Source organism: Haliotis asinina, chromosome 2, assembly GCF_037392515.1.
Source record: "Haliotis asinina isolate JCU_RB_2024 chromosome 2, JCU_Hal_asi_v2, whole genome shotgun sequence".
NCBI lineage: Eukaryota > Metazoa > Mollusca > Gastropoda > Lepetellida > Haliotidae > Haliotis > Haliotis asinina.
In genome coordinates this window covers 47,065,303-47,129,756 of record NC_090281.1, presented here as the reverse complement: position 1 = coordinate 47,129,756, position 64,454 = coordinate 47,065,303, and the positions used below count along the sequence as shown (strand labels likewise).

General features: G+C 40.4%; 2 protein-coding genes and 1 long non-coding RNA gene across 3 annotated transcripts; 1 reads left to right on the top strand and 2 right to left on the bottom strand.

Annotated features, from left to right (window-relative positions):
• Positions 1–10,276: 10,276 nt before the first annotated feature.
• On the bottom strand, positions 10,277–24,467 carry LOC137273829 (uncharacterized). The gene is made up of 5 exons (XR_010956156.1): positions 24,229–24,467; positions 21,502–21,631; positions 20,891–20,947; positions 19,232–19,444; positions 10,277–10,977 (listed from the first exon to the last, which is right to left on the bottom strand). It is a non-coding gene; the product is annotated as an uncharacterized lncRNA (long non-coding RNA).
• Positions 24,468–27,409: 2,942 nt separating this feature from the next.
• On the top strand, positions 27,410–43,779 carry LOC137273821 (mucin-4-like). The gene is made up of 13 exons (XM_067806688.1): positions 27,410–27,531; positions 30,389–30,602; positions 31,579–31,737; positions 32,318–32,449; positions 33,171–33,242; positions 35,047–35,173; positions 35,489–35,660; positions 36,532–36,636; positions 37,626–37,728; positions 39,619–39,807; positions 40,349–40,467; positions 40,577–40,696; positions 41,821–43,779. The coding sequence occupies exons 2-13, from the start codon at positions 30,389–30,391 to the stop codon at positions 43,705–43,707; spliced, it is 3,399 nt and encodes a 1,132-aa protein (XP_067662789.1). The 5' UTR covers positions 27,410–27,531; the 3' UTR covers positions 43,708–43,779.
• Positions 43,780–46,056: 2,277 nt separating this feature from the next.
• On the bottom strand, positions 46,057–62,246 carry LOC137271846 (putative ankyrin repeat protein RF_0381). The gene is made up of 6 exons (XM_067804239.1): positions 62,027–62,246; positions 58,689–58,711; positions 49,080–49,164; positions 47,970–48,421; positions 46,836–47,795; positions 46,057–46,203 (listed from the first exon to the last, which is right to left on the bottom strand). Exons 1-6 carry the CDS (start codon positions 62,244–62,246, stop codon positions 46,057–46,059), a joined length of 1,887 nt encoding a protein of 628 aa, XP_067660340.1.
• Positions 62,247–64,454: the final 2,208 nt, after the last annotated feature.

The window sequence follows — 64,454 nt, the reverse complement described above, 5'->3', positions numbered from 1 at the left end:
GTTGACATTGTGTATAAATACTTTAAATTATGTGTTGTTATATGCCTGAAGATCTACCCCAGCTGTAAATTAAGCTGGAGATGGTTAGATGGTTGATGTTGGTATTGTCTGCCTGAAGAGCTAGACGAAGCTGTTGATCAACCTGGAGATGATTGACATTGGTATTGCCCAACGTTCTGCCTGAAGAGCTAGACGAAGCTGTTGATCAACCTGGAGATGATTGACATTGGTATTGTCCAACGTTCTGCCTGAAGAGCTAGACGAAGCTGTTGATCAACCTGGAGATGATTGACATTGGTATTGTCCAACGTTCTGCCTGAAGAGCTAGACGAAGCTGTTGATCAACCTGGAGATGATTGACATTGGTATTGTCCAACGTTCTGCCTGAAGAGCTAGACCAACGTTCTGCCTGAAGAGCTAGACGAAGCTGTTGATCAACCTGGAGATGATTGACATTGGTATTGTCCAACGTTCTGCCTGAAGAGCTAGAAGAAGCTGTTGATCAACCTGGAGATGATTGAATTGGTATTGTCCAACGTTCTGCCTGAAGAGCTAGACGAAGCTGTTGATCAACCTGGAGATGATTGAATTGGTATTGTCCAACGTTCTGCCTGAAGAGCTAGACGAAGCTGTTGATCAACCTGGAGATGATTGACATTGGTATTGTCCAACGTTCTGCCTGAAGAGCTAGACCAACGTTCTGCCTGAAGAGCTAGACGAAGCTGTTGATCAACCTGGAGATGATTGAATTGGTATTGTCCAACGTTCTGCCTGAAGAGCTAGACGAAGCTGTTGATCAACCTGGAGATGATTGACATTGGTATTGTCCAACGTTCTGCCTGAAGAGCTAGACGAAGCTGTTGATCAACCTGGAGATGATTGAATTGGTATTGCCCAACGTTCTGCCTGAAGAGCTAGACGAAGCTGTTGATCAACCTGGAGATGATTGACATTGGTATTGCCCAACGTTCTGCCTGAAGAGCTAGACGAAGCTGTTGATCAACCTGGAGATGATTGAATTGGTATTGCCCAACGTTCTGCCTGAAGAGCTAGACGAACCTGTTGATCAACCTGGAGATGATTGACATTGGTATTGTCCAACGTTCTGCCTGAAGAGCTAGACGAAGCTGTTGATCAACCTGGAGATGATTGACATTGGTATTGTCCAACGTTCTGCCTGAAGAGCTAGACGAAGCTGTTGATCAACCTGGAGATGATTGACATTGGTATTGTCCAACGTTCTGCCTGAAGAGCTAGACGAAGCTGTTGATCAACCTGGAGATGATTGACATTGGTATTGTCCAACGTTCTGCCTGAAGAGCTAGACGAAGCTGTTGATCAACCTGGAGATGATTGAATTGGTATTGCCCAACGTTCTGCCTGAAGAGCTAGATCAACGTTCTGCCTGAAGACCTACGCCAAGCTGTTGATTAACTTGGAGATGGACTAGGTTGCTACTGTCCAAGAGCTACCCCAAGCTTGGGCACGGTACCCACATTGCACACATGCTTGACTGGGGACGTGTCAGGGGACGTCCATTGCCGTGTGTGCTGGGAAATAACCGCTAACAGCTCGGATGTCTAATGACCTTCCATTGTGTGCTTGGCATAGAAGAACAGATCAGGTTTTGCTTTTTAGTCTCTTTGAAGATGTGTGACAACATTGCACAAGACTCTCGCACGTCAGCGGTATTCTCATAACTAAGTTAATAGAAACAAATCTTTGGAGGGCATTTAGCAGTGGAATGCATGAGAAAAGCAAGATATATAGATGTCAGTTTCATTATTGTGAATAATGCGAAGTTTTGGATGATGACCTGATGACTTCAGGGCCAAGCATACGCCCCGAAACGCCGTGTTATTCACAATATGGAAGTTGACACCCATATAGCTTGCTTTTCCTAAATAGAAACGTTTATAAATTCCTAATATGAACATAGTAATATATATTACACAACTGATTACAATTACCACACTACTTATTACATAACTGATTACAATTACCACACTACTTATTACATTACTGATTACAATTACCACACTACTTATTACACAACTGACTACACTTTCCACACTACTTATTACACACCTGACTACACTTGTCACACTACTTATTACACAACTGATTACACTTACCACACTACTTATTACACAAATGATTACACTTGTCACACTACTTATTACACAAATGATTACACTTACCACACTACTTATTACACAACTGATTAGACTTACCACACTACTTATTACACAAATGATTACACTTGTCACACTACTTATTACACAAATGATTACACTTACCACACTACTTATTACACAACTGATTAGACTTACCACACTACTTATTACACAAATGATTACACTTACCACACTACTTATTACACAACTGATTACACTTGTCACACTACTTATTGCACAACTGATTACACTTACCACACTACTTATTACACAAATGATTACACTTACCACACTACTTATTACACAACTGATTACACTTACCACACTACTTACTACACAACTGATTACACTTACCACACTACTTATTACACAACTGATTACACTTACCACACTACTTATTATACTGCTGATTAGACTTACCACACTACTTATTACACAACTGATTGCACTTACCACACTACTTATTACACAACTGATTACACTTGTCACACTAGTTATTACACAACTGATTACACTTACCACACTACTTATTGCACAAATGATTACACTTACCACACTACTTATTACACAACTGATTACAATTACCACACTACTTATTACACAACTGATTAAACTTACCACACTGCTTATTACACTACTGATTACACTTACCACACTACTTATTACACAACTGATTAGACTTACCACACTACTTATTACACAACTGATTACACTTACTACACTACTTATTACACAACTGATTACACTTACCACACTACTTATTACACACCTGACTACACTTGTCACACTGCCTGTTACACAAATGATTACACTTGTCACACTACTTATTACACAGATGATTACACTTGTCACACTACTTATTACACAAATGATTACACTTACCACACTACTTATTACACAACTGATTAGACTTACCACACTACTTATTACACAACTGATTACACTTACCACACTACTTATTACACAACTGATTACACTTACCACACTACTTATTACACAAATGATTACACTTACCACACCACTTATTACACAAATGATTACACTTACCACACTACTTATTACACAACTGATTACACTTACCACACTACTTATTACACAACTGATTACACTTACCACACTACTTCTTACACAACTGATTACACTTACCACACTACTTACTACACAACTGATTACACTTACCACACTACTTATTATACTGCTGATTAGACTTACCACACTACTTATTACACAACTGATTGCACTTACCACACTACTTATCACACAAATGATTACACTTACCACACTACTTATTACACAACTGATTACACGTACCACACTACCTATTACACAACTTACTACAATCATTGGGAGAAAAGATGAGGCGAACTGAAATAGGGTTTATTGTTGAGTGAATGTGTGCCACATTTTAGCTTTCGTCCTTCATTCTGACTGTGAGTTAACCGGTTAACCTACAGTTATCCTATGTTTGCCGGGGACACGGCAAGGTGATTACTCTAGTTACTTTGGAAATAAGATATGTCATCACTTAATACCAATTGTGCGGCCTACCTATGTGTATTTTATTTAATAAACACTCAGTGGAGACTCTCAATACAGAGTTTAGTATTTCCGTTAAAAGTTCAATTATGACAAAACTGGTGGAAGTATCAAGTTGCCTAATAAGGGATTTCCTAATCGTTATCTTAGGCTCAACCACTTAAACCACCTGTTTCTATCTAATAATTGTGTAAATACAGCATATGAATTAATATTGAAATAGTGCATGTTTCCCCAGGTGATGTGTGTGGACCTCCAAACACGCAGTTTTCCCTGGATCCACAACACGATGGCGTACGTGCCGTGATGGAGCTTTGTCCAGACAGTGCGTACTGAATCCTCCTGGAAAGTGACAAACAACACGCATCTTGCTGGACCAGATTCCAGTCCGCTTCCCCAGCTGCAGATGATGTTTGGTCACACTGCCACACGCTGGACAACAATGCCACAACTCGCAGGTGGTAGAAGCTGTACAATATCATTGATCGTGTATATTTACTATATAAAGGTGTACATTTCATTGCGAGTGCAATCGGGTCTCTGTGACATCAACAACCATGATCACTCACGGTTTGATTGTAGCATGTCTCGTCACCCTTGCAGCGGGTGGTGTTCAGGTCAGTGTCAATTTAAATATCCCAGTCACAGATATGAGTGAGCGAGTGTCCCTAGGTATACTGAATGAGAGGATGTACCTTGGTATGATGACTGAGCGAGTGTCCCTAGGTATAATAAATGAGAGCATGTACCTAGGTATACTGAATGAGCGGATGTCCCTACGTATACTGAATGAGAGGGTGTCCCTAGGTATGATGACTGAGCTAGTGTCCCTAGGTATACTGAATGAGAGGGTGTCCCTAGGTATGATGACTGAGCTAGTGTCCCTAGGTATACTGAATGAGAGGGTGTCCCTAGGTATGATGACTGAGCTAGTGTCCCTAGGTATACTGAATGAGAAGGTGTCCCTAGGTATGATGACTGAGCTAGTGTCCCTAGGTATAATGAATGAGAGGGTGTTCCTAGGTATGATGACTGAGCGAGTGTCCCTAGGCATGATGAATGAGAGGGTGTCCCTAGATATACCGAATGAGAAGGTGTCCCTAAGTATAATGAATGAGCGGGTGTCCATAGGTATAATGAATGAGCGGGTGTCCATAGGTATAATAAATGAGAGGGTGTCCGTACGTATACTGAATGAGCAGAGGTCCCTATGTATAATGAATGGGCTGGTGTCCCGAAGTATAACGAATGAGCGGGTGTCCATAGGTATGATGACTGAGCGGGTATCCCTTGATATAAGTATTGAGCGGGTGTTCCTAGGTGTATGGCTTTTACCTGACCAATCCCAGTAAGGTTGCTGGAACAATGTTGTAAAGTATCGTTCTTACTCACCCATTCCTAAAGTACGTGTTTAATTATGCTTTGGTTCTCTGTTTTCAGGACAGTAAGTTCCTCAACTCCCTCAAGGAGAACTCTCGACTGAAGAGACAAGCATGTACGTGAGGCATTTTACACCATCACAATTGGTTTTAAGCAGTCCATGATTGTATCTCGTGAAGATCTATCTTAGACATGGCTAAGAACAACCCATGCTAGTAGGCCGTGAAGACGTAGTCTGGACTTGGCTTTGAGCAATCCATGTATGTATACAGTAAAGATCTGGGTTAGATTTGGGTTCGAGGAATCCATGCCTGTAGGCTATGTGATTTGGCTCAGTAGAATTGTTAACGTGATAGGCGAATCTTCATTACGTTGATCGATTATCGTGAATGCAGTCACGTTACTGTCTGATTCAAACAGTCGTTGAGCAATGAATGCATTCTTTACGTCGGCCATAGAAATTAGGGCGTGGACATTTTATGTAAATAAAATGAGCAAATTAAAACCTCTCCAATATACTATTCAAATAGTGATGATGCTGAATATTCATGAAAAGGGGGAGTCCTGCTCGTGACACGTGGCACAGACACATACAGATGCAATGTAATTAGTCAATTGAACGGAAGCGGAAACGAAGAACATACGATGCTTTAAGTATGATTCTGTCGTCGCCATATGTCTATCATAAAATATGTTAGAACCCTTACCATATTTAGAGCATTGTGGCGCTCTTTGCAGTCTTAGCAGAAAGTGCATGCTCATTTGTGCTTAAAACTTGGGAAACATAGTGTTTGGAGCTGCTCAAAAATAGCTCGCCATAAAGGAAACATGTCAGTTGTGGACATGCCATCGTTCGTCGCATGTGCTCCATCAACGCAATGAGTAGAGCCGATGTGTGTGTGTGTCGGGCGGGGGGAGGGGGAGGGGATGAAGAATGGTGCACAACATTGATTTATCTGGTGTATAAGCTACTCAAAACAATATTAAAGGTGACAGCAACAAGGCATATTCTAAAGTTAAGAATAGACGAATGTAGTTACAGTACTTCGTTTTTGTTGTAATACATATTTGGAAATAATGCTTGGTCATTTGTGAGTACCAGAGGGTCAAGTCAATGCAGGAGACACAAACTGTCCCACAAAACGTCAAACGTCAGACGTCAGACAACCTCTAGTTTAACACGGAGTGCCACCATCACTTGTCAGTTGAAGAAGATCTGCAGAACCGCCTGCCACTCTGCCTGAGGTGACATGAAATGGGGTTTAACGTCGTACTTGTAATACTTCGCTCATCTGACGACGTGCGTGCGTGTGTATGTGTGGCTGCTTGTACTACAGGTGTTTTAGCTGAAATACCAATTATATCGCCATTAAACATGAATACCCCACATTATGCCGACCAGTCCTTTCGGTTCCCATGTGTGAGACCAACAAGTACTATATTCTAACGTATTTCGGTTTAACGCAGTCGGGAATAGAACCCGCGATCTTTCACTCTCTCGGCGGACGCTCTAACCACTACACCACGGAGGCGACCCTGCCTGAAGGAATCTGGAATAGTCTTGAAGACTGTCCAGTTGACCATAGTTTCTGCATCATAGACACCGGACAAATCTTGCAGGGCGGAAGGAGACGTTCTTTGTCGACAAATTCCACCCCACAGCTTCAACATACTACTGCCAAAACGATGACGACTTCGTACACCGGAGGATGATACGACACAGACACTGTGATCCCTTGAGATGCCGGGAAGATGCGCTATATATATATAGCTGGCAAGGGTGTAGCACCTTACGGGGAGCGTTACTATATATATATAGCTGGCAAGGGTGTAGCACCTTACGGGGAGCGTTACTCTGTGCATCTCTGCTTCAACACCACCGGCCTCCTTTACAATAGGAGTTGATGACGTCACTGCTGGTTCGTCATTGTACTTATACGATCAGCCAGTGGGATATGCCAAATAACGTACCTTTGCTTCATCACATCGCGGACTACCCTTCTCTTCCACGGTTTACCTTTAGTTCATGATTACCCTTTCCTTATCTGTGTGTATATTTCAGATTATGGATCAAGCTACTACAGCCCCCCGTCGTCCAGCTACTATGGTCCCTCAAGCTACTACTACTCGCCCTCGTCCAGCTACTATGGTTCCTCAAGTTACCACTACTCTCCATCGTCCAGCTACTATGGTTCCTCAAGTTACCACTACTCTCCATCGTCCAGCTACTATGGTTCCTCAAGTTACCACTACTCTTCATCGTCCAGCTACTATGGTCCCTCAAGTTACCACTACTCTCCATCGTCCAGCTACTATGGTTTCTCAAGCCACTACTACTCGCCCTCATCCAGCTACTATGGTTACTCAAGCTACTACCACTCACCACCGTCTAGTTACTACAACCCTGGGAAGACTCTCTCTGGTAGGTATCTTGACGACAGTGCCATGTTTGCAACTGTTACTGTGGGGCTGACCCCGTGAATATTCGTTTTAGAATTGGCTTTCAACAAGCCATGCTTGTCGTTAGGATCGACTAACGGGATCGGGTGTTGTGGTGCGCTGGCTTGGTTGATGGAAGATGAAAGACTCTCCATGCAAAGTCGTTTCCTTTGATTGAGAGTTCGAATCCCGGTTCGCCACGGTTATGTTTGTCAGCACCAAGCCCTCCTCGTTGTACGCTTGCGACCTGAGGCACGGCGAGCGCCCGAGATGTGTATACTTTTAAATCTTCCTCATCCTAACATTGACACATTCTGGTAAACGTGACACACTGTAAATTTCTGCGATGCACTCAAACCCCTCAGCTCCTCTATCAACACGACCCGTGAAGGTCCCGGGCTAGAATAGGCCTTCGGCAACCCATGTTTGCCATAACAGGCGACTATGCTTGTCGTAAGAGGCGACTAACGGGATCGGGTGGTCAGACTCGCTGACACATGTCATCGGGTCCCAAATGCGCAGATCGATGTTCATGCTGTTGATCACTGGGTTGTCTGGTGCAGACTCGATTATTTACAGACCGCCGGTATATAGCTTTAATATTGCTGAATGCAGCGTAAAACTAAACTCACTCACTCACTCACTCTTCCAACATTTTTGTTCTAGCTGATGAGAAGGTTATGATACGCAATTACGCCAACGGCATCGAGAACGAGGCTTTGGAGGCCCAGGGTGCCGCTGCGGAAACAGTGGCTGAAATCCAGCAAGTCATTCAAATCGTGCAGAATGAGATCTTGTAATGGGTGAGTGATCACTGTTTGGATGGACAGCGAGGGGCATTATAAGATGTTCACTGGTCACGACAGGGACATGGGCTGATGCACCCTGCATACTTTTTTATGTTAACATAAACACACATAGAGGGTACATCAACCTGTGGGCCCCGAGGGACCAGCGAGCAACGCATTTACCTTACTGAACACCTCAATAATATGTCTGAACTGTTTGAAGCACGGGTGTTGGGTCAATTCCACGTGTCCATGGATGAACACACTATGTACGTCAAAGTGCTTTCCTTGTCCCACATGGTATTTTAGATTCCTATAGAGCTGACGATATCAGAATCCTGTGACTGTACGTTTAGGTGGTGCCGAACCTATAAGGGGTAAACCTTGGATACGATGTCAGAGATATACCGTTATCTGTTCTGGTTTTGTCAGTGAACCACGGGGTCTGTTCCATGATATTCGGTTGTGAGTGAGTTTGGTTTTACGCCGCTTTTGGCAAGATTCCAGCAGCACTCATTGTACCCATGTAGGGATGGCGTGACGAGTGAACGTTTTAACCAATAGTCTATCCCATGGTTGTGCATAACCCGCGTCACCTGTGACGTCGAGTTTACATCAAACTATTCGTGCTGCTTTATGCTCTGCAGATGCCAAGGGACGTCTGACAGATTGTCTGGTGGAATACCCGTTATATGTTAAGCGCTTTCAGCCCATTCTGTTAGACAGACGAAGATGTTGAAGCCACTCTGCTGTAACACGCACCTTGATACGAATTCTCACAATGTAGCCGAAATACTGCCGACATGACTTACGTTATGCTCACTGACTGATATGAACGGATGAAATCTGGTGATTCTGAGATGAGCTGTATCCTGTTGTCACGTGGTCACCTGAATGTCTCGGTGCCACTTGTTTGCTGGTCGATGGATGACAGCCAACCTCTCTTGGAACAGACCGCTATGACAACGATGTCAGCATCTAGTTAAGGTTAAAATTAAATCATAAGTCTTGCGATACATTTTTCTATGTGTTTGTTTCAGCTCAATTTCAGACTGTTCAACATGATGTAATTTCGTCTGTCAGATTCTCCACGGGCAAGGCAGCGAACCATCACGGCGACACAGGTTAACTGTAGTGAGCATTAAATGGCTCTCCGTTTCCAAGCGTTGTTGTTTTGATGTGCTGTAGATACGGGCTCGTAACTCGTAAGTCCTGTCCATCCTCAACCGGAAGTCGTCATTAACTACCATTTCCTCGATAGACACTCGTCAGTCGATCCCGACTTGTCTGATGAACTAAATGGTCATGGATTATAGTCCCATATCATTTGGTCATGACACATTATGTTTTGTTTACAACTGAAACATTTGTTGACACGTCCTTCGGCGCGAATCAGAAAAGCCGAGAAATTGACTCCTTTCGACATCTTTGCAAGATAATCAATTGAGTTCATTTCACGTATTGTGCATTTTTACACTAAATATGAGGTTATGTAGTCGCCGTGTCAAGATGTTAGCTTCTGTCAAACATACAAACTGAGATATTAGCAAAAACAAGGACTCTATTTCGAGGAAAGGGTAACTGATGACGACCAACTTTCGGTTGCGCATGGATAGGGATTATCTTCAGCACAGGCGCAACAGACCCAGGGAATCAGGCTGGACTTACCCTCCGCGAGAGTGACACGCAAGCAGCAGGATTCACACACCCCACACACAACATTGTGACACGTGTAGCCTTGGTGGAACAATACACCTTCAGTTGGTTTACCATACTATGCTATAGATTTAGATCCTCTGAGAGACTAACGATAAATGACAATGCCTCGTAAAACTGATGCCTGCAAGTATATATATATATGGTTTTGGTCCAGATGCAGCCTGTGTGCAAGGAGCGGGTATTTATACGATACATGGAAATTGTGAAGAATGCACTACTACTTTCAACAGAACCAACTTTCATTTTCGTACGGAAACGTATATTTTCCACAAACGTTTATTATTAAAAAGATGAATACAGAATATGTATGATGGCGTTAAAAAGGAGGTACACACTATGCAATCGTATCACTCTAAAACGAACTAAAATGTTGCGTTATTACTTTGGTGAAAACAACCAGTTGAGTGTGGAGTTTTTGATGAGGAATTCTGATGCGTACAAGAGAGGCAACTCTGCCGGCACTTCCTATGCATGTCCTGAAGGCCTGTGTACTATGACGTCAATAAACAGAACATGTCACGGTATAAATATAACACATAAAAACTTTCAAGCTCAGACAATTGCACGTTTTTGTTCCGAGAAGTTCTCTTTTTGGCGAACTCGCAATATAATGGCGGCCATTACAAAACACAACAATGGCACCGTCATAAATACTAACTCAAATATTGAAGTGCCATAGGCACACAAAATGATTACGTCGTCACAAGATGCACATGAATTGTTTTTCCCACTTTGCGAGTATATTTGTTTTTCATCCGTGATCGATGTATATGAAAAATCAGTTTCGTTTGTCGATGGTTGGGTAACGGCAATGCCTAAAGTGTTGGATGTCGACGATTGGCCGGATACTGAGGGAAATGACGTCAAAGTAGTGATGACGTCACATCTTCCTTGGTGAAAAGTATCTTTATGATAGGTATAAATGATGTATGGCCCACCTGAAAATGTAAATAACACGTCACAATTTAATTCTGGACTCACAATAGTCCAGAAACTCTCAGCACTGTGGCCACTCTCTCACAAGGGATTTCGCAAAATTAAACAGGCAGCTGTTATGTATGTGTGCTAAGGATGAAAAAATGAAAAAATTTTTTTTCGAAAACTCAAAATTTAAACTCGCTCGCCCATGGGCACGCCCATGGGCGAGCAGTGGCCAATGGGTAGGCCCATGGGCAGGCCCATGGGCGAAAGTGTTTCATTTCATCCAGAATGAATGTTTTGGAGGTTGTAAATGAATGAAAAAATGTTAATAAGTATCATGACACAAATTTCAGCTTGTTGTGACTTGACTCTGCTAACTGACAGCGATTTTGAAAAATCTCGCCCATGGGTGAAAAACATATTGGCCCATGGACGAGAATAATTAATTTCATTGAAACTACATGTTTTTTTTCCAGGCTGTGCAGTTTTTCAATAAATGAACGTGTATTTATTATTGTCTTGACACGAAATTAAGCTTATTTTGACTTAATTCGGCTAATTAAGAGTGATTTTTCAAAAAGACTCGCCCATGGGCGAAAACCATTTGGCCCATGGGTGAGAATAAAATAAAAAAGTACATTTATGAGTATCATGACAGAAATTTCAACTCACTTTGACTTAATTCTTCTAAATGAGAGCAATTTTGAAAACTCTCGCCCATGGGAGAAAGACATTTTGGCCCATGGGCGAGAATATTTGCCTTCACTCAAAATACATCTTTTCCTGTGGTTTTGGAGGTGTAAATGAATGAGGATATATATATGAGTATCATGGCACAAAATCCAACTCATTATGACTTAATTCTGCTTATTGAGACCGATTTTAAAAAACATCTCGCCCATGGGCGAAAAACATTGGGCCCATGAGCGAAAATCTTTCCTTTTCACTCCAAATACATCTTTTCTAATGTTTTGGAGGATGTAAATGTATGAAAGTGCCATTATGAGTATCATGACACAAAATTCAACTGATTTTGACTTAATTTTGCGAATTCAGGAAGATTTTTAAAAATATGCCAGAATAATCACTTTTACTCAAAATACATCTTTTCCCGTGTTTTGGATTTTGTAAATGAATGAGGATATATATATGTATCATGGCACAAAATCCAACTCATTTTGACTTAATTCTGCTAATTTGTAACAAGTACAAGAATCTGGACTTCCACTTAAATTTTCATAGCTTTTTTTTATTGTCTTGGAGGTTGTAAATATATGAATGAAAGTGTGTTTATAATTATCACGACAAAAAAAAATGAAATCATTCAGGTCTTAATTCGACTAATCTCTCTCGTGGACGAAAATATATTCGTTTGCTCGTTTTCTTTATTTTGCAAACATATGGCTTAAAAATAGATGAAATTCTAATGACAATTCAGTTTGATTTCGTGAGTTTAGTTTTATGTTGCACTCAGTAATATCCCAGCAATATGGCGGCAGTTTGTAGATAATCGAGTTTGGATCAGACAATCCAGTGACCAACAGCATGAGCATCGACCTGCACAATTGGGAACTTATGACATGTGTCAACCAAGTCAGCGAGCCTGACCACCCGATCCCGTTAGTCGCCTCTTACGACAAGCATAGTCGCCTTTTATGGCAAGCATGGGTTGTTTAAGCCTTTTACTTCCAGCAACATATACAATACACTTAGAATACTAAGCCTTGAGATTCTTTTGAATTTAGGTATTCTATAAATATACCAAAATTCAACCTATATCTATGAAGTTGAAGTTATTTGTGAAAGCCCTAATCAAGAGTGACCAAACTCCAGTGACTATGCTGGGACACAATGATAAATGGTGTTGTGAGATCTTTAACCTGTATTGAAACATGTCTTGCCAATTCCGCTGACATTCACCAAATGTACCTGCCTAGTAGTTTTAAGTGTACCTACCCAGTTTAGCATGTTTCGTTTTAAAAGTGTGGTCTCCATTTTTAGTAATTCCCGTTTGCCCGTGCCGGTTTTTCCTCGTCCGAGGTTTTATGGGGTATTCTCCCATTTGTCAGACCAGAAATTATCTACAACAGGGGTAGGTCACTCGCTTGTTTCCTTTACCATTTGTACTAATTAGTATGCGCCTCCTCATGCTCCAATGCACACAGTGACCTGATTCGTCTCCATCGCAACTTAGGCTGCGTTTAACAGTACTTCAGTCAGTTTACTGTATCAGTCGAAATCTTACAATGAATGAATGAATGAATGAATGAAGAGCAAGAAGTATATGTGAATGAATGAAAGAAATAATAAAAGAAAGAAGTACATATGTGAATGAATGAAAGAATAAATGATACATCACGACCATCCCTTCCAAAACATGCTAAAGAACGCAAAACTATCGTTAGATCACATGTGTTAACATCAGCTTGTTATTGTCTCCCTGGTCAGGCGTAACAATTGTCAGACAGGTTAAAACAACAAACTATCTGGTTGACTGCACAGCTACCTGTTGACGTAGTATACCCACAACACCTACTTTTCCTGCGTAACCTTCATCTACATCACCACCCTTAATATAATGAGCAGAGAGCACAGAAGGCCCTATAGCTGTAACCACTGAACCGTGGCGTCTCTCTGCTCCCAAGTTCCCAAGTGGGGGTGTCCTTTTCTACCTATTCCATTGATCTTTAAAACATCTAACAAGCTCAACGCATGCATTTTTTTTACTCAAATGTGATGTTATACATATCATAAGAGTATTTTTTATGTGTTATTCAGTTGATAAATTATTATTTCATGATACATATATGTACAATATTTTGCTTCGATTCTGTAACTACCCACATTATGACATTGAGACCATTCTGATTTATCTAGTAAAATACGATTGTATAGTTTTGAGTTTGAATCTTGACATATTTTACCGGTTTGCCACTTTTGCACTCTACCTTTTTAAAGGGGGCGTGCATATTTTGGTGGTTTTTAGTATTCCATCTATTCATTTGGATTTATTAATTTATTTGTTTTTGTTTTGTTTTTTACTGCTAGTGGGCCTGTTAGTCTGCTTTGATAACTGTAAATTTATTCTGACGTTTGACGAGCGGAACATGAAGTGTTGTTATCATGTATGTTATGTAATTATATTATTGGTATGGAGCGGCATTGATATGTATGTTTATGCTTGACAATCCAGTCCCGATTACTTGAGGAGATTAGTTTAAACTATACATTAACGTATCCATACTATTAATGTGTAATCATTATATCGGGCTATGAGGAATACGTAATGTAATCAAGATTGACTTTGCGTTTACTTTTCTATTTTTTAAATAAATTTTCACTATTTTTGCTACACAGATTTACTTTGGCTTCCGTGATTGTTGTCTCTAAGTATTTTAGAAATTATGTTGTTGAGACAACTGGAACTGTTGATCTGCAGTCTTTCAAAATTCATTTTCACGAGATATATTCTCCCTTTTTACCAGTTCTCAGAATGAACATATAGCTGTTTACAAAAAGGTATCTTCCCGTAAAATAAGTAGGACGAAACGTGAAGCATAGCAGCGCATTTGCCATAACTGAAGTTGTTAAAATGATCCTGAAAACTGTCATTTTCAACATTCACCTTGCAAGCAATTTTACCAAGAAACTAAATAACTCATTACTACTGGAAGGAGTGAACTGAAAGCCCATTTTAACTGAAGTCACTGATTGAACTCGCTAACATCGATTCACTTACATTCTGGTACACGTGTCTTATTTCGTTTCCTGAGGACACACATTTTACTTTTTTTTATAGAAAAGCCGTGTCTAATCCCATAAAACAACACCGTTGTCACTACACCAAACGATTTTGACCTCGACCCAAAACAAAGGTTTAACTTACAGGACTACCTGTAAGATATTCCTTTCTTGATAACGAGTTTAACAGCTACGCCGAAATGCTGCTTACCTTATAAGAAGTTGTATATCCATAGAACTTTCGTATTTCTTTCCAAATGATCATGACCTGAACAGATATTACTTTGTCAGAGACTTCATGAGTGATTTTCAAGTTCTAATCCACACACTGATTTCCACTTTTTCATCATTTTGACTTTTATCTCAGTTTGTTGAGTATCTCAGCATAACTCGCAAAGACAATGGAAACTGAGCGGAACGATGACGCTTTCTGTTTCTTCCGCGTTCACTTACGTAATTTCCGTAAAGCGCCTACGACAATTTGCACCGAAAAAGTCATGTCTCGTCCGCTGGTCTTGTTTATTGGAGTATAACAGCTGCCGCTTTCATGTGTATTTGACTTGTCATGTACAAAATTCATCCATGGATCACGTTAGGTCATTAGGAGACACCAGCTTTGAAATGAACAGGTGTTCGTGAGTGTATATGGATGAAAAAGACTGATTGCACAAGACGCGCAGCCAAATATCTCACATTCAAAGGAAATCTCGAATTGATTGTTCTATAAGGCGTCGAGCTGACCGGTTGGTTTTGGTGTTGTGTATAAACCTCCTTTGCAAGAACTTTGTCAAGCATACCTGCTTTGTCCTTTTGCAAGACCTGCACATATTAGTCTTTGAAAGACATTGACATTTATGTGCAGGTGCTCTGGAAAACCTTGTCCGGCACGATATTCCTTCCAATTTAGTTATTGTGTGCATGCTGCATTTCAATTTTGGAAATGTGCTTAAAACATATTTTGATTCTCAAAAAATGTGGTTCGTTTAGCAAGCAAAATATTGCTTTGATTAACACTTCACCAGTACTATACAATATTACAGAATACACAAAACCGGATACACAAAAACGACAAATTATAGCATTGTGATTAGGGGTATATGGGGTTATAGGAGTCCCTTTTTATTCACCGAGACAAGTCCTACACGCCCTGGTGGGGTGTGGATTCGGGGAGGGGATAACGGAGGAGATGACCAAGACACACGTACTCCATACGCTATCATGGTCTTCCTTACTGCTTGAAGATCGACCTTTTCTCACTGTGGTCTATGATGACTTCGGTGAACGGAAAAGAACTTATTCACTGTGAAAACCAGAAAATAGTTGATCCGTCCACGATTTTATCATAAAACACAAAGCTTGATTTTTTAATTTTTTAACAGGAAACTAATTAACTTGTCAAAAACCTTCTCACAAATGTTCAGTGTTTCTACAAAGAGCTAGTCAGACACAACAAACCATAATTCTATTTTTCATGTTTACTTATATGATAGATGTATTTGATGTAATGATATGTATGCATATGCTATTATATGATAGTTCATATGGATGACGACACATGCTTCATTTATATTTTGTATTATATGCTGTATGGGTGAGGTACTGTAAAGCTTGTTCACCAGTCCCAATCAGAGTTACAAAACACACAAATACAACAACATGGAGATGTGTGGAGAAAATAGAGACATATGGAGAACAGCAATGTCATAACTGAACAGAAATCATTCCCTCTATTGGTGAAGGCTGTGTGGGATTAGTTAAACAAAGAAATCTAGTCGACCATGCCTCCTAATCCTCTTACTCCTTAAACAAACGACTTGCCTGGGCTGTCTAAAATTGAATTGAAATTTTGGTAAATTCGATGTCTCGGGTAATACGTAAGGAGGTAATCAGGTGTCAACACTATGGCGTTCGACGCTCCGGACATGAAGGAAAACCAAATACGTTATAAAGTACAGTAATGTGGTCACTATGAGCGAGGCAGACAGTCTGATGAGCACAGCTCATTACGGAAATCTCTTGTCTTTGGAGCTGCTCGTTGAGACGCTGAAGCCTTCTGTCAAGATCTTCTTTATTCTTTATTGTGGCCACTGTCTCACAATATGCAGTTTACATTGCTCACAGACCCTCGATTCACGATGACGCCAACTTTCTCGACTACTGTTCGTGCGACGACTATCATTCAGGAATTGGTTCCGCAGCTCATTCTTTCACCGAAGTCTGTGTGTATGTGTTTTAGGTCGTTAATTAGCGTAGAGACGAGTCTTCTGCTATTCTCGGGCATTCTCGGGCACAAGTTCTCCAAGGTATTGGCAAGACATGTTTCAATACAGGTTAAAGATCTCACAACACCATTTATCATTGTGTCCCAGCATAGTCACTGGAGTTTGGTCACTCTTGATTAGGGCTTTCACAAATAACTTCAACTTCATAGATATAGGTTGAATTTTGGTATATTTATAGAATACCTAAATTCAAAAGAATCTCAAGGCTTAGTATTCTAAGTGTATTGTATATGTTGCTGGAAGTAAAAGGCTTAAACAACCCATGCTTGCCATAAAAGGCGACTATGCTTGTCGTAAGAGGCGACTAACGGGATCGGGTGGTCAGGCTCGCTGACTTGGTTGACACATGTCATAAGTTCCCAATTGTGCAGGTCGATGCTCATGCTGTTGGTCACTGGATTGTCTGATCCAAACTCGATTATCTACAAACTGCCGCCATATTGCTGGGATATTACTGAGTGCAACATAAAACTAAACTCACGAAATCAAACTGAATTGTCATTAGAATTTCATCTATTTTTAAGCCATATGTTTGCAAAATAAAGAAAACGAGCAAACGAATATATTTTCGTCCACGAGAGAGATTAGTCGAATTAAGACCTGAATGATTTCATTTTTTTTTGTCGTGATAATTATAAACACACTTTCATTCATATATTTACAACCTCCAAGACAATAAAAAAAAGCTATGAAAATTTAAGTGGAAGTCCAGATTCTTGTACTTGTTACAAATTAGCAGAATTAAGTCAAAATGAGTTGGATTTTGTGCCATGATACATATAAATATATCCTCATTCATTTACAAAATCCAAAACACGGGAAAAGATGTATTTTGAGTAAAAGTGATTATTCAGGCATATTTTTAAAAATCTTCCTGAATTCGCAAAATTAAGTCAAAATCAGTTGAATTTTGTGTCATGATACTCATAATGGCACTTTCATACATTTACATCCTCCAAAACATTAGAAAAGATGTATTTGGAGTGAAAAGGAAAGATTTTCGCTCATGGGCCCAATGTTTTTCGCCCATGGGCGAGATGTTTTTTAAAATCGGTCTCAATAAGCAGAATTAAGTCATAATGAGTTGGATTTTGTGCCATGATACTCATATATATATCCTCATTCATTTACACCTCCAAAACCACAGGAAAAGATGTATTTTGAGTGAAGGCAAATATTCTCGCCCATGGGCCAAAATGTCTTTCTCCCATGGGCGAGAGTTTTCAAAATTGCTCTCATTTAGAAGAATTAAGTCAAAGTGAGTTGAAATTTCTGTCATGATACTCATAAATGTACTTTTTTATTTTATTCTCACCCATGGGCCAAATGGTTTTCGCCCATGGGCGAGTCTTTTTGAAAAATCACTCTTAATTAGCCGAATTAAGTCAAAATAAGCTTAATTTCGTGTCAAGACAATAATAAATACACGTTCATTTATTGAAAAACTGCACAGCCTGGAAAAAAAACATGTAGTTTCAATGAAATTAATTATTCTCGTCCATGGGCCAATATGTTTTTCACCCATGGGCGAGATTTTTCAAAATCGCTGTCAGTTAGCAGAGTCAAGTCACAACAAGCTGAAATTTGTGTCATGATACTTATTAACATTTTTTCATTCATTTACAACCTCCAAAACATTCATTCTGGATGAAATGAAACACTTTCGCCCATGGGCCTGCCCATGGGCCTACCCATTGGCCACTGCTCGCCCATGGGCGTGCCCATGGGCGAGCGAGTTTAAATTTTGAGTTTTCGAAAAAAAATTTTTTCATTTTTTCATCCTTAGCACACATACATAACAGCTGCCTGTTTAATTTTGCGAAATCCCTTGTGCGAGAGTGGCCACAGTGCTGAGAGTTTCTGGACTTTTGTGAGTCCAGAATTAAATTGTGACGTGTTAAATAGGATTATTTGTGTAACTCTTTCAAGGTGATTAAGACAAAGTCATTTCATTATAATCAGGGAAGATAATGTGTATGATTGAGAGATTTCATGTGTAATAAGACTCATATATGAGCTATGAAGAATGAAATGTTTCTTCTTCAACCAGGTATACATTAATAAGCAAATTCAGTGCATTCAATATATTAGCACCGTCAAGGTTTATCGGTGTGCAAAATAATTTGGATTGTATATACGTGGAGGACACACTATAACGCACGTTACCAGCATCACCTAAGGTACAGTGATCACATAACTGAAGCATTGACCACAGTCTCGCCGACCTTGACCCGGCAAACATACTTACCCACAAGCTGGACAACGGGGATGGTGAACATCACGAACACCCACAACATTAGGCAGACGTTGATAGTTGTTTTATTCGTTTTCATGTGCTTGCGAAACAGGCATGTCCATAGGAAGGCGCTGTGTCCCACCCCGGCCACACCCAGCAGCCCCGAGACACACAGATACACTGGGATGAGGGGAGTCGCGGGACATCGGTGCAAATACTCAATCCCTAGAGTGGAGAAAGGTTAATAGCACCGTGTGAATCAAATCATCCCTTAATATTTATAAAGGTGGATTATGCAAGAATACGTAAGGGGAATATGTGAGGGGGTAACTGAGTTTAGTTTGGGGCCGCTTTTAGAAAAATCCCAGCAACATTGCGGAGGATATGTTTCGAAAATTGCGAACCTGGCCATCCAGTCACATTCATCCACAAAGAGGCCCAAACACCACGAGCAGGTCTGTGACGAGTGAACAAATAGTAATCAGGTGTATAAAGGTCACTAGTAGCTTATGGTATAACATTGTTTCATTTTACTGCCCGACGAAGGACATTAAGTTGAAAAACACTAAGTTGAAAAGACCGACGTCTCCTGCAAATGGTAATGCCCGGAAAAATAGCGTTACCGTTACTATGACTAAAATGAATCGAATATTTTCATTAAAATAAGAATGAAAACAACGGAATCGGTTTAGAAGCATTTACTGCTAACAAAAAACAACGGAGGTATCTGAGACACTTTTACAAATATACACACGTCATAGAACAACACAGATGACGTCACTATTCAGAGTAACGAGATTCGACCTTGACCTTTGCCCATACTACCGACCGTCATTCAGTGCTCAACAACGTTAGACTTCAAATCGATGTTTTCATGGCTGTATGTGGTAAGTTATGGCACAATTGTTATGGTTGGCACAAGCAAGAACGTGCACAATGGCACAGGTACATGTGACGAATGTGAGCCAGATATACCGTCAATAATGAATAAAGTTCAAACGGGTCGTAGGTGATTGAACTTCAACAGCTGACCTACCTATCACGTCGCCTAACAACGCGCTTAATTGATAATGGCCCGTCGTCAAGCATTTTTGCGGGCATTATCAAGTTACAGTAGCCCACTCATTTCTGATAGCGTGCGGGCGTTTTAATGATAATTCTATCCATTTTAGCTATAATGTTATTTATCATCCAAAGCTGTGCTCCACATTGTTCCTCGATAGATCGTCTACATTTTGTACTATGTTATGACAATGCAATAACGTCACCAAATTGATGTCACAATGCTATGAAACTGCACTGCAAGTCTAATGGCAGAACCGTGTTCAGAGATGTATATTTTTCATTCAAAACTAATAAGAGTGTTTCTCGATGATAAGCAGAAAGTCCTCTCACTGGCGCCTTTTTCCAATCATTAATTTTTCGCAAAGACATGAGGGCCTGTGATCGCGCATACCCCCTTTTGGCCTATCGGTTTTTTTCTTGGTTATGGATAGTTTTAAAAACAAACAAACAAACAAACAAAAACCCAACATCTTACGTGATTCCCAAACAGTATCATTAATTCGCTAAATAAGATAAAATATAATTATCATATTAGAAAAGGTGGTTTTATGAGTAGTGAATAATTAACTTAAAAATACATATATATAACTACGATATGTGACATACCTATAACAAACTTCGGGATTCCGAGAATGAACAGACAGCCAATGAGGATGACGATTCCTGGTGAATGAAAGTTCAGCTTCAGGCAATGGGTATACGCATTCAGTTTCTCACGACAGAAGGAAGCAACAGGTGAGAACACGACGAGATATAGAGGTAGATTCAGGTTAGACAATCATTGGTTATTAAGGTGGGTCGGTCATTGGTGGATCGGGTGAGTCAGTCATAGGTAAATCGGGTGAGTCAGTTATAGATAAATTTGGTAAATCGTCATATAGGTAAATCACCAGTCAAAGGTAAATCTGGTAAACAGCCAAAAAGTAAATCAAGTAAACAGTGGGTAAATATGCTAAAGTCACATCTAAATCTGGTAAACAGTTAGAGGTAAATCAGGTAAACATTCAGAGGTAAATCAGGTACATTGTCATATGTAAATCAGGTGAACCAGTATTCTATGACACAATAATGGAGGACAGCCTATTTCAAACTTTCACTTGTGGCGATGAAGCCACTCATTCACTTGTTCACAGACAAGAAGTCTGCGGATTCGTGAAACGGACAGACTGCAACAGGTATTTGACTGGAGGAACTAAGAACCCTATTACTTATCTCACCCAAAAGCGCTGTAAAGAAACAGCATTCTCCTGACGTCCTCTTCATTGGGATGTTTCTGCTATATACACATCACCACAGCAACACCTCTCCCTCGTCCTCTCCGTCGACTATTTGCTGTGTCGTCTGAAACTTCAAGGGGAGAGTGAGTGAGGGATTTTGTTTTTAGACCGCTCTTAGCAATATTCCAACAGAATTACGAAAGGGGAAACCAGATGGGGGCTTCACCCGTGTACTCGTGCGGGGAATCGACCCCGGGTTTTCGGGGTGAGGAGCAAACGCTTTAACCACTAGGCTACCCAACCGCCCCTCAATGGGTGTGGATGTGAGTAAGTTTAGTTTTACGCCGCACTCAGCAATATTACAGCTGTATGGTGGCGGTCTGTATATAATCGATGACATGAGTCAATCGAGTCAGTCAGCCTGACTCCCTTGTTCCGTTAGTCGCCTCTAACGACCAGCATGGATTCCCGAAGATACATTCTAACCCGGACCTTCATGAGTCCCCCATCAATGGGAAAATATGTCCGAGACGGAAGACTCAGTGGACTGAAGTAAGTATATAGTACAACTGAATACAATAAACCCAACCCAAAATATACACACTATTCCTGAAGGATTTACGGACGGAATTAATGAAATTAATAATTCTGATAACTTTCCTTGATATGCGGACAAAACATTTTGCGAGTTATATAGGTTGGCGAAGGTTGATAAGTGTGACGCACAGACTCTCACACAGTATTAAAGTAGAAAATAACCAATTGTCCTATGTGTGACAATTTAGATATATAATGACGACATTAGGAATTAATGACGTGATGTGGACTGAACTTACGACCCTACTCTAATATGTTTTTGCTGACATACCTTCACTTTGCGAGTAATACATGTGCCTGCAATACTGCAAGTGAGATTAACGTGTAGTCATGTATATGTCTGGCACATGCTTTACCCGTTGATAACAGCGACGCCTGTTGACAACAATGACACATGTCTCGTCTGTTGACAATAATGACACAGGTCTGATATGTTGACAACAATGACATATGACTGACATGTTGACAACGACACATGTATGATCTGTTGACAACAATAAACGTCAGATCTGCTGACAACAATGACATATATCTGACCTGTTGAGAACAATGACACAAGCTTGATCTGTTGACAACAATGACACAAGTTTGATCTGTTGATCTGTTGACAACAATGACACAAGTGTGATCTTTTGACACATGGTTGATCCGTTGACAACATTGATACACGTCTGATCTGGTGACAACAATGACATATATCTGACCTGTTGAGAACAATGACGCACGTGTGTCCTATTGACAACAATGACAACAATGACACGGCTAAACCGTGGACAATGACTCATGTCTAATCTGTTGACAACAATTAATGACACACGTCTGACCTGTTGACAACAATGAAACATATCTGACCTGTTGACAACATTGATACACGTCAGATCTGTTGACAACATCGACACACGTCTGATCTGTTGACAAAAATGACAGATATCTGACCTGTTGACAACATTAACATATTTCTGACATGGGAACACCTGGACGACATATTTGAGTAGAAGATACCTGAACAACATGTCTGAGTTAAAGACATCTGGACCATATGGTTGACTTCAACATACCTGGACCATATGGTTCACTTGAAGACACCTGCACCACATGTGTGATTTCAAGACACCTGAACCACACGTTTGATTTCAAGACACCTGCACCACATGTGTGATTTCAAGACAGCTGCACCACATGTGTGATTTCAAGACACCTGCACCACATGTTTGGCTTGCAGATAACTCGGAATAAGTCGTGTAGTCTGACTCTCTGCATAGTGGATGTCTGCTCGGGCAATATATACTGGACAAAAATAGATAGGGATATTTGTAAATTTTGAAACTATGAATAATGATGTATTTATTTATTGACATACTGATAAAATAACAGTCATAAAAATACGAACTTATCCCTTACTTATTTCGTCCAGTATATTAAAAATGGGATGTTGTGCTCGGAAATCATACAGTTAACTGACAAGCCTGGAAGTCGAGCACTACAACCAGCTGATCACCCAAGACACTGTGTAGACAGTAAACAGGAAGTGGTCTCTACCTCTTACGTGTTCGTGTTTGTTCATGTTTACTCTCGCTGCGTCTGGGTGTTTACTCGGTCTTTGTTCTGTTTTACTTGATTACCTCCTATGTGTTTAATTGTGAGGATACAATAGCTGTAAGTGTAACGGACGAGGACGACTCAAGTAACACGCTACGTCATTATCTGTAATGTCACAATACTAGCATGCTGACTCAAAGTATACCTGTATGACATACTGTACACGATCGTAACTATTTATAGTTATATACAGTATAATTGTTACGATGGAAGCAAAGGGCCCGGAACATGACACCATACTGATTACTGTTTATTTACTGACACACCGAGCTAGAGGCAGTGGTTACCGGGTACACTTACCACGCCCGTCTGAGGGAGGGACGGAGAGGGGTGCTGTCTCATCCACACCCCTGAGGAAGACCAGATATACACTCTGTATGACCGTGTGAGTGTTCACAGCCACCTGACCTTACCTCAGCCTGTCAATCTAGAGGTACATCGGAAGGTTTGATAGGCTGAGGTCTTTATGCCCAGGCTACTTTCTGTCCAACCCTGACTACCTTTCATGTAACATAAACATTGCTGATTTACCTTGAAGCATCAATCACAGTCCTTCAACGCAGTAAATATCCACATAGTTAGAACCTGTAGTCTGCAGGTATGTTTCCAAGTCACTGGTTAGGTCGACTTGGTATAGGGCCCACTTGTCGCCATTACGAACTCAGCAGTAGGTGACGGGACATACTTAAGTGTTGCTCGCACAGCAGGACGTGTACAGTCGGTCCGCGACTGGAAGGATAATCCTGCTCAGGCGATTGTTGTCCCTGAATGAGGAGCTTCCTGTAAACAGAAGGCCCTGCCTGATTGTGAAATACTTACAAAATACTGACTACATATTAACAAACACTGTGTTGAAATACAAACGCTGTTTCCATCAGCTGAAATTAGATCCATACGCTAAAGTTCTAATGATGTGAAACGTGCAGATAAGGAATTTCTCGCCTTTTGGTACACAGATACCATTTATCTTAAAACGATTTGTTTGAAAACGTAGTAATATCTGTTTCTTAAATTTCATACCAGCATTCCGTATTTAGGAGAATAGCAAGCAATAAATGCTTTTTACATACTGACCACTGATCACCTGTAGCCAAAAGTTAAAGTTTACTGTGGTCTGTTGTATGTTTCAAATACTGCTGCATTTTGTGTCTTTTCACAAATATATGATGGTTCTAAAATATATACATAATTGGATGCATAACCTCTCCAAACCTTTAGTGGAAATAAGGAACATTCATTCATTCGATTCAAATTTCATTTTTCTCATAGTAGCTGCGCAGTAACAATCCACAACACAATGATTATGAATGAGTGACGTCACTTTGCCCTGTCCTTCACACATTGAATCGTTCATACGAGACCTCCAATCAAATCCAACACTGACTGTGCGTGGTACATCATCCATACAGAGAAATGTCAACCCGTGTTTGTGCCATGGCGAGAATTAAGGGCAATAAATTCACTCCGAGATGTAGGATTAAGAGCTGGTGGATTAAACCACGTGTCGTCGTCCAATATCTGACAAAGAGTTATATCATTCCTTCTGCATTCTACGCATGTGAGTTAGGAAGCAATATATCGGCAACACTGAGATGAACGAAATGGAAACTGCCCAGTGCTACTTTGCTAGACGAGTTCAGAATCTCCCCTACAGGATCCCCTACAGTTGCTACAATTCAGGTTCTAGGACTATGGTCAATGCAAGGCAGAGTTGATGAATCAAAGCTCCTATTTCTGGGTCGACTCTGTCGCTCAGCCAGTACCAGTATTGTGAAACCTGTCTTCAAGTTGTATTTAAGGTTTGCGGAATATATGTCTACTATGATTAAAAGTACAAGATCAATTGCCCATGACCTTTTGAATGCAGCTCACAAATATGGTTTTTCAGATTCATGACAACAGTAGAATTTTCATGCAAAAATGTATGGAATTGCACGGTACAGAAGTCTATATGCCATCATAAACACACTGAAGGGAGAGTAAGCTCCACAAGCGTCCAAGCAGAGATTTAATGCTATTCATACACGTCTTTTCCTCATCGTCTCTAAAACCTGCGTTTGTGGTATAACACGGCCACCCCTCCTGTCTATGCTCTGATACAGCTTGGTATACTGCCCGTCACACCTGGGCTGCGTCTGTTACGCGAGACTGAAAGTGAGAGCAATGCAAAACATCAGATACTATATTGTGACAAGCTGGTAGAAAACATAAATGCGCTGAACGAGCGTCTGGTTGATAACGTCTGTCTTGACACATACATGAGACTGAAGAATGGTGAAGATGAGTATGTCCTGATATACCTTGGTTCCATTACTCCGGTAGAGCAGGGCATGACTGTTGATAGCTGGGCTAAGTTCATGCACATTATTGCAAAACGCATTAGTGCATGGAACTTAGTCAGCATTCCGTATTTTTGAGAACAGCAAGCAATGCATGTTTTTTACATAATGACCAATGATCATCTGTAGCTAAGAGTTAAAGTTTACTGTGCTCTGTTGTATGTTTCAAATATTACTGCATTTTGTATCTTTTCAAAAATATATGTTTGATTCTAGCATATATACATAATTGGATGTAGAACTCTCCAAACCTTTGGTGCATTCATTCATTCAGTTCATTCGATTCAAATTTCATATTTTCTCATCGTAGCTGTGCAGTAATAATGCACAACACTGTGTTTGTGAGCGAGTGACGTCACTTGGCTTCCCGATCGCTTCTCATTCCCATCTTGACACTCCACAAAAACGTTTCCACCACATCTTCGCGTCATCAAGGCAAAACTGATATTACAAACTAGATAAGATCACAGAAAATAAACCAAACGCTCTAAAACGATGATATGTTTCCACGTAAATGTTGGTGATTGTAGGACCTATGTTTGCCGAGGCCGTGATGCTCTTTCTGTTGTATGGTTATCTATTCAACCGATAAGGGTAATTATTCTGTCGATGTAACATCACAGGAAGCCATTCATTCCCACTCAAGATCTTATCAGTGGTAGGAAAATAGCTTTATTCTCAAAGCTGCATACTGAAACTATTACTGATGATACGTAAAATTTCTAAAATGCATTGGGAGAGATGTCCATTTTAGGCATAACCACGATTTGTAAAATATCAACACACCGGCCAATATTCAGCTCCAGTTTACTTTGTTTTGTTTCGTTTGTTTTCTTTTTTCTGGTCATCTTTATTCCCACAGTGTAGTATATTATATAGAATACATTCACATCTATATACTTCACAAATTTAATTTTGTGGTTTTCCCCACGCCCTCCACTGTATCAGTACATACAGTATGGTTTTTGCAACCATGCAATGCTGTCTTAGTCTGATTAAATTAAATAAACCTAACAACTAGTTTTCTCCGAAAAATATCTGCAAAATTATTGGTTTGAAATTGAACGATATAAGTTTTCAGTAGCTGTTTATAAAAGGCGACTGCTGGTATTATATCTATTGCATTACATATTCCGTAAATTATTTTTCATATTTGATTTGTGATTGCAGAGATAAGCCTGCCGATACATCTGAATGTGTTACAAGAAATAGACATATGCAGAAAATACATGTACATCTTGCTGAACTGCATATTACGCCTGTATCACAGTCATCAATACCAGGGAGATGAGAAGACTGTTGATGATCCCTGCCAGTACTTTGCGTTTGTGTTGGCAACGCTGGTGTTCAAAGGGAAGCAACTCCTTCTCAACACTCTTTGGGAGAGTTCAACGAACCCTTTCACGGTCAAGTGTGATGGCGGAACGCTGAACTTTTGTGCAGGCCGTTTCTCGGTTTAGAGTTGACGGAATCCACGTGCATATCGCATTGAAAGGTAAAGTACACCACAGGTAATGCAAACAATGCGCATGCTTGATACAATTTACAGATTATGCGGATACATTGACGTATTTCCTACTTGTAAATATCGCGTATTCTCCCAACACACGCTTCCGGTCGAACACAATGGGTTATTTCCAGTAAGTTGTCATTCACCTCAGGGATGTTTCATCTTCCCAATAAGGTGGATATGCATATTACAATGTTCACCGTGTATTTCGTTATATTTGAATTTTCTTTCAAACAAAGTCTTAGGAAAAGTGTTCGTGAAGTATTTTGATGGTAAACAATGTAGAACGCTTCGAATTCTCAATAGTGTTTTCTTGAGTAAGTTATACAAGTTACAATGACGGGGGCATGTTGCAGATGTGGAGGCGCCGTGTTGTGACGATGTTGCTGACATGTTACTGTGAAGTGGAGGAAAACTTCTGACAGACATTAATAGCAGATCCTTAGTAATAAAACATGCTTCAAGGACTGACATCAATGAGAACCCTAATAACAAAACATCCTGCAATAACAGTAAAAAAGAACCCTAATAACAAAACATGCTACAGTGAGACATTATGATAACAGAGCCCTTGCAATAAAACACCCAGCAATGACAGACATTAATAAGAGAACCTTAATAATATAACACCCTACAATGACAAAATAAGCAGAGCCTTAATACCCAGATAGCATTCATAGTTGACCCAACATTGGGCCAACTATGAATGCTATTTGAGTAAAAGCACATGCTACAATGACAGACACAATAATAACAGAACCCTAACAATAAAACACCCAGCAATGACAGACATTAATAAGAAAACCCTGCTAATAAATCACCCTACAATGACAAAATAAGCAGAACCCTAAAACAGAGTATGCTACAATGACAGACATTGTAATAACAGAACTCAGATAATAAAACATGTCCAACCCTTATAATAAAACATGCTACAATCACAGATATTAACAACACAACTCAAATAAAAAAACATTGTACAATGATTTCATGAAAACATGCCTATGAATATAGTTTGCATGCAAAACATTTTGTCCCTTCTGTGTTATCACTGATCAAGCTCATGGACCTGCAAGATGCAGAGTTATAAAACGTTTTGACCTTAGGTGTGAATAAGCTGCTCAAAAGTGACATTACTATAAACTTACCTCACACATAAATGTAATTTTCTGATTGGCTAAGCATAATCATCAATGTACCCCACTTATGAGCGAGGTACATTGCAGTGTACCCCCTGCCAGTGGCAAAGCATTCCGTACTTACTAGTAGTACTTCTTTACTTCTTCTAATAACATTGAATCACAAATTATGCATGGAAATTACCAATGTTCTATGAATGCAAATCGATGGAAGGGAGATGACTCTCTATCTGTTTTTCTTGTGCGTCTACAGAATCTAGCAATGGGTACAAAAAGATTTGTCTCGCGCTCCAGTGAATAAATCTTGACAAAACGTCAAAATGTAGTCCTTGTGAATATTAAGAAGGGGAATTACACTAAGACATTTTACTAAGACAGTAAATGCGGGAAAAAACAGCAACATGCAAGATTTGAATCTTTTGATGCATACAGATTGGCTGAAGTGTGCGATCCAATACCCATGCTTCAAACAGTTCAAAATTAACATTGAGGTGTTCAAAATTTTCCGTGGATCCGTGGAATTTTGTAGATTTGATCACGCTCTGTCTTGGATCTGGCATGGCACCTGCGGCATCCAAGACTTCAGAGTCGTTTTCCTCTTTCTTCACCCATGGTCATCCTGGCTGACACTCTTATCCAGCTGGTAATGCAGATAATTATATTTTGGTTTGGTTTGGTTGTGAAACTTTAAGGCCATACAGCAATATTCCAGTTATATTGTGCTGGTGTTTAAATAATCAAGTCAGGAACACACAATCCAATGATCAACATCATGAGCATCGGTGAGATATGGTGACATGCATCAACCAAGTCAGCAAGGTTGTCCACCCGACCCCGTTGGCTGCCCCTTTCGACAAGCATGGGTTGCCAAAGATCAGTTGTAACACCGATCTTTGCATGTTCACAGCCTTATGTACAAGGAGAAAATATACATGAAGGCTATACAGCTTAGGAAGCTCATGTCTGGTGTGATGACATCACAGATAGCTGTTGTGATTTCAGATTATGGCTAGGAAGGCAGATAGACAGCATGTATGGTAGGGTTATTCTTGACTGGCATATTCATAGATGGTTATAAGCTGTTGGGATGTAGTAACCTTGATCTCAGTTGATTGTCAAGTTGAGTTATTTGATGTTGTTAGAGTTTTCATCTCTTAGTTATAACCGATCATCGTGAGTCTAATACATTGTATTCCATATCTATATTTTCCTAATGTTTGAATCCAAATATATCACTTGTTGCTGAAATAATAATTGCCTATAATTACAGCACATAACTTTACTGTTGGTTTCACTCTGTGTATTTTTACAGACTGATGTCCAGTTACCTTCTGCGTCAGTGCACCATGGGAATCAATTGTTATGATTCAATACCAGACAAATAACATCATCATGCTGCATGTGATGTCTGGTTTAAGTCTAAGAAAGCAAAGGGACATAATCACAATATTCATGTTAAATACCTATATTCTCTCAGCTGGTATTGGCTTGATCTCAGGTATATGGGTGAAAAGAAATGAATGTTTGGACTTGCTTTATTTGTTAGTGGAATGTTACAAAGAGTACAAACCACCGAGTCAAGGATGTTACATGGTGCTAACATATGTTACCATAGTTATTTTGCAGATGAATGAGTTTGTTCCTCACTTGAAGGTCAAGGACATTACTTGGCGCTGACACATGTTACCCTGATTGTCTTGCAGATGGATGAGTTTGTCTGTTCATCATCACTTGAAGGCCAAGGAAGTCGGAAAAGTGAAAGGGAGAGAAGAAAGAAAAGATCATTTTCACCTGACCTTGACCTTGAACATCCCTCAACAAAAGTCCGCTCAGGACAGAATATCAAGAAGAAGAAGAAAAAAAACAACTCAGGATCAGCCTTTGCACCTGATCGACCCTATGACAAGTTACCTAATGGTTAGTCTTTCAGATTGAAGCAACAAATTGAAATGTGGTTTGTCACTATAGAACCTAAAGAAAATAAGTGAAGATAACTGTATAACTGACCACCTTTTTACTTTCTTATGCGCCTGCAAGTTTATGACTTTACTACAGTATCAGTAAAATGGAATTTAAAAGCCAGTTTCAGGGAGTTTGGCTGATGACATCTCAGACTCAAGATGGAAGACACAAAGAAGATCAAATGGGAGTACTGCAATGATATCTTACTGCTATCCATATGGACACTCTGTATACCAAAATTTGGGCAGATCACCTAATTATGCTTTAAAACTTTTCATAATGTCTGCTCTTTATAGACTGTCCCCTTTACAATCTCTTCTCCAGCATATTACACATTTTCTATGAACATTTTGATTTTCTTATCACATTCAGAATGTCCAACATTACTCTTTTGTGTAAAATCATGTAAATTGCTATAACTTGCATATTATTAAAACACAACATAGTATGCGTTTCTTTTGGGTTGGGTTGAGAGCAATCATCCTAAACCCTGCTGTATGCAACTTCCTCCTTTTAGCCTGGTATGGAAACAATTCCAAAACATGTTTCTTGCAATTAGAAACACAACACTGAAGCACATTCCAGCTGTCACCTTGGCCTCAGTAAACATGGGGTCATTTAGACTTTAAACTTTATACATGCATGTGTCAGACACAGTGCTGATGTTGTAACTATGAATCTCAGAAGGTTCAACATCATCGGCCTATCTGTGGTAAAGGAAGCCTAAGAAATTAAACTTTCTTGTTGAGGATGACGCTTGCTAACGGCTGAATTTCTGTACCCCAACATGGACTTGCATTGTGGTTGCATTGTCCTGTATTGTGGTTGATGTGTCACATTATCATCAAGTGATCATTTCTGCCCTACCAAAGACATTCTTTATCTCCACATACAGATGTAGTAGTGATAATGAAATGCTGTAACTTTGTAGGAACGCCTTTTTCTTGTGACCTGTGCAAGACCTCCTATGTATGTAACCCCCTGATGTCAAAGCGAGGCTCCCGAGTGAAACGCAGCAAGCACATGCCGAGCCCCAGAATTCACATGGATCCGACCACAGGGAAGACTCTCCTGCTCTGTAATGCTTGTGGTGAGAACACTTTCTGCAAACTGTCATGTTCAGATCACTGATGTCCATGAAGCTCTTTGTTAAAACAGATCTTCAACAACCCATGCTTGCCACAAACGGTGACTATTCTTGTCGTAGGAGGCAGCTGTGGTCTGTTTGCAGTGAGAATGTACCAATAAAATCTACCTTAAACAAAAACATAAATCAAATAAAGTCAAATTAATAATGCAAATCCTCATAATTTTACCTTGCCAATTGAAAATTTAAATCTTAGAATTTTATTCAACTTAGAGAAAAAGTTGTTAAATAAGTGATCATAGTTTCAAAGGTGGTAAGTGTAAGTGTTTGATTTAGTGTGCATACCCCCTTGTAATACAAACCAATAAACAAACTTGAAACTATGATAGTTTGTTTGTTATCTCCTTTTGTTGCCAAACTACCAGATGCCTGGGACAACACTGTCTGTGGGTTACTACTAACACTTAATCTTCAATAAATCTTCAGAAATCTTCATGAGGTATGTGATATCAAATATTTGATCTCCATGTTCGTTTGTATTTTTATCTTTAGATTATGAGAGGACATTGTATTTACATTGTAGGGTTAGCACTGGATCGTCCTAAGAAACCGAAGAAATTGAAACCTTTGCCCTCACAGGAAGAAAAAGACAAATATCTGCAGGAAGCAAAACTGTTTGCAACAACCCTTGCAGCTGAACTGCAAATGCCTGAAGGTAGAAGGCCATGTTTTATAATGAATGATGGTCAGCAACGTTACACATTGCAGCTTGTGTGGCCAAAACATTAATAACTTTTTTGCAAAGAAAGAGGAAAGAAATCTCACACTGGCCCACCACATAGTTGCTGTCTTGCAGCAGATTTGAGCGGGTATATTGGAACAGATTTTTTTCAACTGTCTCAGTATGGTCAAAGTTTCAATAAACACAATTTAACTGGTGAACTGAAATTTAACCCTATTGTACAACTGGTGGCAATCTAAATTTGATGTCTCAAATAATTTTGTTTTGAATTATGGTGCTTGCGATACTCTTTGCGACCTCTGCACACTGCTTGATACAGAAACACAGAAACTGCTGGAGCTACTTGAATGACAGTTATTGCTTATTAAGGAGCTATACGTCAAGTCTGACTGTGTGGTGCCATAGATTATTTGTAACTTTCCATGCTACACAGTTGTTAATCGTCCTCAGATGCTGTACTGTCTGAATGGAGACAGGTATTCTTCGACACTGCTAAAATTACATGAAGTTAATCAAGACTGATTTCAGAATGAATTTAAACATTCAGTATTATTCATTTGTATCTGAACAAACCAAACTTTATGTGTCCCTTGACAGGCAATAGTCTGTGTTTTTGTACATGAAGAAGAAATTCTCCTTTCTAACAATCAGGCCTTTTCGCATCCGATCTCCATCTCCATCTTGTATTTCTCAGCTGAGGTTCTGTATTGCCCCAGTTTCAAGATGGTGCCCTGCAAGTGTCTTCAGGTGTACATCGACGCTGATGGTGAGATTAATAATACAGAATAGGGGCTCAGTCACGTAAGTCAAGAACGAGATGCTTCTCTTCCAGAAATTGGTTAAGCGTTTGAGCGATTTTGTTGACTCTTAGGCATGGTGGGTGAGCTGGCTAAGGTGCCAGGCTAAGTGATCCAGTGAGCTTGAGATGTTGGGTGTAAAGCCACAGGCCCCTGCTGTGGGTCAGAATCGATGAACTAAGTCCTGCTTTACTATCCAACCCACCAACTTTATATCATGTAAAGGTGCATCACAGAAATGATGGAAAACTCAATAATTACCCACACATCAATATATATATTCTATTTTAAAGGTCTCACAAGTATGTAACACCTTTGTCCATATTTCCGATGTGTGTAGGATGCATATACATATGCTTTCAATGGGGATGCATTTGTTGCTTTTTGTATAATCGCCAAGGACCGAGTTGCTGTTCTGGAGGTATAAAAAGTTAAATCGCCAGCGGAATCAAATTAGTTAATAACATTTTTTAAAAATGCATGTGCCAGAATGAGCGAGTAAGTTTACTTTTATACTGCACTCCACAATACTACAGCTGTATGGTGGCGATCTGTATATAATTGAGTCTGGACCAGACAGTCCAGTGATCAACAGCATGAGCATCATTTTATGCAACTGGGAACTGATGATGTGTCAACCAATTCAGGGAGCCTGACCACCTGATTCCTTTAGTCACCTCTTACGACATGCTAGAATGAAAAGGAAATTCAAACATCTTCCATCCAAGATGTCACAGTCTGTTTTTCATCTTGGTAAGAATTATTTCAAAAAGAGTGAAAATATCACATAAAAATCCATTCATTCATTGTAATGTGTGAGCCAGTTAGATCACCAGAGTTACTGAATCAAGCACTGACGACTTAATTTTGTATACTGCTTGCACAGCAACTTGGTCTTTGGCAAATGCTTCCTGTATATATGCCTCCTACACACACTGGAAATATGGACAAAAGCTTTTAATTCTTGTGAGACCTTCAAGATACGATATATTAATTGATGAGTGTGTAATTGTCCAGTTTTTGATCATGTCGCCATATTTCTCTGATGCACCTTTACATGTTATATAATAGGGTGGTAGAATAGTAAACCGGAGTTCATTTTATTGATTTAAGAATCGCAGTAGGGGCAAGTGGTAAAAACCTTGGAGTCAACTTTCTGTGCAGACTCTTTCAGTGTTGTCACAACCCCTAATGTACAGTACACAATCCTGTGCGCTTACAAGAACTCTTGAATCCATTGGTGTATGACCAGTTGGTGGCGTCATGAATATGTGCATGCACCCAGCGACATACAGTGAACATGGACAAAGCACTGTGATTAGTTCCAGTGCACCCAACTGTGAATGGGTACCTTGAAAAGATGAGATACTGACAATAACTAGATACACCTCACGGCTTGTAATCTCCCAAGGGAGTTCAGATTGATGGTACAATGTGCCGTTGAGATTTACATCAAATGACCAAGGTGTTAAATACCAGCGCCTTGTGCAAGCACTAGATGCATGGATATGTGATCTGTGTAAATATCCTATAATAAATAGATCTGTTAACCACCAGTTACAACACACATGCTCATGGGTTGCTTTTAACATTTATGACCTGCCTACCTGTACTGGCCAATACCTGATTAACAAGTACTGGGAAAATAACCCCAGATTTTTGTATGAAAGGAGGCTTGTTCTATGTTTTGCTGTGTTTTATGTGATGAACATTTGACTCCTATCTCCTAAATATTCCTGTACTGATTCTGTTCACTGGGTACATGTGGTGTAGGTAACAAGGATGACATGAGGAAGCGAGGACTTGACCTGGCAGAACTACACAAGGAAGCCAAACGACTCAGTGCCTTGAAGTTCTATGATGCAGAGAAGTTGTGCGAGTCTGGCAGGAAAGGCAAGAGGTGAAACACAGGGCATATTCAGACAATAAAACCTTAATTTGAAACTGCCTATCACTGAAAAATGGAAAGAACTCTAATATGTTGTTGTTCATGAATTATTCTTCATTCATCTGGAAAATGAAAAATTGATATACTGAAGTGTGAAAGCAGACATTACTATCACTCTCTAGTCAAGTCCTTTGTGTTTCTTGGGTTGCTGGGGACCTAATCTGAATGCTCATCAACTGAACGGTAATGTGCAGGCCCTATATACCATCCTGAGTAAGACAGGGTCCGGCTTCGGTAATATAAGGTGCATTCGATGTCTTTCTGTAGAGCCAAGAATATTGGGCTAGGTAATGGCCAGAAGAAGTCTGCAGCATATGAGATGTTTGTGTTGGAGAAGAGAGAGGTGCTTCGAAAGACGATGTCACTGTGTGAGAGAGCTACGCAGAAAGTGCTGCGCTATTCCAACAACTTCCTACATAAAAAGCTGAAGACAGAGGAGGTATGGGTGTCATTTATTGGGAGTAAGCAATTGTGGTTTTACTTGTGCTTTGATCAACTGAGTGAGTGAATGAGTTTAGTTCACGACACACTCAGCAATATCAGGTCTATAAATAGTTGAGTCTGGACCAGACAATCTGCTGATCAACAACATGTGCATCGATCTATGTAATTGGGAGACGATGACCTGTCGTCTGTCATTCCTAACACCTGTCTCTATAATGACCTTGTCACGATACATTCCTAACACTTGTCTCTATAATGACCTTGTCACGATACATCCCTAACACTTGTCTCTATAATGACCTTGTCACGATACATTCCTAACACCTGTCTCTATAATGACTTCATCATGATACATTCCTAAGACCTACTCTATAATGACCTTATTATGATACATTCCCAAAACCTACTCTAAAATGACCTTATTATGATACATTCCCAAAACCTACTCTATAATGACCTTATTATGATACTTTCCTAAGACCTGTCTCTATAATGACCTTATTATGATCAGTGTTGTTACCAAACCGATTTGAAAGTTGCCAGTCCAAAATTTTCTGGAATAATAAGATGGTAAATAAGATGAGGGAAACTGCAAATGTTTTCAAATCTGTTTCAGTCTAAGTTTAAGTCTTGATACTGAAAGTCCAATTTGTCCAAGACCATTGGACAAGCAACTTTTAAAAACTGACCGTCTTGTCACAAAACTAACCGCCCCAGATGGTCAGGCACTACAATTGGTACTATTCCAGCTATATGGCAGCAGTCTGTAAATAATCAAGTCTGGACCAGATATCCAGCAATCAACAACATGAGCATCGAGTCTGACCACCTGATCACTTGCTATCATGTGTCGCCTTGACTTTCAGAGAGGATGTCGAGCTCAGAGAGTGAAGGGAAAGGCTGCGTTAGGACAGCTGATATCTCTCATGGAGCTGCACAGAGAAAAGTGTTGTGTGGACAACTGTGTCAGAGTGAGTAAAGTATAGAAGAAAACATGCCTCCGAGGTTTTGGTAGACATGTAAAACCGGAGGGATTTCCTGAACTTGATGGTTTTACATTTTATACCAAAACCGAGGAGAAGTGTTTACTGAAACATATATACTGTCAATGATGGATAATTACAATGCAGATGATCATTTAATGGAACTACATAACAATAACAGAAGTGTAAGAAAAGTCAATTTAATGACAGTAACTATAAATAGATAATTCAACCCCATTTCTTCCATGGGACCAGTGGCCGTGTGGTAGAGTGTCTTCTTACCAATCTGAAAGTTTGAATCATTATCATTTGAATGTTGGTGTTCAAATAGAGTTAGGAAAAGACAATTACAAACTGTAAAACCTGGGAAGAGGTTTTACTAATGAAAGTAAAACCTTGGAAAACCGTACTAACAAAACAAAAACCTCAAATGCGGTTTTTGTTTTGAGAAAAACAAGATATGGCCTAATATATCGTGAGAGGCAGACTTCAGGTTTATATGAGTGAGGGAACCCTTGCTTTGAAGTGGTTGTTAGGGTCACACCTGGTGTAGAAAGCCTTGCTCTGAGGTGGTTGTAAGGGTCCCACGCTTTGAGTTAGGGTCACACCCTGTGTAAGAAGCCATGGTTTGAGTTGGTTGATAGGGTCATACCATGTGTAGGAAGCCTTCCTTTGAGGTAGTTGTTACAGTCACACCCTTTGCTTTCAGGCACTATGACCCAAATTAGTCTTTTGCTCTCTATTATTTGATCATACTTGTCCCACAATTTAAGAAAACACAAATTTTGGTTTGGCAAACATTTTGGCAACTTGATGCCCCCCTCCTCTATTGTACCTACAGTTTGTCCTTTCATTGAGAAACTGCCTCGGCAAAATTTGAGAGAAACTGATAATCTCTTTGACATGACCAATAAGTTGTGCTGAAGGCCTCTGTGTGTGAAGACACTTTCTGAAAGTGTACACTTGCATGTTGGTAGATGGCCTTGACCCACCATCGCCTGCTGTTACAGTGGAGAGAGCGAGCAGCATCAGGTCAACAAGAGGCTAGGAGAGTTCTTGCAGAAATGTTAACACCCTCTGGTGAGACTTTTGTGCTGTAGCACACCATTCCAGTGAAGTGCTGCAATGCCATGAAAACCTAGATCCAATGTATCAAGCAGTTACTTCCCTCTGCAAGAGCAGTAGATAACTGCTTGTACTGGTGGCCAGTTTGTACTGACGTTGTTATGTGTTTTTTTGTAAGGAAGCCTACATTCGAATGAAGATTTTTATGGATATCAACTTCTTTATGAGAGAACACAACGTTATGTATTTTCACTTCCTATGTATTTTCACTTCTAAATGACATTCAAAGACTTAAGCCTACATTCATTCAAAGATATTATGTGAATGCATTTGTGATGTAAGTTCTCAGATAGACTAAGACTCTCTGCATGTTGTTATTTGGTCGATGTTTTTCATCGTAGCCAAGTCTCACATAGGACAGAAGGTATTTTTCCTTAAAATTTAAAAGTTATTTGACAAACTGTCATTAAAATTTGCCAAATGGACTATACATCTAGACACTTTGTATTGGTGACATTTGTCATTTGATACAACACTGTGTGATGAATTCAGGAATGCATAGTGCAGCCGTGTGAGATATCTACATCACGAGTGAGTGAGTTCATTGGCTCTTTACGCTGCTTTTGGCAATATTCCAGCAATATCATGATGGGGGACACCAGAAAATGGGCTTTAGACATTGTGTCAGTGTGGGGACCCATGATGGTAGCGGGTAGAATAGGCCTTGATAAACCCATGCTTGCCATAAAAGGTGACTGTGCTTGTTGGAAGAGGCAACTACGGGCTACCTGATGTGGTTCACACATCATCAGTTCCCCATTGCGCAGATCGATGCTCATGCTGTTGATCACTGGATGGTCTGCTCCAGACTTGATTATTTACAGACTGCCACCATATAGCTGAAATATATATATATATATATATATATATTGCTGCGTGCTTCATACAACTAAACTCACTCACTCACTCACTCATTTACTCACTCACATACTCACTCATTTACTCACTCACTCACTATTCTATATGAGGAATCAAAGCCAGGTCTTTGGGTTGACGAGAGTGAACGCTTTAACCACTTGAATACCCCATCTCATGTAATAGACAGCTCATGACTGTGGTTGCTTGTGGTTTTGTAAACAATATCCATTACAGATGAAAGTTCACTTCTGAATTTGTGTTTGCATAGTTTCCAAAACATTCAAAAGGATCTTATGAATGTGGTCCAGATTTCAGAATTATCAGTGGTGATTTGATTGTAAACTGGGCTTGAGGATTTTCCAAAGATTTGCAGATTTCTTGGATTTACTCGTTTTTGAGATCCCCATTCTTGTATGTCACATTCCATACCAATCACAGTTATATTGCTGAAGACATGAAGTTATGTGTTCTCATGCCTTATGAACAAACAGATGTTTGCATTTTAAGACAAACACCAAATAATGCAGAGAATGGTGATTTCTTAATGTGTGATTAATTGCAAAATTTATGATGTGCCTGATTTTTATAGGTCAATATCAGCACTATTGCTTGTTGTAAAATGACTATGGGTGATATCAAAAAACAGGGTATTTAACATACACACACACTCTAACACTTGCTGACCACCTCTGACCCCCATTGACCCATTACTGACCCCTCACTGACTCCCTCCAATCACTATTGACCCAACCTTAGACCCTCATTGACCTCCCACTGATCCCCCTTTGACCTACATCGACCCCCACACCCTCACCACTAACTGACCCATCTGACCCACTTCTGACCACCACTGACCCTCCCTGAACCCTCACTGACCTCCACTGAATCCTCACTGACCCCCGACAGACTGACCCCTTTGACCCCCTTTTGACTACCATCGACCCCCACTTATTTTACACACTGCCCCCTCGAATTGTGTATATTCAGGTGGTGTGAGGTCCAACTGCTACAAGTTCATCACATGGGTGACCGGTTGTAGTGCCAGCACCATAGGGAAGGTCAATGAGCAGATGAAGCAGACAGGAGGAGAGAGGGAACCACCCCAGCATGGGCTTAGGAAATACTGGATGGAAAACCCACGGCGAATCTCCAGTGACTCACTGAGTCAAACTCCCAGTAAGAGGCAATGTTCCTGGCCCCATCATGTGTGGACTTGATCCTTGGAGCACTTTCACAAAGCGATCTAAACACTACAGTGATATTAACTCCCATTCTCCAATACAGACTTAAGATAGTCATAGCGCTGCTATCGTTTTGTGCAAATGGGTCCTGGTAGCAGGCCATCCTGTGAGAATTTCAGGCCTCCAGCTTGTGTGGTATAAGCGAGTGTAACATTCACTATACACTTCACTTCATTGCAACACTTTATACACATTGTCTGTTGTGTGTACTTATCTTCATATGATCTGATTTTAGTCATAAGTCAGTTAAACATTCATGTAGTAAAATTTATTTCAAGTCAGACTCACGACCAAGCACCTGTTTCACTGATAGTAATATCATTCAATACATTGCTGTGCCACATTGTCGAAATATCAGAATATTTAATTGCAATACGGGGTCATAACGCTGTATTAACTGGATGATATTACATAAATATCACTTTCACTATACTGATGCTGTGAAACACTGTAAGTGCTAAAACTTGTGATTTCAGATGACAGTGTTGGTACGTCCAGTATGCTTGGGTCTCCCACATGCCCTTCTGAGTCAAGTCAGACCATCTCGGGGGGCAGCACTGTCACCTCTCCTGTGCCACAGACACAGTCAGTGAATGTGAGTAAACAGTGTCTTTAATAATACAAATATTCAAGCAGGTTGATACTGAGGCACCAGGACTGTTAGATTGAGATGATGGTTGTATAGACCTGTGTTCTGACTGCAGAATGAAGTTCAGCAGCAGTTTATGCAGCAACAGGCCCAGCTGCTGAAGATGTTAGAGCAGAAGCTGATCGAGACACAGATGATGCAGCAGACACTCATGCAGCAAATTGCCAGACCAGAGGTAATGTAGAATTAATTTCCCAACACCCCACAGAATACAACCTAAAATCCCAATGCCCTCAGCAGGATACACACTAAAATACAGAGTACTTACTCACCCTAGAGAATGTTAACTAAACTCCTAAAGTCCCACAGAATAGTAACTAAAATTCCTGTGCTCCATAGCATACTCACCACAATCCCAATAAATTATTGAATACTAACTAAAATCCCAACACCTGTTTTGCAATACTACCTAAAATCCCAAAGTGCCTCAGAGTACTACCTAAAACCCCATGCCCCATGCTTTTCAGCAAAACCTCAACACCCCACAAATTACTGAACATCTGAAAATGCTAGTTTCTCACTGAATACTCATGTTCCAGTGCCTAATAGACCAGCTATTTTATGTTAACTGTAAGGTGAGCTGTTCATTTTTATCCCCCCCAGTATGTAATGCAGGGGGGATACAGTTGATGCCTCGCCCATACGTCAGTAATCATTTTGTGTCTGGAGCATAACTCAAAACCATTCAATATTCTTACACCAAATTTGATAAATATAATAAACTGAACCTATGGTAGTGCCTTTTGCTATTTACAGATTTTTGGCATTTTTTTTTTTTTTTGTTTTTCCATAGGACATTTTGGTCTTAGTCTGATGGTGGGGTGGGCTTCATTGCTGGAGCAGAACTTTTTCTGCAAAATTTGGTACATATATCAATGAGAACCTAAAGTGGTGCCTTTTGCTATGTACAGGGTTTTGTGATTTCTTATTTTCTTGGTTTCTGTGGAAATGTTTCGGAGTTAGTCTCAAAATGGAGGGATTGGCTTCATTTCCGGAGCAGAACTCAAAAACTGTTCAATATTTTTCTGCAAAACGTGGCAGATATTTGAGGCAGACTACAAAGTCATGCCTGTTGCTATTTATAAACTTTTGGCATATTTATGTTTCCTGTTTCCATGGAAACAATTTGGACTTCGTCTCAAAATGGACAGATGGGCTTTGTTTCTAAAGAGGCATTAAGTAACTGTCAGATGATTTGTCCTTTCAAATATGTAGGGGCCGGGGAGATATGTCATTTTCTGATGACTCTTGTTTTTTATTTAAAAAGTGTGAAACATGTTGTGTTATTGTTTTCTCCAGAGTCTGGCCACAGGGATGTTATCACAGCTGGGTCAGTTCCAAGCAGCCTCTGCCAACAGTCCACAGTTCCAGGCCAGTGCAGTTTTGAACCAGCTCCCCACAACACAATGTCAGAATACCCCAAACTCCCAGAATACCGCAAACACCCTGAACACCCAGAGCATCCAAAACACTCAAAACACTCAGAACAGCCAGCTGGAAACTCACACTACAGTCCTGACAACAAGCTCAACCTGTCCTATTGCGACAAACACACAGAAGAGTTCTGTGTTGTCTCACCTGATGACAGTTGGTCGCTTGGGGCAACAGCTGAATGCTGGACAACAGGTGCCCACACAGAACCAGCAGCAGTACACCAACACCAGTGGTCATCCTCAATTTCAGGTTCCAGTTCTTGGTAATCGTCAGTCAAATGTATTGCATCTACAGGCACCGAATATTCAGATAAAACTAGCTCAACCTCAGTATGTGCTGCAGGCAAGTTCCAGCAAGTCTAATACTGTGACATCCACAACCCAAGCTGAAGTTCAAAACACATCAACACAGCAAGTGTCTGAACAGAAGCCCAAGTCACACCTAACAAATACAAATCAATCCACTGAAATGACTGGCCAGACGATTCACATATCAGAACCGAATGTATTGAGACATTTCACCAAAGATGAAATAGCTCAAACTACTGACCAATCAAATATGGTTAAAATTGGCAACCAGATCCATCAAGTAATTAATCTTCATCCACAACAACTATCTCAGGTTGTGGCTCAGCCTATTCAGTTACAGAACATTCATCCCAATCTGCAGGGTCTAAGAATTCCATTACTGCAGTCAGGGCCAGCAAGAGCACAACAACCACAGAACCAGCAGGTTCCATTTTACCCTCATGACACAAGCAGGCCCCAGCTACCTCAGTTTGTAACTGTGGCCCCTTTGAATCCTGAACAGTTGCAACAGAGAGGCATCCAGAACATCTGTGTTCCTGCTCGGCTCCCTGTTGGGAGCCCTATAAGTCTTGAGCAGCTCCAGCAAATGTATGTCCAGTCTCAGCGACATACAGAGGCTTCTGTGCAGCAGGTCAACAAAGTACCAACTCAAACTCCAGAAACCAAGGAAAACAGTGTAGTTTCATCCCAACAGAATCAACTACTGGGGAAGGAGACACTGACGTCTCCTTCACAACGATCAAAACCTGCTGAATCTCTGACTCGTTTGCCTCCTGGGAAGGAGCAATGCAGCTCCACTCAGTCATTACAAAGAAACAAACATAAAACTTCTGATTCATCTAGTGTATGTAATGCTGCCTCCCAGTCTGACATTGTCACCCAGTGCAGTACAGTTAATTCCAGTGTTGAAAGTGCCATTGGGCCAGTGCCCTTTCATAATTTAAGTGAAGTTCGTCAACACAGTCAAGAACAGAAGCCAGTTGTATCAGCACCAAGTGTTGTAACAGAAGATTCCACCAAGATCAACTTCAATGAACTTGAGAACCATGGATTAAGTGAATTCAATCATCTGCAAAATGTAGGTCAATGCCATGACTCAAATCATGGTCAAACAGGCCAAAATCCACAGGGATTGAATTGTGCGTTAGTAGTTCAGTCTGTCCCCAGCACAAACACTGAGAATGTAAGAAGTGGTCTCCAGACACCATCAAGTGAACTAGATGAAATGTTACGGTCATTTGTCATAAACAGACATGGTGAGTTTGACCTTGTATCACCTTTACCTGATAACATCACACGAAGCCGAAATAACAGCGGTGAGTCAACAATTGAGCCAACAATATCAGTGGACATGTCTTCATTTCCCAGAGAACTTCTGAGCATCATTGCACCACAAGCTCTGACCATTACGATATCCAATGGACAGTCTCACAATTCCAACTAGTAGAATTTAATGGCAGATCTGTGTCAATATATGATAAATAATCAGAAATTAAAGAAATGATGTTTTGTGAAATTCTAAGGCCTCAGTGCTGTTGTATAGCATCCATATATACTTATGGAAAAAAATAATGGAAGACATGAATGTTTTGCCATTGTAACATAATACTGTTTGTCTCTAGCGATGGTTTTCAATATACAGTGTGTACCCCATGTTTGGGGACTAGTTCTTGGCATGGTCTGTATGAGGTGAAGAAAGATGCCAATGGAGATTCTATGCCATTCTTCTAGTAGAGACAGGGAAAGTTCATCCTGGTTGTTAGGCTGCACGTGTCGTTCACGAACATTATGGCCAAGAAATGTTGGAAGGGACTAGGATCTGGCCACTTGGCCGGTCATGGCAACACCCTGAATGTTTGGAGCCTAGATGTCCGACACACCTAGGCCATATAAGGACAGGCATGTTTGGTTGGAACTCAAGCATCGTTCCTGTTTTATGCGCAAATGGGATGCCAGTTTGATTATCGGGGTTAATGCGTAAGGAGTAAGGCGTAAGGTTATCCCTATTTCCGAGATCAACCAGGTCTCTATTGACATCCCAGTCTTAACAGGTTGCAAAGCCTGGACATCACACTTCCAGACTTGTGAAATGTTATGGCAACCTGTTGTAATGAGCTTCCATTCTTAACCATGCCGATTGTTTCCCAATTTTGTGCCGAAGTCAATTACTGTCTCACGTTAACGGTGGTTTTACGCTGTGCGCTTTTCAGGAAAACGGCGAAACATACCAGTGAACATACTCAAATGAAATTGGCGTCACTGAAGCAAGGTGCGTGCGTGTACCAGCTGCAGAGGATAATTCGTGTGTGTGTGGATGGACGGATGCCACGATAATTTGTGTGTGAGAGAGAGACTGACTTACTTTGTCTTCTGCCCACCAATCTATCTGGTGTGCAAGCCAGCTGTTGAAGTCTTTTCTCTGCTTGAGCCGAATTTACAATGTGTAAAATCCGCTTCTGTTGTTCACTGAATTTAGTTACATAAAGTTGTAGCCTTATGCAGATGAACTGCACAGTGATCATTCATCAAATCGCTGAAAAGCATGTGCAGATGTCGTGCATGTGAAGGCGTTTCGGGGGGTAAAGTATTGTTAAGAATTCGCCAATTGTCACTGTTTCATCATTTATTGAACTGAAGATAATAATCTTTTTAAAATTACAAACTGCAATACATCAGTTCATGTGTAAACATTACCTTTAAACAGTGTAAACTCTTTTGCAAAATTTAGTTTAGAACAGTTGACTGAAGTAGACACATTTACACTAGTGAGTCTAAACTCTTGATGGGTAGTATGTATAGGCAAGAAAAAGATGAACGAGCCAACTGTGCAATTTTCCAAGTATTGATAGTGAGAGAGATTCACCTCTCCTGTACTCAACCAAATCAAACACTTGTGTGAAGTTACATCTTACAAATGGAAGTATTATGTGCGTTAATATCAATATATGAAAACAGATGTCTATCCTACATCAAATGAACCCAGCTGCAGAGGGTAATTCATGGGGTTGGCCCATCGTCTTGCTATTAATTGAAAACCAGATGTGGCGAGTTAATACAACATGTTTCACCATGGATTAGTAGCGAGTGAGTATGGTCTTACACCGCTTTTAGCAACATTCCAGCACTGTCATAGTAAATCAACAGATCAGTCGAAAGCCTGGAGCAGAATTTCATCCAGATTTACTTCTGAGGAGAACAAAATTTATTGTAAAGGTACCGATTGACCGATATATACACCCTGTCCATAAACAATGTGACTGACAATTCCATAGTAAATATTCAGTATCACGATAAATAACCGAAGAGTTCTTCAGGATGATATTTCCATTTGATTCTAATCATTACAAGTTATTGGTTTAAATGTTTATTCATTCCCGACCTTGGTTTCACATATTGGGAACGAAAGGACATGCACACGGGAAATCGAAGTTTACTGCTCCATATATACATACGGATATCAGTGTAGGCTTGTTGGACCCAGGATGTTTTATTCTCAGCAATACAAGCCCCTCTGCATATGAATGTAGGCTTGCTCAACTCAGGATGTTTCATTTTAAGCAATACAAGCCCTGTGCATATGAATATCATTGTAGGCTTGTTGGACCCAGGATGTTTTATTCTCAGCAATACAAGCTCTGTGCATATGAATATCATTGTAGGCTTGTTCGACCCAGGATGTTTTATTTTCAGCAATATAAGCCCCTGTGGCAAGTAATAAGTACGATTTGTTTTGCAGGAATAAATCGTCAGTTTTGTGTTACTTTACACAAATGACAAATATCTTTTCTTCAGGTCATAGGAGCAATGCTGTGCGAACCTGCAAAAGAGGCACTGACGCCCAGAAGGCCTTTGTTTCCGACATAGTTGCAAATAATCCCAGAATTTCTGCTGATTCCCTCCCTCCCCCAATCCCCCCACCCCCAATCAGCTCCACCACCACCTACACAAAAAAACCTGAGAAGTTGACTGCATCAGAATTGCCTGCAGAGATTTATTTAATGACAGTTTTGACACAACCAAAACAAACATTTTGCTTTGTGAAAAATTCTCAGGGTGTGAGGTTTTACAACGACCATTGTAAAACTTAGTACCTCGTATGAGATTTTACAATGTTCATTGTAAAACCTCTTGCAATCGTAAAACCTCTACCGAGGTTATTCCATAATGCGAAGCAACTGCAAGAACAATAGAAAACATTGGTCATAGGTTTATAGACGGAGTACAAATACAGAGTAATGCAGAGTAAACTATTGTTTTGTAAACACTGATCCTGTATAATTATCACACCGGGTGGCACCGAACTGGAAATCGTATGTCCATTAAAAACTGGTATAAAAAGAGCTAAACGGCCTCCTACGCAGATCGTAAGTACTCTCAATTATATTCGACAGTTCAATGTCTATAGCATGTGAGCATATCCGTCTTCATGCCCTTGATATGTCAGTTTGTAGGTTGCACAGTTTTCTTCCAGGCCTCGATATCCACAATGCCCTATCACAGAATATATTCACCATTTCCACGTTTCCTACTAAACAAGCCATGAAGGAGGCTGTCAACTCTTTAAACCACTACTTTCAAATCGGCCCCTTTTCTGACGAGAAACTCCACCACTTTCTTATGTCCCTTTTTCGCTGCCAACATCACTGGTGTGTTCTTCCTCCATCCTCTACTGTTGATGTCCACCTTGTTCTGGGAGACAATATACTTCACCACCTCAAGATGCCCTCCCTTACATGCCAAATGAAGGATGTTGCTATCACTGTCATTTACGAGTAACAAATCAGCCCCATGTTCCACGAGAAACTCCACCACGTCCTTTTTCCCCATTTCTGCTGCTACCATCATTGGTGTCTTCCGCTTCCATCCTCGACTGTTGATGTCCACCTTGTTCTGGGAGACAATATACTTCACCACGACCAGGTGGCCTCCCTTACATGCCAAGTGAAGGATATTGTTTCCACCGTCATGTACGAGTGACAGATCACCTCCATGCTCCACGAGAAACTCCACCACTTTCTTTTCCCCCATTTCTGCTGCTACCATCACTGGTGTCTTCCTCAACCATCCTCTACTGTTGATGTCCACCTTGTTCTGGGAGACGATATATTTCACCACCTCCAGATGCCCTCCCTTACATGCCAAGTGAAGGATGTTGCTACCACCGTCCTTTACGAGTAACAAATCAGCCCCATGTTCCACGAGAAACTCCACCACGTCCTTTTCCCCCATTTCTGCTGCTACAATCACTGGTGTCCTCTGCTTCCATCCTGCACTGTTGATGTCCACCTTGTTCTGGGAGACGATATATTTCACCACCTCAACATACCCGCCCTTACATGCCAAGTGAAGGATGTTGCTCCCACCGTCCTTTACGAGTAACAAATCAGCCCCATGTTCCACGAGAAACTCCACCACGTCCTTTTTCCCCATTTCTGCTGCTACCATCACTGGTGTCTTCTGCTTCCATCCTCGACTGTTGATGTCCACCTTGTTCTGGGAGACGATATACGTCACCACTTCCAGATGCCCTCCCTTACATGCCGACTGAAGAGTGTTGCAACTACTCATATACACGCGCGACAAATCAGCCCCATGTTCCACCACATTCCTTTTTCCCTTTCCTGATGTAAACATCACTGGTGTCTTCTTCTTCCATCCTCTACTGTTGATGTTCACCTTCTTCTGTAGTACGATATCCTTCATCACCTCCAGATCCCCTCCCCTACAGGCACAGTGAAGTATGTTGTCACGTTGTTTATCCACAAGTGACATGTCAGCTCCTTCGCCGACAAGTAATTCTACGACTTCTTTATGTCCGTTCTCTGCTGCCAGCATCATAGGTGTTCGTCCGCGCTGTGCTCTACCATCGATGTAGGCCATGTCCTGTGAGAGGATGTACTTCACCACATCCACATCCCCTCCCAGACATGCTAAGTGAAGGATGTTGTTAGCGAATTTATCGATCAGATTCACGTTGGCTCCTTTAGTCACAAGTAACTGAACCACTTCTAGATGTCCTTTAAGAGCCGCGCACATCACGGCGGTTCTACCAATCCAGTCTTGACAGTCAGTGTTTATCCGTCCCTGAGACAAGATGGTGTTTACCCTCGAGAAGTCCCCGAACTCTGAGGCGTTGTAGAGATCACACAGTGGTGGTGCTGTAACACAGTGTTTATCTCTATACACATTTTCGATAGCGGATAGGAACGTGCAATTGTGACATCTTAGGACATCTAATACTGGCGTTAAACTTTATAAAAAAAGCAGTCTCTCTCATTCTAAACACAAACAGTCTATAAACACTCCTTTCTCATTACGCTAAGAATCTATACTCACTCCATTCGCAACACTGTTTATACTCATGTCCTTCTGTGCATTGTCAGTCAATACCCTTTCATTTCTATACGTTAACAATATGTATTCATCCCCTTCTCTACACTAACATTCTATACTTATACCTTCTCTATGGAATAACAGTCTGTACCAATTTCATTCTCAAGACTACCAGTATATACTAATTCCCTTTTCTACAGTAACAGTCTATACTCATTCCCTTCTTAACACTAACAGTCTATTCTTTTCCCATTCTTAACACTATCAGTCTACACCCATTCCCTTCTCAAAACTATCAGTCTACACCCATTCCCTTCTACAAACTATCAGTCTATACTCATTCCCTTCTCAAAACTATCAGTCTATACACATCCCCTTCTCAGCAATATCAGTCTTAACTCATTACCTTTCAAACACGCCACTTCACACCCTTCCTCCACACACCGGGGGGAACACGGTACACGTTTCTGCTAAAACACCTACCTTTCAGGCATCCCATTTTACATCTGTCTTCCACATACAGAGACGTCTCATTGCATTCCCTGGATCCACAGTTTCCTCTGTTGACCTGCCGAACGAGATAAAGGTACCTGTCTTCCATCGATATATAGCGTCTTGGTCGATGTTTTTCAATTCGTTTTTAAGACGTAACATGGGCTTGATGCTCGCATGTCGATTTTGTTGACTGGACGTTTACAGACAAAAAATATCCTTTTGTATGCCTCCCTACGTAATACATAGTTGGTGTAAGATTACTATCGGAGAATTCATTTCTTGTAAACCCTTATGGTACTGACACGTTTGATATTTCTTTCGCTGTGTATATGCTTGTTAAGATTCAATATACTCGCAACAGAAATTTCATATGTATTTCAAATTTCACAAATATCAAATGAATAAATACAGGTAGTGTAGAATACGTCCTATTGTGGCTGATAGTACAATGTATGTATAAAGATGTTTGACACAAGGAAAAGATTGGCCCTCGATTATTTCTTCAGGGAATTTTAAACAGGAATTTCACACACACAATTCTATACATCTTAATAACCTGCACACACACCTACACACACCAACAAGCACCGACGAATCTACGCATTGACACACATGACCTCACTTTAGCTCACATTTACACAATGACACACAACTCCAAACATCAACACACAGTGACACACACCGACACACTGACACATTCACAAACACAAAGACGTCAACACACGCAGAAACATCTACTCAGTCTGTCTGTCTGTCTGTCTGTCTGTATGTATGTATGTATGTATGTATGTATGTATGTATGTACACACACACACATATATATATATATACATATATATATATATATATATATATATATATATATATATATATATATATATATATATATATATACACACACATATATATATACATACATCCATATACTTATATATATACACGTATAAATACACACACACACACATAAATATATATATATCTGCACATGTCTACACACATATATACATACTGACACATATCTACACATCAACACAGACACTGACACAAATATAAACACAGTGGTTCTCATTTACACTGCAACACATATGTAAACACACCAGTCCACTTTGGAAAGGCTCTAGATGCCTGGCATAATGCGTTAGAGAACAATAACGATATTTAGGAAATACTCATGCAACCACTATGGCTGAATCGCCAGTGTAACCAGCCAAGCTTCATCACTCATAAATGGATCAAATGTGGAGTAGTTTACATTAAAGATAATATGTTAAAGATAAGACCACGATTTTATGACATTTGCTGAACAAGGGCGGTGGGGTAGCCTTGTGGTTAAAGCGTTCCCCACATGGACACAATTTGTGAAGCCCATTTTCTGGTGTCCCCCGTCGTGATATTGCTGGAATATTGCTAAAGTGAGTGAGTTAATATTTAACGTCACATCGGCAATATTTCAGTCATATCGTGACGGGAACATAACATTAAAATGGGTAATATGAGTATTATAAAAACCAGTCGACGAAAGACAGTAATACAACTAGAACATCACAGAAAAGAATGTCAAACTAGTAGCTATGCCTAAAACAATTTAGCTATAGAGGACAATACAATAAAAAAGTGGGCTATAGATTCATAACAACTGAAGGTAGATCACCATACTAGGGACCATGGGGACTTACTGTACCTTTGCTACCTGCATGGACCCTAGCTGGATTTACATCATCCCCCCCAGCCGTCAGCAATTTGGGAAATCTAGCCATACAATAAAACAACACTTATTCTACGATTAAAAACCTGGAAATTTAGAATTTACTATGAATGTTTCTGCACTTACGTACCCTCTCAGGAGGACAATAAATTTACAATACTTCAACCCCCTTTAAGGGTACAGCCACTAACAATCCAAGTCACAAATCTAAATTACCAATAACTAAAATACATCTATTTATAGAAGATATTATCCAAAATTCAATAAAAAATCAGTTTCTTTTAAAAAACCAATAATTAAATGAGAATTAACGTTTGTAAAATGATCCTTAACAGTTTTCTCATTGAAATATTTATCCCTTGTGATATGCTTGACTGTGACTCTCTCATCACAAGGGAGACAAAATGGAGGATCCTCGCCTTTTAACAGGTACTATGGGTATATCTTGTGTGGCCAATACGACATCGTCGCATGATGACCTCCTCAAATCTGGACTGACAACCCAAATAGGTGTAACCAATATACGGTTTAATTCCATGTAATTTATTGATACCTCCTTGGGTGTCCCACTTCTTCTGCATCAGATCACGGGTATAAGATCTAATGGTAGCTTTGTAATCAGTGTAGGGAATAAGAAGTGGTGTCACAGATTTGTTGAGTGCTGCCTTAGCAGCAAGATCGGCCATTGCGTTACCAGAAATGCCTACGTGACTGGGTAACCAACAAAAGACGATGTCGCATTGGCCAGTAGCAAGATTATTATACAATTCAATATATCAATTAAAAGTGGATGTTTACAAGAAATATTTTTAATAGCCTGAGGGCAAGAAAGAGAGTCAGAATATATTATATACTGTTTACGTTTAGAGTGTCTTTGAATATATTTAAGAGCTGTTAATATGGCGTTAGCTTCTGCTGAAAAAATAGAACTATTGTCTGGTAATCTACAAGATATTGTTCTGGATCCAATGACAGTAGCAGGGCTTCGGGAGTTGGTCATATAGAGCCTGAAGATCAGTTTGGGCAAACGTCGAAGATGGCGAAATATAGAGTGAGCATAGTGTAAACGCTACATGTAAAGTAATTCTCACGGCAACAGCCTGCATATTAGTATTAAGTGAAACAGGGCTTTGAATAACGTTTTGTCTGACTAGAATGGATGATCCACCAGTGGCCCTATCACCCGGAGGTGAAAAACAATCATATGCATTAAAATGACGAAGGTCAAATGTATCTGTTTGTTTTAAATATGTCTCTTGGAGACATAACACTGAAGGTGTAAAAACTTGGACTAATAGCTGTAATTCATGTAAATTAGTCCTCAATCCTCTGCAGTTCCACTGTGCAATGTTATTGGAATAATCTTTTAGGGGATTTATTGGGGATCTACCCAGCACTCTTTTGGAGGGCGACAAGCTATGTGCCCTAGAATGGACGTTTTCAGATACGTCCATGTCTTCAAGAGACCCATATTTATTAAACAATTGAATTTTGTGTTGTGACCCTTTAGGAGCACTTTGTTGTTTTGAAGCATCATGCTTAGGCTTCGGTTTACTTTTAACAGTTTGCTGACTATCAGCTGTCGATTGAGACTTTGAGTGTGACTGAGATGGTGATGATGATGATGATGATTTGTGATCGGAAGAAGACTTTGATGAAGGAGATACGGTCTTTTGTGTAGACTGAGCTGTATCTATCTGAGTAGTGTTCTGAGATAGACTGTGGAAGATCAGGAGAGACAGACTGAGGAATATCTGAATTTACCCATGTGAGGTCAGTCTGACATGAGCTTGACGAAGTTAGCACAGGTGTAGTTGTTCCTTTTGATAAGGTTTCAGATGTTTTTTGTGACAGAGGCGTAAGTTTCAGTGTGCTCAGTAGATTGTACAATCTTTCTTGCTTCAGCAAAACTGACGTTCCTGGAAAATTTGATTTTGTTAATTTCCATTTGCCGTTTCCAAATGGGACATTCTTTCGAAAAGGATGAATGATTTCCTGAACAGTTTGCACATTTTTTGTGAATACTGTCACAATCCTCGGTTACATGTGTATTCTCAGCACGGTGAGCACATGTAACAGACAATGTGCAAGTATTGACACCATGTCCGTACTTTTGACACTTAAAACAGCGCAGAGGATTTGGAATATATAAGTCAACATTCAGATTGCAGTAACCTGCTTTGATTGACTTTGGAGGTGTTGGAGCTGAAAATGAAAACAGATATGTGTTGGTTTGGACAGTTTCATTATTTTTCCGTGTTGTGAAACGTTTGGCGAAAGATACTCCTTGATCTTTCATCTCGGACATAATAGCAAGCTCAGTCATGTCTGCTAGAAGACGCTCACGGTCTCGAAGTATGCCTTTGCTTGTATTCAGTGTTCTGTGGGCAGAAACGAATACCGGGACTCCGACAAACATATCAGTTGATAACAGGTTGGTAGCTTGTTGTTTTCTGCTGCATTCAATCAGCAGTGAACCTGATCGCAAGCGTTTGATATCTTTTACCTCACCTGCAATGCCAGAGATACCTTTTGAAATTGCAAAGGGATTTCATTTCAAAGGAGTCTTGTCAAGGGTCTCAATAATCAAAAAACGTGGCCAGTGATCAATTTGTATAGAGGGTGGATGTTGATCATCATTTGTCCAGTTGACGTTTGGTGTTTTTGTTTGGGGTTTGGTAATCCATGATTATTGGTATATTGGTTCGTCATCCGAACTCCCCACCCACCACGGAGTATCACAAGGACAATGCTAAAGCAAGCGGACCTCCAGCTTACAGCACCAAGGATACTCGGATGATATACTCCAGGGCCCGATTTCTCGAAACAAACTTAAGTTTTAACTCAAATCTTAAACTGAGTTTGACAATTTGAAACAGCTGAATTTTTATCTCAGCTGCATATTTTAGACTAAAAAAGTCCAAACAACTAAAGAAATCTGTCCACCAAATTCAGATTGTCTTCTATGTTTGAGCTGGATACCAATTTACTTTCTTTCTGGAAAATGCATAGTCCTGCATTTTCTCAAATTTGAGCAAAAACTTGAACTTAAGTCAAAACTCAGACTTAAGTTTGTTTCGAGAAATCGGGGCCAGCAGAAACATTAAAAATATTAACAGTTGCACCAGATTGGCCCATGAGCCACCGCCTTCTGGGCATAAGACTCTAGGCAAAGTTAATGTCATCAAAAATCAAGTCAAATAATATTCTATGAAAAAAGGGACCCAAGACTAAGATGTAAACAATTCCAAATCAAATTCTGTGCAATGACATAAAATCCACGCACAGGCATGACCAGCCGATTGGTTGAACCGGGCCCATTCAACCACCCGTCCAGGTGAAGTCAGGGCCGAAGTGGTGTGTTGAGCAATAGGAACACTGGTCCTGCTCCCATTGCCCTCAACCACCAGGATCCCCTCCTCCACCGACACAGGGCCGCAACCCACGGCAAACGGGCTGGTGGACCAAATATTCCCCCGGGTCCACTACGGGGGTGTCGGCGAGCTCTTAGCGTTACCCAGCACCTACCACGAGGAGGTGGCTCGCCACGGGTGCCGGAATATTGCTAAAGGCGGCGTAAAACTAAACTCACTCACTCATTTGCTGAACTTAAAAGCTTTGTGGGTACTGTACTTGGTCTTAATCGGGTCCTCCTTAGTATACCGAAACAGTGGAGTGAAATTCTACGAACAAAACATCTTTGACATACCCACGCTATCTATATGTTCCGCTTGGGACGACTTGATTAAATCTGGTAAAGGTTCAAGGATATTTTATGATGACTTTGATATCTGAATATAACATTCCGAATGTTTGCCTCAAACTGACTGGGGAACTAACTGATTTGGTGAAGTTGAAAACCACATTTTCACAATATAGTGAGTGAGTGAGTGAGTTAATACTTAACGTCACATTGGCAATATTTCAGCCATATCGTGACGAGAACATTTTGATACTGAAATGAAATATGTATACATTATAAAATCCTGTCGTCAAAGGACAGTAAAACCACTAGAGCATCACATTTACAATTAAAACTAGTGTGGAGAGTTAAAACAATTACCACTATTCGGACAATACAACATAAAATAGGGGCTGTAGATCGCCAACAACTGAAGGTAGATCACCATACTAGGGACCATGGGGACTTACAGTACTTCTGCTACCTGCATGGACCCCAGATGGATTTACACCATCCCCTCAGCCGTTGGCGATTATACTGAAAGTTAGCCATTATTAAAAACAACAAATATACTACGATTAAAAGTTTGGTCGTACTAAATTTACATAGAATGTTTTGGACTTACGTACCCTCTCAGGAGGACAATAATTTTACAATACTTCAACCCCCCTCGAGGGCACAGCCACTCACAATCTCAGTTATTAATCTAGACTACCAATAATAAAATATTTATCTATTTACAATTCTGATAACAAATCTAATTCTTTTAAGAAGGCAATAATTAAATGAGAGCTGGTATGAGTAAAAAGATCAATCATAGTTCGTGAATTAAAATACTGATCCCTTGTGATGGAATACTCTACACAGTCAAGCAGGATATGCTTGACTGTGATTCTTTCATCACAAGGGATGCAGAACGGAGGATCCTCACCTTTCACAAGGTATTCATGAGTATATCGTGTATGGCCAATACGACATCGCCGCAAAATGACCTCTTCAAATCTGGACTGACAACCCAAGTGGGTATACCCAATATATGGTTTAATTCCATGTAATTTATTTACACCCACTTGGGTGTCCCACTTCTTCTGCATCAGATCACGGGTATAAGATCTAATGGTAGCTTTGTAATCAGTTTAGGGAATAAGAAGTGGTGTCACAGATTTGTTGAGTGCTGCCTTAGCAGCAAGATCGGCCATTGCGTTACCAGAAATGCCTACGTGACTGGGTAACCAACAAAAGACGATGTCGCATTGGCCAGTAGCAAGATTATTATACAATTCAATATATCAATTAAAAGTGGATGTTTACAAGATAGGTTTTTAATAGCCTGAAGGCAAGAAAGAGAATCTGAATAAATTATATATTGTTTATGTTTAGTGTGTCTTTGAATATATTTGAGAGCCGATAATATGGCGTTTGCTTCTGCTGTAAAAATAGAACTATTATCTGGTAATCTAGAAGATATTGTTCTGGATCCAATGACAGTGGCACAAGCCACTGCGCCACCATCCTTGGACCCATCTGTAAATAAGGATTTATAATTGCTATATCTATGCTTCAATTGATTAAATTCTTGTTTATATTGTAATTCATTAGTTTCTGATTTTTTAAATGTGGCTAGTGTTAGGTCGACTTGTGGCCTAACTAACTGCCAAGGAGGAGAAGAAAGAAGACGGGAAGGTGCTATATTTTCCAGCTCAATGCCGGCAGCAGAAATAAACGATTTAATTCTGTGGCCTAAAGGCGGAACAAGAGAAGTTTTTCTGTTGTACCGTTCCTCAAAAAGGGGATTAAAGATGCAGTTATAGGCAGGGTTTGACTGATTGGAATGTAGTTTTGTCACGTACTGTAAGGCTAATTTTATACGGCGTTGGTCAAGGGATGGCTCATCAGCCTCGACGAAGAGGCTCTCAATGGGTGACGTTCGAAAGGAGCCAAGACAAAGTCTTAGACCTTGATGACGCACTGAATCTAAAAGTTTAAGGTTACTTTTGCAGGCTCCACCATATACAATTGAGCCATAGTCAAGTTTAGAGCGGACAAGTGATCTATATAAGTGAAGGAGAGTAGTCTGATCCCCTCCCCACTTTGAATTGGATACAACTTTTAACAAATCGAGCGCCTTGAGGCATTTAGCTTTAAGAGATTTAATATGTGGCAGAAATGTTAAATGGGAATCAAAAATTAAGCCCAAGAACTTGGCCTCCTTTACCACCTTGATGGGAGAGCCATTTAAGGTTAGCTCTGGGTCCTTATGAGGTTTATATTTTCTACAGAAGTGTATACAATTAGTTTTGGATTTAGAAAAATTAAATCCGTTTTCAAGACACCAGTTATTTATTTTATTTAAACACAACTGTAATTGCCGTTCAATGGTGCGCATATTTTTACCACGACAAGAGATATTAAAATCATCCACGAATAATGATCCATCAATTGAATCATTTAAAACCTTTGATAGACTGTTGATCTTAATAATAAATAATGTGACAGACAAAATACTGCCTTGAGGGACACCCTGATCCTGATTGTAATGATCAGACAGGGTAGAACCCACTCGGACTTGAAATTGCCTGTCTTGTAAAAACTGTGATATAAAAAGAGGTAAACGACCTCTCAAACCAAAATCATGTAAATCCTTTAAAATGCCATGCTTCCACGTGGTATCAGAAGCTTTCTCGAGATCAAAGAAAATTGATACAGCATGTTGTTTATTTACTATAGCATTTTTCACAAAGGATTCTAAACGTACCAAATGATCAATGGTACTGCGATTTTTCCTGAAACCACATTGAATATTTGTAATCAGGTTGTTGGTTTCAAGATACCACGTTAATCTATTATTTACCATTCGCTCCATGGTTTTACATACACAACTCGTTAAGGAGATTGGTCTATAATTAGATGGATCAGTATGATCTCGACCAGGCTTTGGTATTGGGACTACAATGGCATTACGCCAGGAAGTTGGAAAATTGCCTGTAGTCCAGATATTATCAAATATATTAAGCAGCGTTTCCAAACATGTTTTGGGCAAATGCTTCAGGAGCTGATAATGGATACCATCAGCCCCTGTAGCTGTATCATGAGCCTGTTCAAGGGCGGTATAGAGCTCATGCAGTGAAAATAATTCATTATAATCTTCACCATTGTCCGAGTTAAAATTGATTGTTTTCTTCTCCTGTTGTTTCTGGTGCTTTTGAAATTCAGGGACATAATTGGATGAAGATGAGTGCCTGGCGAGAGTTTCACCAAGCTTATTGGCAATGTCAGCCTTATCCGTTAATAAATTATCACCATCCTTTAAATGTTGAACGGTAGATTTGGAACCTTTGCCCTTTATTCTTTGTATCATATTCCACACCTTTGAAATAGGTGTGCGTGAATTGATCTTGGAAACATATTTTCTCCAAGACTGACGTTTATTCTGCTTAAATGTGCGTCGAGCCTTGGCATTTAAAATTTTAACTTTATCTAAATTGTGAACAGTAGGGTGTCGGCGAAAATAGTCTTCTGCTTTCTTCCTACTTTTCCTGGCCTGTTTACATTCGTTATCAAACCATGGCTTACGAATGTGTGGATTTACAGAGGACTTAGGAATAGTATCATCAGCAATTTGTTTCAGTGTCTCCGAAAATGACTGGATTGCATCATGAGCGTCCATGAAAAATTCTGGTTTTAAGTTTTTAGTACAACTAGTCTGAAATAAAGGCCAATTAGCTTTAGAAAAATTCCATCTTGACGTCGACAGATCATCAGTTGGATTTATAGCAGTGATTACTGTCGGAAAATGGTCACTACCACACAGGTCACCGTGGACTGACCATGAAAATTCATTAAGTATGGTTGGATCTGTGATTGACAAATCTAGTACTGAATATGTACCCGTTGCTGGATGTAGATATGTGTTCGAACCGTCGTTAAATATGCACAAGTCATTATTAGAAACAAAATCTTCAAGAATTTTACCTTTATTGTTCGTATCGTTGCTTCCCCACAGAGGATTATGACCGTTGAGATCTCCCGTTATAACACAGGGTCCAGGCAATTGGGAATATAAATCCTGAAGTTCTGATAGCTGAAGAGTCGAGGATGGTGGTATGTACAACGAACAGAGTGTGATCGTGACGTGTAAGGTTAGTCGGACAGCAACAGCCTGAAGTTTAGTTGTAAGAGGAACAGGGCTGTGAATGATACCCTGTCTCACCAAAATGGAAGCACCCCCGGTTGCTTTATCCCCCGGAGGTGAAAAACAATGATACGAGTTGTACTGACGCATTTCAAACTTATCATCACGTTTAAGAAATGTTTCCTGTAGACTAAATGCTGATGGGTTTAAATCTTGAGCTAATAATTGGACTTCGTGAAAATTATTCCTAAGCCCTCTGCAATTCCACTGTACTACATTTGTAGCGTTACTCATGGCGGTTCTATTGGAGACCTCTCACGTGTACGAGAGGAGGGTGTACCGTTATTTCGGTTTTGTGAAGATGGCGTATCATCCATCTCCAAAGGCTCAAACAAATTGTGAACCTCTACAGGAGTATCAGCAGGAGATTTCTTTGATCTACGATTTAGACGCTTTCTTTGCGATTTTGACATTTCACCTTTTGACGTTTCAACATCTATAGCTGTTTGAACAACTTCACCTGATACATGACTAATAGTCTGAGAGGCAGACGTTGTAAAAAAGCCCTGACTGCCAGAAGTACTATTCACATGAACAGGTTTCTCAGAAGCCATCCAGGTCAAATCCGTTTGACACGAAGTAGAGATTGTTTCTGGTCGTCGTGAGACTGCAGCAGAGTATGTCACAGTGGGAGAGGGATTATGTTGATTCTGGCTAAGGACTTTGTTTTTAGCCTCCATGAAGGAAATATTTGTTTCATACTTTAATTTAAGTATCTTAGATTGCATTTGCCATTCAGGACAACATTTAGAAGAGGAAAGATGACTGCTTCCACAATTGGCACATTTAATATCATTGCTGCAGTCAGAGTCCTGATGATGTTCACTACAACGATGACAACGAGGAGTGTTTCGACAGGACTTAGACCCGTGTCCAAACTTCTGACAGGAATAGCAGCGGAGTGGAGTGGGGATATACACCTCCACTCCGATATTGAAATAGCCGGCTTTGATTGACTTTGGCAGAGTGCACGATGAAAAGGTAAACATGTAAGTGTGGCCAGGTACAATGCTACCATCCTGCTTCTTAACAGGAAAGCGTTTGACGGAAGTTACATTCTGATCCTTAAGTTCAGCCACTATTTCATCCTCGGACATGTCCGCCAGACAATGGGCTCTATCCCTAACAATGCCTCTACTTGAGTTCAGAGTTCTATGAGCTGAGACAGCAACATTGACGTTGGCAAATTGATGTTGTTGCAATAAATTTATGGATTGCTGTCGTCGCGCACACTCAACAAGAAGTGTACCTCCTCTGAGACGTGAAACGTTCTTAACCTCTCCACAAATAGATTGTATTGTCTTTGATACTAGAAATGGATTGATCTTGAGTGGTTCACCATTGGTAGATTCAATAACTATGAATCTTGGCCAAGGTTCTTGGTGTGTTGGACCTGAAACATCTTCATTACAAGAAAGATGATCAGCCTCTAAACGTCTTTTTTGTCGTTTCTCGTGGAACCAGAAAGGGTGATTGACATGGTGATGATAATAGATTCAGCACTCCCGCTCCCCACCCGCCACCGAGTGTCAACGAGGACAGTGTTGTACTGCAGTGGAACTCCAGCCTGCAAACACTAAGGATACAGGAGTGGTATACTCCAGTAAATACGACATGAGTAGCTACATTTGTCTACCAATTCAAATGCTAGGCTGGTTCGGCTATTAGCAAGAAATTGGAGACATATAGAACACAGAGGTCGACATCACCAGATTGGCCCATGAGCCACCGCCTTCTGGCATAGGACTCTAGGCAAGTAGATATAGCAAAAAGGTATTACACACTAGACGTCAAAAAGACCAATGCCCAATAAATCAAATGTGCGAAAATACTTTCTATGCACGGGGCATGGCGTGACCAGCCGATTGATAGAATCGGGCCGATTCTACCACCCGTCTAGGTGAAGTAAGGGCCGAAGTGGTGTGTTGAGCAATAGGAGCAAAATGGTTCAGTCCCCTACTGCCCTCAACCACCAGGATCCCGTCCTCCACCGACACGGGACGCAACCCACGGCAAACAGGTTGCCCAATTTAGTCGCCTCTTACGACAAGCAATGGGGTGCTGTGGACACATTCTGTCCCGGGTCCACACGGGATTCACAATATAGACGCTCCACTAAAGACACGCTGAACAGAGTCATGCACAGTAAACGAGAACTACTCAGATGGATTTGATATATAATGATCTATGTAAATTATGTGGTTCAGTGAGTGAGGATATTTATCATGGAAATCTTGATTGTCCTGTCATCAAAATGCTCCTGAGAGATCTTAACAATTTCGTAATTCAAGTCCTTGGTAAAACGCATGAAAGGTCAATCCATGATAACCTATTTTGTTGCAGTGGTAACCATTCACTGTACCAAATGATATCATTGACAATGGATATGAAAGTACACAAATTTTCACAATGACAAATCTACAGAACATAATTAAAGGAGCTCTATGAGATTGAGAAAATTATCCATAAGAAAAACGACAATATGAAACCTTTTGCAGTCAAATGATGTAGTCCTGTAATTTCGATTTTAGTCTTTCACATTCTCCGTAATACTAGGTAGCATTTAAATTGCTAAATTTATACGATATACATTTTACTGTCTGCCTTTTATTATGCAATTTGTAACTTATATCTTGTTGAACTGTAACCAAGTAAAGGGAATAAAAACATGTATAAACACGCCAAAACACACTGACAGACATTAACACTCTTTCACGCATGTCTTTACACACTGACACAAATCTACACCCAAACACACAGATACACACACTGACACACTCATGCAAACTGGCACACCTATATACACTATCACACATGTATACACACAAACACACAACTACAAACGTCAAGACACATTGATACAGACTGACACGGCTATATACACTGACACACGCATACACACAAACACACAGCTAAAAAACATCAAGACACATTGATACAGACTGTTATACCTATATACACTGACACACACAAACATCTCCACATTGCTGACACACGCCGATACTAACTGATAGACATCTCCACATTGCTGACACACACCGACACTTAACTGATAGACATCTCCACATTGCTGACACACACCGACACTAACTGATACACATCTCCACATTGCTGACGCACCCCAACGCTAACTGATACACATCTCCACATTGCTGACACACACCGAGACGAACTAATACACATCTCCACATTGCTGACACACATCGACACTAACCGATACACATCTACACACATATGCTTTCTGAAACATCTACAAACACCTATACATGCATCCATACTCATTCATATGACACTTACATTACATACAATTCGGCGACCATTCCGTGCACTGGATTCTGTCGTCTTCTCAGTCTCACCACGTAACCGACGACATGAGGCAAAAACAAAGCAGTCCTCGACACAGCCAAACTGGCATAGCATCTTGTCAATGTTTCTTAAAACGGCAGATCTGCCCTTCAGTTTCTCTGTCATCTGAAGGCCGCATTCCTTTGACTCCGTCGTCACGCATATGAAAAGTGAACCCATGACATAAACACATGCTGATAAAGCAATCTGCAGACTGCTGTTTGAACACATCATCGTCGCGATGTTGTAGACGACAATCAGATGCTATAGGTCAGGCTTTACAAATCACTGCAGGTAATGTGATCGTGGAATCTAAACCGCTGTTCCCATGACACCTCAAGTAGTATATACAATGGGGGTTTTAAAACACTTTCAAGAAAAGTCTCTACAAAGCCTTATTTACTAAATAAGGCTTTGGTTGGGTCCTTAGCTCTTGCTACTATTACCCCTACTACTTAACGTGTGTTGGAGGTAACACTGTGCCGTACGGTACGATCAATACACGTTTATATCGATGAAACAGTTTAACGTGAACCGCCTATGATCTCTTTGGTGTTTGTAATAAAGGCTTGCTGGGCTTTTTGTATCCCCTGTTCTATGTACTTTTTTTTCTCGTCCTCGCTGATAGCAGACTTACGAGACTTGGACCGAATATCTTGTTTCATTCCGTTATATTTTGTGAGTTCAGAGAGGATTGAACGAAACTCCTCTTCTGAGATCTTACTATCAGAGAGTGCCGTGGAAATACGCCCACTTACTGTGTTGAGCTTTGCTTCGGCCAGAATCCTGATCTCGTCGTGTTTCAATGCCTTACGATGCAGTCTGCGTGATATCAACTTAAGTGCCAAGCCTGCCAACCCTGCCACCCCAGCTGTTATTTCAATACCTAGCACTATAGGTGTAGCCACGATGGTAGCTAACAATCCAACACCTGCCGCCCCTAGTCCCATGCTGGTTGTCATAAGGGTAGTGTCAGCCCCGTCCAAGATATTGAAAGCTCTATGGTACTTTTTATATAGTGCTTTCCGCGTGTCACGGTCTTGTTCTAGTTGGCGTTTCACGTCACATAACTGCCTCAAGCGGAACCCATCTACGGTTTCCAGCGTCTTCGCTACTTCATCTACGCCTGGGTACAGGCCCATCCTATAATATATATTATGAAAGATATTTTAATTGGGTTTCAGTTAATAGTCTATTAATGAATTTGAAGTCTACAAGATCTAGACTATTAGTCAGGGTAATAGGTGAGAGTCTAATAGAATTTCCTGTTGTAATAAAAACCCCACTGAGGCTTATTAAGCGGTTTATAGGACCCGCGGGGGTATCCTGTTGTATAACAATACGACAATATTGGTCTCGGTGTTCGTCAAACCAGTGTATTGACACCCCGGGTAAAATTTGGTGTACTCTTGAGGTGTTTTCATTGTCTAAATAAAAGAAGACTTCTATGATGAGTGTGAAAGGGACTAATATTCTATCAAGATATATACTATAAGGATTATTGCTAAATGTTAATTTATTTTTTGGTACAGACTTTAACCTATTTTTTTCGATACCAATAGTTATCATGTGTAATTCACTCTCCGGAGTGAAATCCCCGGGCCAGATACCGTTATTCCTAATCTTAGAGATATATCCCCCTGTATCTGCGTCTATTGTGATATAAGGTGAGGTGAATGTTAAGTTGATCAGCCATTTGGGCTCTTTTAAATCTGGTAACGGCACCCGTCTGTACACGTTGTCTTTGAAGTGCAGGATGTATAATTCATCTTCCTCACCAGGCTGATCGAATCCCTCCGTATCTCCTAGGTCGTTAAGCGTAGTGTTGGGATGACTGGTCATTATTATACTATTACGATATAATTTCCAACTGGTTTTTTGATAATAATTCAGGGGTGAACTTCATACCCATGAAGTGTATGTTGTCAGACAGGAAGATCTTGGTTAGTGATATCTTGTTTTCCACGATCACGTTGACCCCCACCAGACTGGTGTCGGCTCCAACACCCACCCGCACGTAAACGTTGCAAACTTGATACTGGTGTCGTTTCACCCACCCGAGTTTGATCCCCTTCACGATCTCGACATCATTCCCCGATGGTTCCCCTAGGTAGACTTTGATGATCAGTGTTGAGTTTGCCGGTAGACTCTAGTATCTTGACCACGCCTTCGAATTCAGACACCAACTGCAATGTCACGTTTTGTATGGTCAGTTTACTCGATAGCATGTGGGCTGCCATAGTGTTGAGTGGGCTGACGACTACGCTACGTCTCTGAGTTGGGACATAAGCCACGAGCAGGGTTCCATTGTTCACGACTTTGTTTAGGTGGTTGTCTTTGTTATCAGTAAACACGTAGGGGGAGCCGAGCCTAATATTGAGAAACCAGTCGTTATCGGGTAACAACACCCACTTGTCATCTTCGGTGAAGACGAGTATA

What these genes read in the sequence shown, in the direction of transcription:
- LOC137273821 (XM_067806688.1), top strand. Translation starts at nt 30,389, where the DNA reads ATGGATGAGTTTGTCTGTTCATCATCACTTGAAGGCCAAGGAAGTCGG. An exon ending in CTCACTGAGTCAAACTCCCA is followed by an intron (nt 39,808 to 40,348) that starts GTAAGAGGCAAT and finishes TTGTGATTTCAG; the next exon opens with ATGACAGTGTTGGTACGTCC. An exon ending in CACAGACACAGTCAGTGAAT is followed by an intron (nt 40,468 to 40,576) that starts GTGAGTAAACAG and finishes TTCTGACTGCAG; the next exon opens with AATGAAGTTCAGCAGCAGTT.
- LOC137271846 (XM_067804239.1), bottom strand. Translation starts at nt 62,246, where the DNA reads ATGTGTTCAAACAGCAGTCTGCAGATTGCTTTATCAGCATGTGTTTAT. An exon ending in TAAAATGGGATGCCTGAAAG is followed by an intron (nt 48,422 to 49,079) that starts GTAGGTGTTTTA and finishes ACTGTGTTACAG; the next exon opens with CACCACCACTGTGTGATCTC. An exon ending in GAAAAGGGGCCGATTTGAAA is followed by an intron (nt 46,204 to 46,835) that starts GTAGTGGTTTAA and finishes TTTTTTGTGTAG; the next exon opens with GTGGTGGTGGAGCTGATTGG.